Raw genomic sequence first — 72,089 nt, 5'->3', positions numbered from 1 at the left:
ATGAAGCCGTTTGGCTTTGGTATGTGCTCACTTTGTTAGTCATGTGGCGAGGAAGACTAACGAGGAGGTAATGCCCCGATTACTTACCGGTAATCTTCATTACTCCGAGTATAGTCTTCCTCGCCACATGCGTTTCCATCCCTCCCTCCCTGTCTGGCTATCGGCTTCATGTTTTGCTTGGTAGTTTCAGGCTGATGGGTTGGGCCGGCCCGCCTCTTATAGGGGTCAGGGGTGTAATGGGTCGGCCATATTGGGAGGGGATGGGAGGCATGGGATGCTGACTCTTTTTGCTTTGCTTTGGAGGGTTCTGTTGTGGAGCTGAAGCTCACTTTGTTAGTCATGTGGCGAGGAAGACTATACTCGGAGTAATGAAGATTACCGGTAAGTAATCGGGGCATTTCTACATATCATTTAGTCAATTTGTGTAAAACCAACAGCACTGTGTCAGAATGTACCTCATGAAATCGAGTATGAAAATGCCCTCTGCTCCTTCTTTGAGATGCCCAAAAATCCCAATTCATAAATCTCCGACATCTGCAGTGCGCCGCATCCCACAAGACTACTTCCTCTAAACCAGGAGACCATTATGGAATGCTGTTGTCTATAATGTATCATTGTTTTACCATTCCAAGATGGCCAACACATTGGTTTTAAATATGTCGGCCATTCTGGAACTTTCATACTATGCTCGACTATTTACAATAACTCTGCAAGATGAAAACCCACTGCTAAGTTCAGTTGTGTTATTGCGAGCATGCGCCCGCCGTGTTTAGACAGCCGCATGCTTTCTTTTTCTACTTGTATTCTTGTCATTTATCTTGCATGTGTTGTTGAGTTTGTTTCTGTTTTATTGCAATTGTGGTTGAGGGTGAACGCATGAATGAGTCAGTGGATGGATGAATGTGTGCACGCGTGCAAAGAAGATAACATATGTATTTGTAAAGCGCACGTCCACCCAAAGGGTATCTTGGCGCTGAATAACAGATGTTTATTGTTACTCAACTCTTTTTATCGACCTCAGATGGATGAAAGGCTGAGTGGCCCTGTCGGGTCTTGAGCCTGTGACCATGAGGTCGAACAAAGGCCCCTACAAAGAAGAATGACAGTGCATGTATGATGAAAAATGGAGCGCCTAAAACCATCAATGACTCAAAAGGCGCTTTTACTTCTAAGCTAGACATTGGCCTGTCTTTCAGCCTCTGTGTGGGCGGAGCCCCTCCTTGCACACGTCTGCCCACCTTTGGGATAGTGCACAAGAGCCGTGACTGGGACGGGTGCACACACTGCTGGGTGATGGAACAGGAGTGATGGGCCCCGGGTGACAGCAGACAACATGTCTTCCACTCCCAGCCCCTTGGCTGACAGACACAGGCCGCATGTGTTTCAAGTTGAGTTCCCAGATCAGATGTCAGTCAGGTGACCTTTGACCTCCCCCTTGCCTTGCTTTCCTTGGCTCCTTTGATTTTTTTCCGCTCAATCCTCAATTAATCGTCTGGCCCTGAGTTTACTGGCCTTTAAATGTCAGAATATGTGTTATTTATCCGGTGCGGGCTGTGAGGGCGCCCACCGCTGACCGGTTCTTTTATTGCAGTTTTCTGAGGTGGGGGGACTGAGGTGCTGGGAAGATTCTGTGTTGTTTGATGACAGAATTTATGAGCCCTGAAGCCCGCATGGCTGGCATTTTACAGGGTGCTGCCTGGAATGTGTGATGTCAGGTCACTGCAGGGAACACGCCATGTGCGAGGCTCGCAAGCAGCAACCCTGCTGCAAACAGAAATAGAGAGGGTGGGTGGAAACCCAACGCTCTGACCCGCGGCTCCGCCATTCCAGGCTATTTCCTGCAGCCCGCCTTCCGCCTGCAGGCCGGAAGCGGCAGCCACGTGCCGCCCGCTCTGGCGGCCATTTTTAGACAGCCCAAGTTTAGAATATTGGCAGCAAAAGGGTGTCATGGTTCCATGATGCATTTATCACCTATCTTACAGGGTCCTGCTGGGTGCTTTTAACACCATAGCTGTTGCAGCTAGAGTTCAACCAACCGACAAGCGCTAATATTCGCTGATGTTGCTGCTTGTTTTAAAACGCAACACAGAGCAGTCATATGTTTCCACCCTTTGGAAAAGATGAATACACGACGAACAGCCCGCACTTACACGGGCATTTATATTTAATTAATTTCACATTTTACTGTATTTGCATTTATACAGTGCTTCATGCCACGTTGCAGAGCCCCGAACCACATTATCAGGCGGGTAGCACGCTTGTTCGTGAGGGGCCACTTAGCTGAAAGACTGTTGTACTTGCTTTGAACCTCTGTCTGAAATGTTTTAATGTTGATGGCGCACACTGTAAATGTAATTGCTTCCAGGGGCTGGTGCAACTGCCAAGACCTTGACTAATAACTTCGAATGGAGATCCGGCAAGTGAAAAAATACAATAATAAGTGACGAGGCGTTGTTAGATGAACACGGCACAGTACTGTATGGAGCTGTACAAATAGCGGATAGATTTAGGTCTTATTACACAGACCTTTACAGTTTGCGGCCATCCGACACCGATGAGTCGGACGAAGGATACTTATCATATATAGCCTTGAAATGGCTGACAAACTCACACAGGGAACACTTGATGGCACCGCTGCGCCCTACGGATTCAGCGCAGCACTGAAAACAATGGCCAATAACAAGGCCCACGGGTCGGACGGGCTAGCTGTAGCTTTCTCTAAAGCATATATTGACCAACTGTTACCACATCTGGTGAATCTTTTGAGGAAATGGCTACAGATGGGGTAACGCCCCCCAGTATGAGGGAGGCCACTTTGATCACTTTGTTCAAGAAAGACAGGCCCTCAAATCAATGCTCCTCTTACCGGCCGCTTTCGCTGCTCAGTACCGATACCAAGATCTTCACCAAAATCCTCGCCAATCGCCTTGCGCCCCTGCTTCCTATAGTGGTAGCACCAGAGCAGTCGGGCTTTGTACCGGCCGCTCGCAAACAAGCAATCTGCGCACTCTGGCACAATGGCCAGTATCAACCTGGCGATGCAAGCGACGGCAATCTTTCTTGATGCAGAAAAGGCCTTCGACTCTATCGAATGGCGCTTCCTGAAGGATGTGCTGAGAAGGGTTGGGGCAGGTGAGGTATTCATCAAACTGGTAGAGGTTTTATATGAGAAATCTACAGCGCGTGTACGTGTGAATGGGTTACTTTCAGAACCAATACACATTCCGAGGGGTACACGGCAGGGATGCCCTCTGTTCCCTCTGCTGTATGCGCTTGCGGCAAAGCCCCTGCTATGCGTGTTGCACTATTATCACGGACACTGTGGATTGGGATTCCCCCAGTGTAACTTGGTAGTCGCTGCCTAAGCAGACGGCACACTTCTATATGACAGAGAGCCTTTGCGTAACTTAATGCCCATACTGCAGGAAGTAGAACTATTCGATCAACACTCGGCTTTACGCATTAATTGGAACAAATCTACAGCATTCCCACTTACCCCATCCACGGGGCCTGTGGCAGTTGATTACCCTATTGCATGGTCAATGGAACCGACTCATTATTTGGGAGTCCAGATCCATACTGATCCGGAGGTTGTGATTCGCGAGAACTACGGTAGAGCAATAACTAAGTTATCGGAATCCATTGAAAAATGGATACACCTGCCGCTGTCTTTGTTGGGGAGTATATCACTCCTGAAAATGATAGCACTCCCACGCTTTTTATTCCTGATTGCCTACATCCCCATTTTAATACCGAAATCCTTCTTTCGCACATTGTGCTCCCCTCTGCTCCGGCTGGTTTGGGCTGGGAAATAGCCACGGGTGCGGTGGGAATATGTGACGTTACAACACAATCAAAATGATCGCGGAACGTTACATCGCAGTTTTTACAACACAAGTCGTTACAATGACTTGCGCTGGGGGGCGCTGGACTTAGGAATAGTGTGATTTACTATTCCAACACTGGTATACGTACCGTAGGGAAGGTGTTGGAATAGTAAATCATACTATTCCTAAGGTTAGAGTGCCATCAATGTAAAGGCAATAACCCCATGTCCTCTCTTGTGACGAAGATTAATGAACTTTTGAAAAAATGGCATGACAATTGTCTCATAGATGATGACGAATTGTTATATTTAAAAGTAAATCGGTGGGAGGGTGCGGAACTCTGGGAGGGGGTGCAGAGGGAGGAAGGTCTCGCCTCGGGCGCCGACTCAGCCCAAGGGTTTAGACCCTAGGTTGAGGAATCAGTTGAAGGGTCAAGGCCCTAGACTGAGGAGGAAGTGGTGGTCGGAGGGTGCCTCGCAGGGTAGGGTGAGGAACCCCAGAAGGAGAGTTAGGGGGAGGAGAGCCTCGCCCCTGAAGACTGGTCAGCCTAAGGGTGTGAACCCCAGGAGGAAGGACCAGAGGCAGTTTAGGACTGCAAGGAGGAGGACCGGAGTGGTCAACGGGCACTACAGGCCTGGGGCTACTGCCCCCCACTCCGCGAGATCACCCGGGCCAGAGACATCTGGACGGCCCAGGGTCTGGTCCTGGCCACAACTAGCTAGGGAGCCCCAGTGGGGTGGTTTCGTTGGTCCAGGGAGGTTTGTTAGGGAACCATCGGGTTCCAGAGCGGAGGAGAACCTGCGGGTGCTCCTGCCGTTGCGGGCCTGCGTCCACCTTTTCTCGCCCCAAGCAGGGAAGACCATCAAGGCATTGATCGGTCTACCCTGGCTTTCGGCTGGAAGGGGGTTATGTTGGACTTGGCCCTTTTTCCCTCATTTTTTTCGTTTTTGTAGTGTTAAGGTGCAGGTGCTTACTTCTCCCAAGATGGCTGCCACAGACCCCTGCTACTGCAGGGTGGTCGTTTTTCATAGTAGCACCCTAGCTGCCAGGAGCTGGCTGGGACCCACAACAATGTTGCGATACCAGCCCGCCTTTTTGTCCCATAGTTAGAGTGGGGAAGCTCCTGGAAGAAGCTGGAACCTTCTAGAAGGGAGGTGGGGTTTTACTTTTGCCGCCTTGGCTAGAGGTCACCTGACCTAGGGCTACTTAAGAGTGGGAGGGAAACTTTTGTAGTGAGTTGGCCCTTGGGGTGAAGCAGAGCTGGAAGAATCCACCAGGAGTGTAGGCGGTAGGGCCTAGCCAGGGACTTATGCCTCTGAGAGTGACAGGATTTAGGTACTGCCTCTTAAGTGAGTGAGGTGCCCTGTGAATCCCACTGATCTTGCCCAGTAGTAGGAGGACCCAGAGACTCTCTGCCAGCCTGACTAGGAAGGATCTAGTCGCCCTCTCCATTCCTACCCCTGTAACAGAACCCCTTAAGTGCGCCAGATACATCTGCGCCAAAAGACTTCATCTGTCAACTGAGAACTGAAACCTAACTTTAAGAACTGAGACTGCATGACAAGAGCGAGCTGTAAGCCTTGAATGCCAGAGCTGAGACTGCGTGTCCAAGCTAACCTATTGAACTAATTGCTAAACCGATTGCCAAGCCACTGGGGATCGACCAGGTACTAGCGCTGTGACCCCTGCGCTCCCTGCCCTGGTCTGGGACCCCCGGCAGCGTGCTCCGCTGAGCACTTTACCCCATCCTTAATTTGAGCCCCCCCCTGCGACGACGAAGCCAGCGCGCTCACCGCCGCGGCCTGGAGGAGTGCCCTGCTGTGTCGCGAGGCCCAGGTGAAGCCCGGGGCCCCGTCGCTGCCGTCGCAGCCGTGTGCGGAGGTGCGCAAGGTCGGGGCCGAGTTCCCCCAACGTCGTGAGGACGGACGCCTGCTGACGCCGAGACGGAGGTAAGCCCGGAGGCCGAGATCCCCCTGGTGCGCCCCCTGCTGGTCTGGAAACCACACCGCACTTGGCCCGGGTTGTCCCCTCCGTGGGAGTCCCCTCCCTTGCCTGCGCGACGGAGAGACCCCGCCGAGGGATCCTGTCCGTGTCCCCCCTTTGGTAATACTGAGCGCGGTGCTCTGTGAACTGCACCGGAGCATAGGGACCCGCTCCTCAAGTCCGGTCACCCTCCCCGCTGGAAGCCGCCCAAAGAACTGACTGACATTGCACTGTGTTATATGCTCTGCTCGAAAGTAGATTACATGCCAAGGAATGCGAGTAGCGCACTGTGTTATATGCTCTGCTCGAAAGTAATTACCTGCCCAGGAACGCGAGTAGCGCACTGTGTTATATGCTCTGCTCGAAAGTAGATTACATGCCAAGGAATGCGAGTAGCGCACTGTGTTATATGCTCTGCTCGAAAGTAATTACCTGCCCAGGAATGCGAGTAGCGCACTGTGTTATATGCTCTGCTCGAAAGTAGATTACATGCCAAGGAATGCGAGTAGCGCACTGTGTTATATGCTCTGCTCGAAAGTAATTACCTGCCCAGGAATGTGAGTAGCGCACTGTGTTATATGCTCTGCTCGAAAGTAGATTACATGCCAAGGAATGCGAGTAGCGCACTGTGTTATATGCTCTGCTCGAAAGTAATTACCTGCCCAGGAACGCGAGTAGCGCACTGTGTTATATGCTCTGCTCGAAGGTAATGATATGCAACTGATTGCGCGTAGCGCTGTGTTTTATATGCCTTGCTTCACAGTACTAGGGGCCAGTGGTCACGAGGAGCGCTCAGTTCGACGGGCGCCATGTTGATGAACCCAATGTTCCCCCTTACAAGTAGTGCGCTGTGTTAGACGGCCTGTTCAGGGAAAGACTTTACATAAGCGCGCACAGCGCTAGAATCTCCCGCATTTAACCCGCGGGCGTGGGACATGAACGAGGTTAGGCACTGCATAGATATCACCAAGAGTGTCGCCTGTACTGAACGATGGTATTATGATTCATGTATTACCTTGTTATTTCCTGAACTGCAACTGACCAGCTATACTTGGATAAACTTGAAGTATTTGCATAATTTAAACGGTGTGGTGTCCCTTATTGTGTGTGACTCTAGTCCATGAGAAGCGTGTGGTGTATGGTTGCTTAACACATAGCCCTCTGGTTGCCCGACCGGCTCGCGCCACGTTACCGCCCTTAGGGCCTGGTGACCCCAGGTTCCTACAGGCCCTGTTCGTGGCACTTCAGGGCCTGCGCATGGTGCTCTTAGGCCCTGGGCATGTCCCTCTGAGGCCCTAGGTGTGGGGCTCTTAGGACCAGGGCGTGGCACTCTTAGGCCCTGGACGTGGTGCTCTTAGGCCCTGGGCATGGCAATCTCAGGCCCTAGGTGTGGGGCTCTTAGGACCAGGTTGTGGCACTCTTAGGCCCTGGACTTGGTGCTCTTAGGCCCTGTGCATGGTGCTCTTAGGCCCTGGGCATGGCACTCTTAGGCCCTGGGCGTGGTGCTCTTAGGCTCTGTTCGTGGCACTTCAGGCCCTGTGCATGGTGCTCTTAGGCCCTGTTCGTGGCACTTCAGGCCCTGTGCATGGTGCTCTTAGGCCCTGGGCATGGCCCTCTTAGGCCCTGGGCCTGGCACTCTTAGGACGTGGTGCTCTTAGGCCCTGGGTTTGGCAATCTTAGGCCCTGGGCGTGGGGTTCTTAGGACCAGGGCGTGGCACTCTTAGGCCGTGGACATGGTGCTCTTAGGCCCTGTGCATGGCACTCTTAGGACCTGGACGTGGTGATCTTAGGACCTGGACGTGGTGCTCTTAGGCCCTGGGCATGGCACTCTTAGGACCTGGACGTGGTGTTCTTAGGCCCTGGGCATGGCAATCTCAGGCCCTAGGTTTGGGGCTCTTAGGACCAGGGCGTGGCACTCTTAGGACCTGGACGTGGTGCTCCTAGGCCCTGGGCATGGCACTCTTAGGCCCTGGGCGTGGTGCTCTTAGGCCCTGGACGTGGTGCACTTAGGCCCTGGGCATGGCACTCTTAGGCCCTAGGTGTGGAGCTCTTAGGACCAGGGCGTGGCACTCTTACGCCATGGACGTGGTGCTCTTAGGCCCTGGGCATGGCAATCTCAGGCCCTAGGTGTGGGGCTCTTAGGACCAGGGCGTTGCACTCTTAGGCCCTGGGCGTGGTGCTCTTAGGCCCTGTGCATAGTGCTCTTAGGCCCTGGGCATGGCACTCGTAGGTCCTGGGTGTGGCACTCTTAGGCCCTGGACGTGGTGCTCTTAGGCCCTGTGCATGGCACTCTTAGGCCCTGGGCATGGCACTCTTAGGCCCTGGGTGTGGTGCTCTTAGGCCCTGTTTGTGGCACTTCAGGCCCTGTGCATGGTGCTCTTAGGCCCTGAGCGTGGCACTCTTAGGCCCTGGACGTGGTGCTCTTAGGCCCTGTGCATGGTGCTCTTAGGCCCTGGGCATGGCACTCTTAGGCCCTGGGCGTGGTGCTCTTAGGCCCTATTCATGGCACTTCAGGCTCTGTGCATGGTGCTCTTAGGCCCTGGGCATGGCCCTCTTAGGCCCTGGGCGTGGCACTCTTAGGACCTGGACATGGTGCTCTTAAGCCCTGGGTATGGCAATCTTAGGCCCTGGGTGTGGCGCTCTTAGGAACAGGGCGTGGTGCTCTTAGGCCCTAGGTGTGGGGCTCTTAGGCTCTGGGCATGGCCCTCTTAGGCCCTGGGCGTGGCACTCTTAGGCACTGGGCGTGGTGCTCTTAGGCCCTGTTTGTGGCACTTCAGGCTCTGCTCATGGTGCTCTTAGGCCCTGTGCGTGGAACTCTTAGGCCCTGTACGTGGAACTCTTAGTCCCTGGGCATGGTGCTCTTAGGCCCAGGGCATGGCACTCTTAGGCCCTAGGTGTGGGGCTCTTAGGACCAAGGCGTGGCACTCTTAGGACCTGGACGTGGTGCTCTTAGGCCCTGGGCATGGCAATCTTAGGCCCTAGGTGTGGGGCTCATAGGCCCTGGGAATGGCACTCTTAGGCCCTGGTTGTGGCGCCCTTAGGACCAGGGTGTGGTGCTCTAAGGCCCTGGGTGTGGCACCCTTAGGACCAGGGCGTGGTGCTCTTAGGCCCTGTGCATGGCACTCTTAGGCCCTAGTTGTGGGGCTCTTAGGCCCTGGGAATGGCACTCTTAGGCCCTGGGTGTGGTGCCCTTTGGACCAGGGTGTGGCACTCTTAGGCCCTGGGTGTGGCACTCTTAGTCCTTGGGCGTGGCACTCTTAGGCCCTCGGCGTGGCGCTCTTAGACCCTGGGCATGGCAATCTTAGGACCTGGACGTGGTGCTCTTAGGCCCTGTGCGTGGCACTCTTAGACCCTGGGCATGGCACTCTTAGGCCTTGGGCATGGCACTCTTAGGCCTTGGGCATGGCACTCTTAGGCTCTGGGCATGGCACTCTTAGACCCTGTTTGTGGCACTTCAGACCCTGCGCACGGTGCTCTTAGGCCCTGGGCATGGCAATCTTAAGCCCTGGGTGTGGCGCTCTAAGGAACAGGGCGTGGCACTCTTAGGCTCTGTGCATGGCACTCTTAGGCCCTGTGCATGGCAATCTTAGGCCCTGGGTGTGGCGCTCTAAGGAACAGGGCGTGACACTCTTAGGCCCTGTGCATGGCACTCTTAGGCCCTGTGCATGGCACTCTTAGGCCCTGTGCATGGCACTCTTAGGCCCTGGGCGTGGCGGCGACTTCACACTCTTTACTTCCCCATGCAAAGGAGCTGAGGGAGAGACTTGCTCCACTGGAGACACAGCACCGCATGGTCGCAGCGCGCTGGGTGTAGGCTTGCCACTTTTCCCATAGAAAAACACTCGCCATCTGTTCATCATTTAAACATTCTAAAAAGGCGCAATGATTCTTCAGCAGAACTTTATATGCAATTGACATATTCATTTTTAACATGACCTGTTGGTCTTTATTTACTTCAATTACAGGGCAGCTGCAGAGCACATTTTAAGGCGCCTTCTTGCATTTACTATTTAATTAATGCACTGATAAGGGGGAAGAATACCGGGTTTGGGTGCTTTTTCTATTTTTTGTACATGAAGGGGCATTAGAATGCCAGTCGTACCGGTATGAAACTGGCTAGGTGGCAAACCTAGTTAAGCCGCAACGACTCTTCAACTCATAAATGGCCCCCCTGGCCCCCTTGCCAACGTTGTCACATGCCACGGACTTAACATCATCTCCTACACCGACAACACCCAACTCATCTTCTCTCTGACTAACAATCCAAGAACCATCAAAGACAAGTTCCAAATATGCATGAAAGATGTTGCCGACTGGATGAACGAGGACTGTCTCAAACTCAACACTGATAAGACTCATCTTCGGAAAAGGCAAGGACACACACAATGGAACAACGAATGGTGACCCCCGGAGCTGGGCCCAACTCCGATACCCACCGAACATGCCTGCAACTCTGCATCATCCTTGACAGTCAGCTATCCATGAAGAAACAAGTCAGCACTGTCTCCACGTCCTGCTTCCTTACACTCCGTATCCTCAGGAAGGGTGTTCAGATGGCTCCTGACCAATAGCAGGAGAACTGTCATGAAGGCTCTCGTCACCAGCAGACTCGACTACAGCAACTCCCTCTACGTAGGCATAACAGCTCAACTCATGAAAAAGCTCCAGACAATCCAGAACACAGCGGACAGGCTCATCCTCGACCTCCTCAGATGGACGCACATAACCCCTCTCCTCAGGAAACTCCACTGGCTACCAGCCATGAAGAGATGCCAGTACAAGCTACTCCCCCACACACACAAGGCACAACACATCCTGGCTGATGAGGGCTGAAAGCCCGAAACCGGTCCTAGGATGCATGGTTCCAGTCCAGGGAGTACCTGGCCTGGCAGTTCGGGCTGGACTGTTCCCATTGGGCGCAGGGTCAAGACTGATTTGCATATGGCTGGGTCCAAATTGGAATGGCACGGTGAGCAAAAAAACAATGGATTTAGGCCCAGATCTCTGTACTGGGGTGAATGTATGACATTGTTCTGCATTCTGTTCATCAATTGTCCTTTTTGCATTACACAAGAAGGACCAGCGTACCTCAACGAACGTGTGACCTTCCACCATCCCACCAGGGAACGCAGATCCAGATTCCTCGCACTAGCTGCCACCTGCCGCATCTGCCAGGCAAACAGCAGTGGTCTCTCCTTCTTCCATCTGACGGCTAAGACCTGGAACGACCTCCCCTTGCACCTCAGAGACTCGCCGTCGCTCCGGAAACGCAGGGAGGACCTCAAGACTTGAATGTTCAACCAATAGGAGAACAGACAGTTTTATCAGACAGCGCCTCAAGACCTTCACGGGTGATGCAGCCACGCTCTACAAATCCTGATTGATTGATAAACAAACTTGCTACACACAATGTTTTGGCAGGTGCAATGCAATCCTGGCCCAGAGCCCCGTTCCATTGATTGACGGTGTCTGTACATGGACCCAGGGCTGCCTCCTGGCCGTCTTTTTACCGCCATGGCCAGTATTTCCACAGTTTAAACAGTAAATTTGAGAAGACAATCACTGACTGATAATTTAAGTAAAAAAAGACAGAAATTCAATTTTAAAAATGAGTACTGATGGTTTCCTATGAATTTCTATTGAATTATCATGTTTAAGTCTTTGCAGAATCTTAAAACGTGATCGGGTTGCTGGGGTTCCTCTATGTGAAATGTGGGACCCAAGTACTCTCCAACCAGTGGGGTCCCACCATGCCTCTCACTGGTTCACAAGTGCCTGCAGCGCCTCGAGGGTGGGGCCAGTGGGACCGAGACAGACACACTCGTGGACATCATTAAGGGGTCGCCTGAGGTCGCAGTTGCGACCCCTGGGCTCGCCTTTGAGACCCCTGGCAATGTTCTTGCGACCTCTGGGCTCTGTAGTGACCGAGATGCACAAGGAAAAGAGAAATCTACTTCCAGGCCGCACTTCTGCTTTTAAAAGATTGTAAGAACCGCAGACTCGGCCTGGACCGCTGAGACTGTAAACAGAGCACCCCCCCCCGCCCCCCCCTTCCACCCCGGGGTGCACGGAAGCCTCGCTGCAGTGCAGACATTTGGGGCCATCCTGGACACAATGTGTCAAAATAACGTAAATCAACAAGGAGCAGAACAGCTTCGTGGAACAGGCAAAGCTGAAACAGGGGATCTTTGTGGGGAAACATTTCAAAATGTTGGCATATTATCAGATTCTCTGCGTGTGTGTGTGTGTTTGAGAAAGCGAGAGAGTGTCTGAGTGAAAATGACAATCCTGTCACTGGCACGTTATATGTGATTCTTGGCGAACGTCTGGCACTGGCACCCTGTTGGCATTCCCGGGTTAAGGCGCTCCGTCCATTCCTTATAGTGTCCAGCCATTGACAATCAGGGGCACACTGTGATAAAGGGGGGCATCTCCTGGGTAGCGCCAGGCTCCATTGGTTTGGTGCACCATTGGATTTTGAGGCAATCTGTGTGAAATGTGACCCCCATCTTTTTCAACGTTTTCTCAGGGGGGCATCGCGCACCCCAGAGCCCTCCCAGCAGCAGTCTATGAGCATGAGTGAAGCCTCAGCTGCTACAGGGAGCGCTGCTCCTGGTCTCTGTGCCTCTCAGCCATGGCTGCTCATGTGACGCTGCGGCTGGCACTGCGGGCAGGCATTGGACGCGGGGGCTGTAACGGGGCAGCATAGGCGCCACTGGGTATGGCATGGCTTCACCTTCATCCCTGAATAGATTGCAGCCCTGCTGGATTTTGTGCAATAACTAAGGCAGGTGTGTACGTCCTCTGTCACTTCGTTGTTATTTTACTATCCCTGGTTTTAATTTTGCTCGTATTGTCATTTTTTTCTCGCTTCGGTGATGTCGCTGCCTATTTATATCTTCAGGATCACAAGTCACATGACATCACTACTTGTAATGCTACCAGAGGTGATGATATGTGATGTCACTAACGCTGATGTCGTCACAGGTCAAAGAGCATGTGATGTCACTTCCGCTGCCCCGTCATTTTGGCGAATCGACGTCCATGGACACCCTCCAGTCCCCCAGTGGACGCGCACTCACATCGCCCCCTGGCACGCGAGTGCTGCCTGCTCTGGCCAGGTGCAAACCCATGTGTTTACTTTCCTAAACTTTATGAGCTTGCTGTAAACTCCCAGGCGGGACCGGGCGCAGATATTTTAGCTGCGAGCTGCTTGTAAAGTCGCAGCCTCTTCATTCCAGTAAATCAGCCCAGTGAGGGCCCCGGGGGCAGAGCCGTGTGTGGGTGAGGCCTGCGGGTGCCCTGGGGCACAGACTGCACGCAACCGAGAAAAAGCCCCAGCGTGTCATCTGTTTACCCGCGCCGTCTTCGGCATTCCTGCTGCTAAATTTAATCTGGAGCCCAGGTACACATCACGTGACCTGCTCTTGGCAATGCATGATGACGTATTTGTGCCAGTGCTGTGCCAGGCAGGCCAGCTCATAGCCTCGCAGCGGAGGGACTTTCCTTCTCGCAGTGAAAGTACAGATGAGACCGTCATTGAAAGGGCACGTCCTGGCCTCAGGTGACCTGATGCAACACTAATTACAACTATGTCAAGACTGGCACACCATGTTGTAAGTAACCCACCCATTGTCTGGTAGAACCCTCAAAGTCACTAAATTAAACTGAGCTCAAACCGCTGGCAGTTGTGGCACAGAGCAGACAGGCTTACCGTGGTAAATTTGTAAAGAATGTATGCAGTACCAAAGGTAATAAAGTCAAAATGCAAAACAATAAAAATCCCAAACCTAATTAGAAAAATTGTGTAAAATTTAGTATGCAAAATTGCACCAAAAATGACAAAAATCCAATATGAAGAACTGGAGACATGAATTCTTTAATTTTTTAAGTAGAACAGTTTCCAAAAGAGCTGGGTCTGGTGGCTTAGAGGACGTATGCATCCACTGTAGGGGCCTGTTTGACCTCATGGTTACAGTTTCAAATCCGGCGGGTTCACTCAGTCTTTCATTCTTCTAAGGACGATAACATGAGTGCCATTGAGTTGGTAACAATAGATATCTGTTATTGAGCGCCAAGATACCCTTGAGTGAATTTGCACTTTACAAATGCACATGTTATGTTAAAATGCACATAGTTCGAATGACTATCAATGGTCATGGTAGGCCCAGAACTATGAGCGATTTGAAACTGAATGTGATGGAGCACTGGTCGGATGCACCAACCAGGACAAAGATTTTGCCTTCTGGCTTAGTCTTTCAAGTCCCAGTCCACCACAGGAGTGCACTTCACGAGACCCCAGGTCCTCCAGGAGGCGCTTGAGAGTAACAGGGTGTCCAGTAGAGGACAAATAGCAGGGTTCAGTCCAGATGCAGTGGCCACTGGTCAGCTATGTACTTCCAGGAAAAGGCCTCATTTAGCTTGTTGTCTCCTGTGGGCACACAGGAGGACAGTCAACTGACCCTTGGAGTTCACTACTTTGTCCTGGACACAAGAGGAAGCAGGCCCAGTCTTTCAAGGCTGCTCCTAGACCACAGACAGCAGGTCCAGCCCTCTTCTTACTTTCCCCAGCTGGTGCCAGTAGATGCCACATGTAAGCACAAGCTTGTGTGTGGGGGTGGCTCCTGGCCCCTCCATTAACAGTGGGGTAACAGTTTCCAGGCCCTGAACACCCTACTTTTGTAGGAGTTCCTTTTTGCCTTGCTGCAAACAGGCCCAAAATACGTGTCAGGGCAAATTCAAGATGGCGAAAGACTTTGGCTACACTCAGCTTGGGCTCTGATGGCTGAGGGGCTGTGTGGGGTGTGTACACTAGCACTGTGTGTTGGCAGTGCACATGTAATACTAAAATCTATTTTATTAGGCAGACACTGTATCCACAACAAACCCAGAGACAGACGTCTGGTAGGACAAAGGCAGGGTCCTTAAGCAACCAGGCAGACAATACACAAGAATTGTCTTGGCATTGTGTTTTTGTCCTTTTGAAGTGTGCCTCCATGTGTTACATGTGCACTAAAGATCTTTCAAGCAAGATTTGACACTGTGCGGTCAAAAGGAGACCCATGGCCCCTACAGTCCATATTCTGCTGAACTCAGAGGAGTCATCTCTGCCCATTCAGATAAGCCTATAGATTGCTCCTGGGAAGTATTTCACCCTTTTTTCACACCTATTCAAGGCTAATGAATGACTGGGAGAAGCTAGAGAGCCAATGCAAATTAGCCTCCAGGAACTTGAGGCAGGAAAAAGATAACTTTTCTAAAGGTACTTTTCCTTACTTTAGATTAAGAATCCGACTTCACCATTGAATCTGAATTTTAATAACTATTAAAAATAGTGTTTTACTTATTTTTCTAGCTGTTGCCATTCTCAACAATTAGTATTAGTATTTTAATTTGTACTTTGGTTTTCTACATAGTACAGCTAGGCCTGCCACAGTGAAAATAACATTTGGGTGCTAGTCACTGTAATTAAATTTTAACATTACATTTCTACTTGTCCTACTATTAACTACCATGTGCCCTGCCTTCTGGGCACCAAGGCCTACATAGGGGTGACTTATTAATATTTAAAAGGAAAGATTTACCTGTCAAAAGCATTTATTTCGATAGGCCAAAGTGCAGGCTTTGCATTGTCATGGTCAGGCTACAGTAGTGAGCCTGAAGCCTTGTTTGCCCCACCACTATATATAGTAGATGACAAAATAGGTGCTGCAGTCCACTAGTGGCATTTAACTTCCAGGACCTTGGGTACATTTTGTCCCATATACTAGGGACTTATAAGCAAGTTGAATATACCAGTTAGGAGCATGCCAAACCAATCATGTTCAAAGGGGAAGCTCAGACGCTTTACTATTGGTTAGCAAGGGTAAAGTGCACAGACTTCTAAAGCCAGGAAAAATATTGGGCCCAGCAAAAGGCGAAAAAATCTGGGGTGACCAGGCAGGAGCGGCAGTTTTCCTACACATGTAAACTGGCTGCTATTGTGGAGCTCACCTACCAGGAAGTTATTTTTTTTAATATATTTTGATGCAAATTGGCACCTCTTGTGATATCCACAATATCCACTGGAGTTTAAGTCAATTATATAAATAGGGCAGATACATACAGTAGCATAAATATAGCATTGCACCTGATCGTAGCTTTATGACTTTCTAGGGGTCTCCATGAGAGCTGGAGCCATGCCAGCGTTTCAGGATACAAATACCTCATCACCGGGAAGGTAGCCTGATTCTGGACCACCGTCCTTCCCTCCCGACTACCTCACCACCCACAAATCTGCACCACACTCACTGCCCTAAATCTCTCTGCAAGCCTCACACAGCATTACTGTTAACCCTCACCTTTTAAGCTGTATCTCTGTCCATCTCACTTCTCTTCCCCTTACTTCCTTAGTACCGAAAGGCACTGACCACTGCCTGCTCTTAAAAAATAAAAATACAACTTTTCATTCTTCTTTTTGTAAAGCAACCTGTTTTCCTTTGACCTCAGCAGGTCACCATCGACGTGATTTTTGCTATTCCTAATGGATAGCAAATTGCGACCTACCTCGTTAATAATCATGAGGTAGGTCATTTGCGACCCACTGGGAATCGCAGAAAGTGTTCAACACACTTTCATATATGCCATTTTGTGATTTACTAATTGCGAATCACAAGGATTCGCAATTAGGGAATCACAAAACGGTTTCTCAATACATCTGGCCCATTGTATGTATATTTATTTTATATGGAAAATGTGGCATGGATTCAGACCTTCTGGGCCTTTGTTAGACCCGATGATCGAAATCTTCACTCACGTTTTGGATCGGTCCATCTTTAAAGCAAAGTTTCTGCCCTCTGCAAGCGTACAAAATGCCTCAGCAGATGCATCGGAGATAAAAACATAAGTTTTCTTTCATTGAATGTGACGCAGAAGCAATCAGTACCTCCTTTCAATGTTGTCTTTACCTTGATGTCATATGCCTGGAAGCCAACAGACGGTCGCGGAGTGTGCGTAGTTTGTGCAACTACACGCTACGCGAATTGCCTGTAGCACAGTGCAAAAACGCGTAGTGTAGCGGGCATTTTTTGTTCGCTCACGTCAAGTTGGAGACCACGAGTGAGCAAATTTTTTCCTCGTACACGATCGCCAACATCAACTTGCCGACCGCGAGCTTGGAAAATAAACCTCCCGGCAAGATTCTCAATGCGGGGAGCTCAGGTTTCTCATTGCGAGTGGTCGCGTATTCTCGTGACCGCTCGCGATGAGAAACTACCAGTCCAGTTTGAGAAAGCTGCCGCTCGAGTACAAATCTACTCAAGCGGCAGAAAACGGCTACTTGCACTGTGCATGATGCCGTTCGCAATGATTGCACAGTGCTGACAAGCATCCGGCACTGTGCAATCATTGCGAACAGCATTTCCCTACCGCACTAGGCAGTTCGCGTAGCGTGCGTAGTGCAAAGTGCATTTCACGTAGCTACGTGTGCGCGACTACGCAAACTACGACCAGGGTTATAAGATGCACCCTCCAATGTGTGATACAGTGCTGCAATCACAGTCCAACTAGCTTCTCCAGGAGTATATGTGAATATCTAGTCCTATGACATGTCCGAGGGGTCACAGGGCAGGCAGGAGCTACTGGACTCCGACAGTGGGGGTCCGGGTTGTTTGCCTCTGATCCCTCCTACTATGATTCTGCAAACTGGATCAAGTACAACCTTTCACATTTGACTCTCAGGGAGGCAGTGTGGGGGGGAAGGGGGCAGAGACTCAGAACTCAAACAGTCAAACAAGAGAGACAGACTCTCACTTTAAGAAAAAGAGTAGTATTTTAATGTGACAGCAAAATTAAATACTACACACATTAATGGGGATTCAGCTACAGGGTTCCACGATCCGATCCCACCTAAAGGTTCTAAACAAGTCACACATCTTCTACAGTGGCTTATCAAAGCTCCCATGGTGCCCCAGGGTCTACTGTCTCTTCCAGAGCGATAGAAAGATCACAGCTAGTAATTAGGTACATATGTGAGCTTACTCTCAGGGCGTGCACACAACTGCCACAGTGGGTTACCCATACCAGGATAGTTTGTATAGATCTTGAGCACAAGAGGTCACACTGGTAATCGGTATTCTCCTAAAGGCAGTCTTATCTTTAAATGCTCAAGATACTCTTTCCATTTTTTTGATCTCTGGGCCCATGGAACCTATTGGCTTGGACATGACTCACTGCAGAGATTGGTTGTGCCCAGCATCGTCGCCTGTGGGCGCAGAATCAAGGGTGGTGGCCCAACTACTCACTCTGGCCCCTGAGAATGAACAGTGCAGCAGGCCTAATGGGCATGTGCTCGTCTTCAGCAGTTGTGGCCTCTACGCCATGAGGTAGGTCTCAGCTATAGCAGCGGTGAGGATTTTTGCTGGATGTGAAACACATTGAGGAAGTGGTAGAACTAGTACCTCCCGCCACCCTGCAAGGATGCCATATGGCACGCGTGCTGGGGTTTATGCATATTTCATGCCGTTTGGCACATAAACTATGCAGGGAGGATGGGTGGTCCCTCCCAGCTCCCAGTGTATGTCAACTCTGATGGGTGCTCCACACTTTCTGAACAGTTTCTCCTCCTGAAGGACATGGCGGCAGAGAGGTCTTAGGCGATATGCAAATGCACAACTCCTCCGGCAACTTTTACAGACTTAACATGGGGTCTTCTAACCTCTGGGAGACTGGCTGATATGTAGACACAAGCCCTCTCTTCGTGTGTCAAGAAGACGTTTTTTGTGTGTTTTTAATAAACTTTATTTATCATTTGGTCACATTGAAAATATCACAGTTATCAATTCACACAGTCTCATGTGGAACATAAAATACCAAGTTACAGTTCCGATAGTCTATCTGAGGGTCACAAGTGTTCAGGAATATAGTTGTAAAACATGGGAAGCACACGATGGAGCTCTAAGCCAATCAGTTTCAGGTCACACTGTCCAAGTAACGAATCCGCTAGGCACGGTATATAATACGTTCGGTCAGGATTCAGCAAAATACACATATACAATTCAAAGAGGTCTGCAACCTGATGTATCTAAAGAAACAATTATGTTAACAGTGTATTGAAGTGAAGGGTATCTTCACCCCACCCCGGATGGCACTATGCCGCGATCTAGTTGTGTGGACAGGTCACTTTGTCGTGAAGTGAGATAAGTTTTCAGTGGACCCCAAATGTCTCTAGGTCTTGAAGAAGATGGGATAGTCGTGGAGTACATGTCGCTTCACGCGTTGCAGGTGACCAGGCTTCTCTGGCAACTCTGTGTTGTAGGGACCGTTTTACGGCCCCAGTGAAGTGTCACTTCCCTCTTGGCTAACAAAAAGCTACGGGCTGCAAATTTCCGATTTTTTGGGGGGGAAGTTGACCATGTAGCCTAGTAGCGCAATTTCGGGGACCAGATCAAGTGGTATGTGTATAATGTCGCCAAGCTCTTTATGGACCGCCCTCCAGTATGGTTGCAAGCGTGGGCAAGTCCATGCCAAGTGTTCAAAGTCAGTGTGTGGCGAACCTCATTTGCGGCAATTATGGGGTCTGGACGGATCTAATTTGTGTTCTTTGGCCGGTGTGCTGTACACTCTGTGTAGAAACTTGAAATGGAGCAGTTTGTGTCTGCTGGTAAGGGAGATGTCCTTAGTGAGGGCGCAACATGCGGACCATTGGTCATCCGTAATTGGACCGCCCAGGTCTCCCTCCCAGTCCCTTAGGAGCTTGTCGTCATTTACAGAAACAAGCTTCGCACAGGCTTTGTACAGTTTGGAAATGAGGTGGGTGGCCTGTTCACTTTCAATGACCAGGGATAAGGGGGCAAATGAGTCCGGTTCTAGAGGATAACTGGGTAGTGTGGCATGCAGCGCTGACTGGAGGCGCCGGAGTATAAACCGGTCCATGAAGGTGGCGTCAGGGAAGCAAACGTCATCGCTTCCGATAAAAGCATGGCCATCGGGGAAGAGGTCTCCAGCTTTTGTAACCTCGGATTTAGTTAATGTGCGCTGTACAATTGTTTCGCCTGTAAGCTGTAGCCAGCGGGCATTAGCAAGTGGAAGGGCAGCCGAGTATAAGATAGTTGTGTGAGTGTAGCACCGCAGCTTTTCCGAAGCCCAGCTTGTTGTAGAGACTGTTTGGATGTCTTTCGGGTCTCTTGGGAGGCCTTTGGGAAGGACGGTGGACAGTCGTTCAGGGAGAACAAGGTCTGGTTCTGGTCAGAGATATGGAATCCTTGCGTCGGGGGGTACCATGCAGTGGCGTAATTACATTCAGCTACTAGGTAATATAGATGGAAATCAGGTACTCCGTAACCGCCTCTGTCATAGGGGCGGGTTAGAGTCTGCCAGCTTACTCGGGCCCGTGCATTTCCCCACACCAGGCGAATCAGGTGAGATCGTAGTGTCGCAAAAAAACTATTTGGGAGGTTGGATGGGGATATTGTTGAAGAGGTATAGGAATTTGGGGAGAACAACCATCTTGATTATGGCTACTCTGCCCGCTATTGATAGAGGTAGCTTCAGCCAATGGTCTATTTGTGTCTCCAGTGTTGAAATAGCTTGCCCGTAGTTAAGGCGCACTATCATTTCCGTGTCTAAGTTTATATGTATGACTAGATACTTAGTAGAGTCTGCACACCACTCTAGTGGGAACTCAAGCTCCCAGGGGGTCGTGCTATGTGTGAGGGGAAATATGACTGATTTGTGCCAATTAATGCCCAGGCTGGTGTGTTGGCCAAAGCAAAGTATCTCGCGTATGAGGGGGGTCTAAGTTAGTTTGCGGCTCACAGACGTACAGGATAGTGTCGTCGGCGTATAAGGAGACTAGGAGGGGGCCGTATTAAACTGTAAGCCTCTCTGCAGATGCTTTTCTTGAAAATGCCTTATTAATGGATCCATCGCAAGGATGAAAAGCAAGGGTGACAGCGGGCAGCCCTGTTTGGTGCCCCGAGATAGCGAGAATGGTTGTGAGAGCGTACCGTTTAATCTAAGACGGGCAGTCGGAAGTCGGTAAAGCAGGGCCATAGTGGCCAAAAAGCCCATCGGCATTCCCATGTGATGCATGACCGACATGAAAAAGGGCCACTCTAAAGAATCAAATGCCTTTTCCGCGTCGAGAAGAATTGCGGCCGCCGGTATATCTGGGTTGATCCTATGTAGTACTGAAAAAAGTGTTCTTAGGTTCTGGGAGGTGGAGCGGCGATAATAAATTCCAATAATTGAGACAGACGTCCCGCAATAATTTTGGCAAGAATTTTGTAATCTAAGTTTAACAAGCATTGGCATAGCCAATAGGTCTCGCCTTTGGGACCTTATAAGTGTTTAGCTATGCAACAGTTGCATAACTAAATACTTATAAGGTCCCAAAAGCGAGACCTATTGGCTATGCAAAGCGGCCCTGCGGCCGCGAAAGTGGTCACGATCACATATCAAAGCGGCCGTGTGGCCGCTAAAGTGAAAGTAATCTCGGTAAAAGTGGCGCGCGCCCGCGCACATGCACTGTATCTCTGGGCTGGCCTGGTAGCACTTTTTGGAGCCCTCTCAATAAGTCTCGCCAGACCAGCGCATGCGCTGGGTCAGGCGAGACCTAAAAAGGACAGGGGCCTATAGGAGCCGCAAAGCTGTGAATCTTTACCAGGTTTTGGGAGGAGAATGATGAATGCTTCCTGAAGGGTAGGTGGTAGAATCTGTCTCTCTAGGGCCTCTGCATATACATCTATGAATTGCGGAGCTAGTAAATCCTTAAAGGCCTTGTAAAAGTCCCCAGTGAACCCATCTAGTCCTGGGTCGGAGGATGACCTGAGGGAGTCAATGGCCCCAAGTACTTCAGTTTCAGAGATGGGCTCAGCTAGAAAGTCCTGCATGCATTTCTCGAGGTAGACTAGACCTACCTCGGAGAGGTAGGATTCTAATGGAGTTTGGTCAGTCCCTATTTTGGAAGTGTATTATGTTTTGAAATGTGACAGGAATTCATCCCTAATTTCTGGAGTGCCTAAAAGTGACCGTGGGGTTTCGAAGTTCGGTAATGTAGGATTTACTATTTGCGCCAGAACTCTTCCCGGTCTCTCTCGCTCACCGTTTTGCCTTGCAGTGTGATATTTGCCCATGAAAAGGATCTCTCGGTCAGCTGTGTCTCTATAGTCAGGGAGCAGGACAAGCCGGGCCCGGTCCGTGTCAGGACTGTGTGCTTGGGCTAAAGCAAGGTCCAGGTTTAGAGATACAGACCCCATGTATGTAGGCCTTGAAACCCTCCCAGAGAACAGCATTAGTATCTACAGAGCCAGTGTTTAAGGTAAAGTAGTCTTCAATCGCTTCACGGATTTCATGCTGAAACAGGTCATCGTCCAGCGCACGGCTCGGGAAGTCCCACTGCTGCCTCTCGTATCCCTCTGGGCACGGTATCTTCAGCGCCAGCATTATCAGGGAATGGTCTGAATATGTACAAGGGAGGGTCTGCATCGCATGGCACCAACTGGATACTGTGGGGGATATTAGCCAATAATCAATTCTGGTCGAAGTGTTGTGGTACCCCGTGTAATGTGTGTATGTCGTGAGGGTTGGATTACGCAAGCGCCATACATCAAATAGGGATAGTTGTTTGCATAGGGACTACAGTGCTCGTCGCGAGCTGGGTTTGAAGTCTGGGGCAGTGAAAGTGCCGTCTAAGGACAGGTCTGGAGCGATGTTAAAAGCCCCTCCCATTATAATAGCCGTCTGTTCTAACTTCAAAAGCTGCGTGAGGAGTGAGTGGAAAGAGTCCGGGGAGTCAGGATTTGGACCATAAACGCCGATCAGGCATACCTCATGTCTCATCAATGCTCCAATAACGATGGTATATCGGCCTTCTCTGTCGCGCACGTTAGAGCGTAGGCTAAAGGGAACCCTCTTATGTATAAAGACCGCAGTGCCCCTGGCGTAGTTGCTAAAGTTAGTAAAACACCTATGTGCTCCCCAGCTGGCGGCAAAGCGGGAAGGGTCAAGAAGAAGTTTGAAACTTCCTCAACCTTAACAACAGAACTTGCTGCCTCAACCCATCTCCCCTTCCATTTATCAAATGGCCGTACACAGGAAGGACTAATCAGTAATCCTTTGCTAAGAGGTCTTCATAGAATTTCTAAGTGTAGCTTATCTCCATCTCCCATCCCCCCACCAGTTGAGGGTCTGGGGCATCTCCCTTCAGGTCCAGGAATATACTGGCACATGCATCAACATAGGCTTTTGCGATTCCTTAATTGCGATTATTAAGGAATCGCAATTAAGGAATTGCAAAAGCCTATGCATGTAGGAATCGCAAAAATAATAGCGATTCCTACACATTCCTTAAAAGCGACTCGCAAATTGCGAGTCGTAATTAAGGAATGCCGTCCCATTCATTCCTATGGGCCTCCAGGCCCATAGGAATGAATTGGAGATTGCATGAGCAATTTGCGAGTACCAGTAGGTACTCGCAAATTGCCCATGCAATTTCAAGGGTGCAAGGGTGTCAAAATGACACCCTATTGCACCCCTGAAATTGATCTGTGCACATATGTTGCACACACACATGCCTTCAGGGCATGTGTGTGCACAACATGAAACTTTGAAAAATGCACAAAAGTGCATTTTTCCAAGTTTTTGCAAATTACCATGAAGTTCAACTTCATGGTAATTTGCACCCCCTATTAGCGAAATCGCTACTTTTTTTACTTTAAGGCATTGCATTTAAGGAATCTCAATTTGGGATTCCTTAAATGCAATCGCAATTTAAGCAATCGCAATTTACAGATTCCTTAAATTGCGATTTTTGCATTTGGGATGATGCATCCCAAATGCAAAAATACCGGTCGCAAAGGGGCAGATTCTGAGTATCTGCCCCTTTGCAACAGGTTTTTCCTTTGATGCATGTGCCTGATAGTTGATAAACTTCCATTCTTTTTCGAAAGCTGTGTCCCACCCTCCATCTTGCGCCATGAAGCCACACTCAATCCAAGCTGGGTCCCACGGGTCCAGGCAATCAGACTCTCACCATGGAGTCTTGCTACCTCCTCACCTTACATAGCCGCAATTGACACACATGGGATGTCAGTTCAAGGGTCTGGGTGTCACATCTAAGCAGGACTGTACACAAGTGGGGCTGGTATGCTGCATTTTCCTGAAAGAGAAAACAAGATGATATGTCTGTTCAGTTTCACTAATTCACAAACATCGATCTGCTGCAGCCACCGCTTCAGGGCAACAACCCAGGACACAGACCATAGTTCAATGTCAATAAAAAGCGCGTGCTTGGTGAGTCCCTCCAAACCATAGAACAGATTCTGGACTTTGAAATTCATGTGGACTGCCTAGGTCTCAGCGCACACTAGATTAGCTTTCTGGCTGGACCAACAAAAATCACGATGCCAGTTTCACATGCAGTTTGGTCACTCAGGGCAGAGGTACATCCCATTTACCATGCTGGAGAGATTCCTGTCCTAACACTAATAAAGACTAGGCAACACCCAGTGACGTAGCTACACACTTTGCCGCCCGTGGCGGTTCCTCTCTTTGCCACCCTGTCTTTCCGGCGGCCACATGTAAGAGCGGGGGTGTTCTGGTGATTCCCGCGTTTGCCGCCCTATGGCAAACACATGCAAGAGCTGGGGGGGAGGCCACAGCCCCCAAAACTCATGCCGCCCAGGGTGGACCCCCCCCTTGCTACGCAGATAGCAACACCTGCACAAATTAAGTTATCTGGGGACTCAAACACCCAAGTTTACGAAGAGACAGACTGAGCAACCAACACAAGTCCCTCAATGTATCTAAAGAAACGTCAGCACTGCAGCTATCGTCAAATGTAGCAAGTCTCCAATTTAATGATGGCGTGTCAGAATGAGTAGCCATACTTGTTTTTCTTTACAATCCAGTTTTTGAACTTGAAGCGTAGTCAAGTTTTTCCATCCTACTCCCTATTGTCTGACGGTAGGGATGAGTGACCATGCACTGTAAGGACTGCAGTGCCATTTTACCTATACCCCAGGGACAAGTGTCTACTAACCTTCAAGTTAAAATTGGTGAAGACTCTGGAAGTTGATGTCTTTCACTTCCCAAGTGTGAGCTGTATGGGTTTGTTGAGTGTGGTATGATTGGAGACCTGTGCTGTATGATCAACGCCGAACACCACCCTCGGCCAGTTCTCCTGTCTACACTGCCGACATCCTTCACCATCGTCAGCACCCCCACGACCACTGAAGCCCTGACGTGCATGCTCCTCAACGTACGCTCCTTAAACAGACACGCCGTAGAAATCTGGGACATGCTCGACACATTCTCGTCAGACATCGCCTTCTTCACAGAAACATGGACCAACGCCACCACCACCCCTGACACTGCCACCGCCATCCCCGACGGATACAAGATCCAAAGAAAGGACCGTCCCCACCGCCCAGGAAAAGGACTCACCATGGCACACAAGAGCTCCCTCCGACTCTCCGCCTCCAGCACGGTCGACCTCCTCTCAAACACAGAGCACCTCCACTTCCAGATCCAACCAGCTCCAGAACCACGCTGCGCAGGAACCTCGTCTACAGACCCCCATTGCCTCACGCCTCCTCCGCCACCACCAGTGCCGACCTCTTCGCACCCCACACTATCGCCTCCACGGACTAGTTCCTCATCGGGTACCTGAACTTCCACCTCGACAACCGGAGTGACCCCGACTCCACCACCCTCCTTGACAACCTCGCCAACCTCAGACTGAAGCAGCTCATCAACACCCCCACCTACAGAGCCAGACACACCCTCAACCCCATCAGCGCAGGAGGGACGAACATCCACTTCAGCCACATCACGCAGCCCCTCTGGACAGACCACTACTGCGTACACTTCACCTTCAACACCTCCTCCGCATTCAAACCTGCCCGCGCCCGCCACAAAGGCACTGGAGCAAGATCACAGAGGAACATCTCAACACCACCCTCCTCCACGACCCCCCGCTCCACTACGACCAACACCAACGCTGCAGCCAAAGAACTACACTGCTGGATCGCCGGCTTCGCTAACAAGCTCGCACCCCTCTGCCACCCCGTATAACCACGGCCCCTGAAGGTCACCTGGTTCACCACCGACCTCCAAGAAAACAGGCGCTCCTGCAGACGCCTCGAGAAACTCTGGTGGAGCAGGAAAACCACCGAAGACCAGAACAACTACAGGAGAGCTTCGAACGAATACCACCAGCACATAAGAGCCACCAAGCGGACCTTTATCAAGAACAACATCCACACCAACGCAAGTAACGCAAAAGAACTCTTCAGCGTCACACAACAGTTCTCCAAACCCCCCAGCGAAGCCACAGACGTCACACCATCTCAGGACCTCTGCAACAAGCTCAGCTCCTATTTCCACCTGAAAATCAAGGCCCACTAAGACAACTTCAGCGAACATACTCCGGACACCACCACCCTCTCCACCACCAAAAACCAGCAGACCATTACCACTTGGAAACCTGCTACCACTGAAGACACTACCACGACCATGAATAACACCCACGCAGGAGCCTCCACAGACCCCTGCTCACCGCACATCTACCACAGAGCCGCCGCCACCATAGCACCCGAACTAGGCCGGACCATCAACGCCTCCCTCGAATCTGGCATCTTCCCTGACGACTGGAAGCGGGCAGAGGTCAAGCCCCTCCTCAAGCAACCCTCGGCCGACCCGATGGACCTGAAAAACTACCGGCTCATCTCTCTACTCCCCTTCGCAGCCAAAGTCACGAAGGGATTCATCAACACCCAGCTGACCACCTTCATCGAAGACAACGCCATCCTCGACTCCTCCCAGTCTGGATTCCGCAGCAACCACAGCACCGAGACCGCCCTCCTCGCCACCACCGATGACATCCGCATGCTACCTGACCAGGGACACACCACGGCCCTCATCCTACTAAACCTCTCCGCAGCCTTCTACACCGTCTCACACCATACTCTCACAGCCAGATTCCATGATGCTGGTATACGAGGAACCATCCTCGACTGTATCTGCTCCTTTCTCTCCAGCAGAACACAAAGGATCAGGCTCCCTCCCTCCCTCTCCGAACCGACAGAGATCAACTGTGGAGTACCCCAATGATCCTCACTCAGCCCGACACTCTTCAACTTCTACATGGCCCCCTTCGTCACCATCATCAGATAACATGGGCTCAGCATATTATCTTACGCCAAAGACACCCAGCTCATCCTCTCTCTCATGAAGAACCCCGAAGACACCAGACTCAGCTTCCAAGAAGGATTGAAAGACGTAGCAGCCTGGATAAGCGACAGCTGCCTAAAACTGAACTCGGAGAAGACAGAGGTCCTCATCCTTGGACCCTCCACCATTGCGTGGGACAGCTCCTGGTGGCCCCCTGCGCTCAGAATCCCCCCAACCCCAAAAGACCACACCCAGAACCTCGGCATCATCCTAGACTCCTCCCTGACCCGCCAAATCAGCACCCACTTCATCCTCCATAAGACCTTCAAGTGGATCCCCCCCCCGAATCTAGAAAGACCGTCACTCACAAGCTCATAAACAGCAGACTGGGCTATGGTAACACCCTCTATGCCAGAATCAACAAGAACCTGATATATAAGCTCCAAACCACCCAGAACACCGCAGCCAGACTCGTCCTCGGAACCTCATGACACGAGCACCTGAACCAGCACCTACGAGACTTCCACTGGCTTCACATCGAGAAGAGAGTAACCTGCAAGCTACTCACCCATGCCTACAAATCCCTCCACAACATTGGACCCAAATACATCAACGAAAGAGTCTCCTTCCACGTACCCAAAAAGAACCTCCGCTCCGCCGACCTCGCCTTGGCCGAGACCCCACGCATCCGCAAATCAGTGCAGGTGGAAGAGCCCTCTCCTACGTCATAGCAAAGACCTGGAATGAGCTCCAAGTCAACATCAGGCGCTTCCCCACTCTGCACACCTTCAAGAAGAGCCTCAAGACCTGGCTCTTTGACTGATCCGTAGCTGCACCCCCCCCCCCCCTGCGCCCTGAGACCCTCACAGGTGAGCAACATGCTCTATAAACCCTTGATTGATTGATTGATTGATTGATTGATTGATGCCATCATAGACTCCCCATGGTGGTTTCAATGGTCTCTCATTTCTGTGCTGTAATCCACAACCTGCTTAGAAACCTACCCAGGGTCACCATTCAACCATATCCAATGGCTGCCTGGAGCCCACCAAGCCTTGTTCTTTCATCAATAGCTTGACCCACTTGGTATGTAGGTTATTTGGCCTCAAACACAGTGATTATTTTCTTCTCTCCTCTTCCTCAAGGGTAGAAATCTCAGGAGAATCTAGCAAATATATTTTCAGTTCTGGCTGACTGAGGAACTAAGGGCCTGAATTAAATTTAGACGTTCAGGCCTTCTTCCGCCAAGGCTACTATTTTACTCTGTCACTCTGGTGGTGGTTCCAACAACCAAATTTAGAGATGTCCATCGGGCCGATGGACATTTCTAGCATTCACAGGAACCACCATTAAGGTGGTTCCAGTGAATGCATTGTGACTTAACTTCGTCAAACATGAGGGAGCCTTATGGCAAAGTTGCAAAGTTTTTTTTATTTTTAAAACCAAGTAGGATTTTGTTTTTGAAAATAAAATATAAAATGCCCCCCCATACAATAGAAGTTATTTCCCAGGGCGAGGGAGGCATTTGTATCTTTTATTGCCCCTTATGGCTAGGATTTTCCTGATGGTGTTGGGCAGTAAAAAAGGTCTATATCTAAATTGGGCGGGCCAACATACAGCCAATTCTCTGACGGCCTTTCCTCTGTCAATCCATCAGAGAAGTTTGGGCATGGGGGAGGTGAAGTAGTCTCCGCCGTCACCAAACTATGGTCCTCCTGCTCTAAAATTGACTGACGGACCATTATGTTGGCAGGAAGGGTACTTCGTCCCAACAGAGTTTCCTTTCTGCAAACATATAAATCGGGCCCTGAATTGTGAATGTGGCTCAAGGCTGTATGCTGTTGCCCCAAGTTTGTCAAAGGGACACACATTTTTGGACCAATACCTCCTGGGTGTTTGTTACTTTTGAAACAAGCTGTATAGCACCGGATTGTAGAACAAGCTGCCGAGGCCTTCATGTTGCTGAAGCTGGGACAAAGCCTGGGACTAGATCAGAAAGCTAAAGCTGCTGTTCTTGCATGAAAGACAAATATGAATTTCCTTTGGTAACCAAATAAAATAATTGTTCAACCAATCATCTCAAATATACCACAAACCATTCATATCAATCATACAAAAAATCCATATGCCTATATTTGCAATGCCACAAGACAATCACTGACTAATAATGGAATGCCACCTATATTTTATTTAATTTCATTTAGAACCATTAAAAATTGTTTATTATACAAAATTCATAAATCTTCATATTATAAAAAACAAATATCATTATACAATCTCATGTATTTCATAGACAGCATATCAATTAATCAAGAGGGAGATGCAAAAAATTCATCAAGTATCAAAAACAAATATTATATCACATATATAAATCCTACAAATAGTACATACACCATATCAACGTATTAAAAACAATAAAAAAATAATATAGTCTAAAAGGAAGATAAAACAAAAAAGGAGAGAGACAGACAGCAAATACGACAATACACTTATTAGTGGTTTGTGGACTAATCCAGGTAAAAAGAAACTCAAATGCCAGACATGTATGCAGTCCAAGTGTTTTTATCACAATGACTGGCGTGTACACTTGATTTAGTTTATCCCAAGCATCAACACATTTCGGTGTGTTCTCAGAGTAATGGCCATCTTTATCGAGACAAATGTAATGTGCCTTTCCTTTTAGAATCTTCAGACAAATACCTATGTATAAATAAATAATCATTACAAGCTATACACATAGTACTAAAGTTATCAGTTCCTCAATTTCTCTCAATGTTAGGAACTCCCACAATAAAGATACAAAAAGACACCGTGTATTGTCACATCGCCAAAGCAGTGTGTTGCGGCACTAACAAATATAAATGGTGCAAACACCAAATCACCAAAATGTGATCGCTCTCATACATGTTTGCCTGTTATTGACGACTCACATAGCCGTTGCTAAGGCACCAAGGTGAAACACTTGGTGTAGAGATGACCTGCCTTGACTAAGAGCGAGCCAGGGCGCAACTGATCAAGACCTCTGTAGATGACCGAATAAAGACACAACCCTGAAACAACAAATATCTACAACCCAGCAGACTAGTCCTAATCATAAGAGCCGCCATCATCAGCCCAGAAGGAGAGGGTTGAGGACGGATAGTAGATCCCAACATACTGTGTGTGCTTGTGAGCCTACACTGCCTCCTCCACCTGCTGTCTTGTACCTGGACTCAGGACCCAGTGGTGGACATGACAAGGTCACTACAGCCTCCTTGTACTCGAGCCCCAGAGATCTTTACACTCTTACCTTTCCATCCAAGATCTCTGGAGTATTCTTCACTCAGTGGGCTCCACCAAGCTGGAACTGGAGTATTCTTCTACAACGTGAAGCTTCCGAGTTCTTGTAGATACACCTGTTGGCGCACCACACTCTAAAGAGGGGTGTCCTTGCCCCTAGTGGGTGCACCCAATCCAGTGGGTGTTCCTAGCCCTGTGGACACTGACAGTCTTGATTGTGTCAAGCACATTCTGTAGCATCCTGAAGTGCCACAGCATTCTCAGCTACATGTGGACCAGTTTCAATCTCAAGTAGTCTCCTGAGCTTTCATTGTTAAACCCTAATTCACAACAAACACCATAGCCAAACGCCTTGGTACAGGCAACTGAAGGATTCACTGCCTATCAGAATAGGTCCAGCTGCCTCCCCTGCAGGCCTGAGAATGGGTTACCAGTGAAGTACATTAGGCTAGTGCAGGGGCGGCTGGTGACATTTTAAAGTGGTGGTGCGTAAAATGATTGGTATACTTCACCGTTGCGAGCGAGCGTAGCGAGCGAGCTCGAACCCCTATAAGGAGGGTTTGGGGGGGTTCTCCCCCCGAGAACATTTTGAAAAAAGAGAAGAGAAATGGTGCATTTTCAAGCAAATTTGAGAAAGCAGGAAGGTTAATAAAGCAATTGTGAAAGTGCAGTTATAACATTAATAAAGAGATGTCATATAACATAGGTAGCTGCTTATTCAGTGTATAACCACAGAGCTTCATAACAGACTTCAAGATACAATGCATTTCTGAGTACCTCACTCACAGATGTTTTTTATTTAACAAACTAAACTGGTTGCAAAGTAGCAGCATTCAACATTGTTTACTTTTTGTAAATGAAATCAGCACGTCTCTCTCTAAGAGCAGCAAACTTTTCAATAACTTTAGTGTTAAAGTCCGGGATTTTCTGAACTAGCTTGCTCTCTACAGAGAGCATTGCCAAAGCATTGAGTCTTTCCTCAAGCATGGTGTTTCTCAGGAATGTCTTAATCCTCTTTAAGGCTGAAAAACATCGTTCTGCCTCGACTGTTGTCATAGGAGTGGTTATGACAATTTTAAGTAAAGCCACTGTCTCTCCAAGTGACTTTTCCATATTAAGTTTATGTATTAAAGCCAGCAAAGACAAGGCACTTGTGGCCTTCCGGTACACAGGCATTCCGTACAGTACAGTCAACTCAGTTCTCAGCTCTTCTTTATTGAGCATAGGATAAGCTCCCACATCCTCATTCAGAGCACGCTCCGGGAAGGATTCATCATATTTGGCAAACTGTTGACTTTGCAATAATGTGGCGCTCACCAAATGTTTAGTGAAAGAAAAATGCTCTCGTGCCTGCACAATTACAATGTCACAGATCTCCTTTGCAATTCGGACCATAGTGGTGATGTTTTTCCTGCGGTTTGTGAAAATAGATTTCTCTGGCAGTTTGCTGTCTAAATTGTCAACCCCATCTCTCACTTTGCTTATGCTTTGTACAAACATAGTAGTATATACTTGCACTTTGACAGTATCTATCTCTCGTGCTTGTAACTGATTGTATAACAGGTCGACAGCTACCATTATATCATGAAATAAATACAGTAAGAACTGAAACTCTCTGTCTTGTAGTGTTCTACCAAAGCCATGGGCTTCAATCTGACTTTTGTAATCAAACTCATCATTGGCTTCTATGGCTTCAAAACATTTCAGAAGGTCCTCTCTATGTTCATAGATTAGGTTGACTGTACGGATGTTAAAGTTCCAACAAGTTGAGGATCCCCTTGGAACGCTTTGTCTACAATGTCATGAAGTGCTTCTGTTCTTTTGGGGGAACGCGAGAAGAATGCTGTCATGCCTCCTATATCCTGAAAGAAAATTCCTGTCTCGGTGATCTTTGATACTGCCTGTTGCATAATAAGATTAAGTTGGTGAGCGTAACAGTGCACATAATGAGCATTAGGGTACACATCTCGAATTCTCTTCTGAACTCCACTAAGGCTTCCACTCATTACGGACGCACCATCATAGCTTTGCGCAATAAGTTTTTTTTTTTGAGGCAGCTCTGGAAAAATTAAGCTCAGTTGACGCAGTATAGCTGCAGTAATGGTTTCTGCACTAGAGTCTCTTAAATGTGTGAAACCATAGAACCTCTCCACAACTTGTCTGTCATTGTCAATGTATCGAAACACTAATACGGACTGTGTTTTAGTGGCCACATCAGTGGTGTCATCAGCCTGAATAGCCATAAAGTCTGTGTTTTGCAACTCTTGCACAATATGGCTTCTCATAATTTCGAGCATACACTCAAGAAGTTCATTTTGTATTGTTTTAGAGGTGCCCTTAAAGACTGTAGCACGTGCTAAATGTGCTTCCATATCCTTGTCTATGGTTGCTATTAAATCCACAAGGCCTTTGAATATTCCAGGATTTGGGGAACCTTCCGATTCATTATGGCCTCGCAATGCCAGTTCAAAAGCACCACAGAAACAAATGCAATCAATTATTTTGGATAGAATCTGTCTGTTCCTATCAACTGCTTCATTGTGCTTCTGTATTGCTTTGCGGTATGCATCACTTATCTGCTGCTCAATCAGAGCATCTTCCCCCGACATTCCCAGTCTAGTCAGGTTTTCCATATGCTTTCTTGTGCGTGAATGCTGCTTTATTTTTTCAGACAAATGCTTCAAGTCTGTTACTCCTTGATTTGTCCAAGAAAACTCACCACCAAACAGCAAGCAGGGGAAGCAGAACAGAGAATTTCTTAAAGGGCACCCTGTAAGCCAATCAGCTTTTGTGTACCAGGCGTTTGAGAATGTACGTGTGGACATTTTTCCTCTGTCCTGGGAAGTTTGCTATAGTTTTAGGTCAGGCCGATGAGGTCCCAATTGCTTTAAATCTATTTTCTCTTGAAGTGGCCGTGCCTGGAATGACCTTGTAATCAGCTCTTGTACTGTATTCGTGATGACGATGCTGGCCTTACCAATATATATTAAAGAAACCTGCCAATAATCAAAGTACAACATATAAGGTGCGGTGCAATAATATAAAATTGCAGTATAAATACATATATCTTGTGCAGTATCGCAATAAATCTCCAACAGCTCCCCTTTGCACAACATGACTGCTAAAAATACAGCATTACTGTCTGCTGCCTCTGTGTGCCATAGTGGTTGCTGAAGGCACTGAAACAGACACTGCTTGAGGGCTTTGAACAAGGCAAGGGATAGATAGTGCTGTTAACAACCGTTATTGCCCAAATCACAGGGCTAAGGGTGTTAGTAAATTCCATCCACTGAGGGTACAATGTTCAGAATGTGTGCCTACCCCAACCACCATGTACAGTGACCACACACATACCTCTAACTCCAATCGAAAAAAAAAAATAGCATCAGTTTCCTTACCTTTAACTCTGGTGTTTGCTGGGTCGTAGCCGGGGTGAAAGAGCAGCAAAGGAGGTCTTGTTCTTCGCCGGAAATATGACCAAAAATTTGGTAAGGGTTGTCAAGCTTTAGAAGGTGCTGAAAATAAAAATAACGTGCTGTAACTAGACAAGCATTGCTTTTAAAATACAAGTAATCCCAATGAATTTTACCAGCGTCAGTTCTTCAAGTTAACATAAAATAACTACAGTGTTCTTAAAATATTTATTTTGTTTGATGTTCGGGGAAACCAGACTTTATTTAGTCTGCTACGTTAAAATTATCCATTGGAACCTGCTTACATTTAAATGTAATAATGCTATGATTTTTTAGCTTTCAGTATCTTTATGGAATATAAAAGATCAAAATTTTAAATTCAAACGCTTCTACTAAAGACAAGTTTCGAAGCGTTATCTCAGCACAACTCTTGCATCCCCCTCTCTCTCTGCCTGCCATTGCGCTCCATGCTTCTGAAAGGTGATAAAAAAACACGTGAATTTGCGTTTCAAATGTCCGATCCTGCTGCAGCACACTTACAAAGCCTACACATGACAGTAACCCGATTCAAGGCCCCATTCTCCCGATTTTTTTTTTTACAATCTCCCACTTTGCTCTTCTGAAATGTTGGCATGTACGTTTCAATCAAATGTCCGATCCTGCAGCAGGTTTTATGACAAACAGCAGAGTAAAAATCTTACAGTCAGCAGAAAAGGACAAAAAAGTTTCATAAACTCAGCAAAGCACAATACAGAATAAAATTCCACCACATCCAACACCACAGCCGAGCCACCCCCATCCATTGAGCACTGAAGTCTGCGCTGCTGATACTTACTTGGGCGCTTCACACTGGGCCTTGGCTAAAGTTATTTCTAGATTGGACCACAGAAATGATGCGACTCTGTCGCTTTTAACAGACTTGACACACTCTCAAACACTTAATGCATCATTTTCTGCAGTTCTAAAGGCTCACGTTAATTTTATTTTTTGCATATTTATATAGCGCGAACTCGACCCGAAGGTATTGGAGCGCTTTATATAATTAGCACCTATTTACATTGCACATTCAGGCAGCCTGCAGCATGGGGAGATTAAGTGATTTGCCCAGAATCACAGGATGTGGACGCGACCCCGAGGTTTCCAGCACCAAAGTCGGCAGTCTAGTTGACGGACCACATCCTCTCCCAACTGAAGAAAGTGCCACCTTTTACAGGGGATGACTGTGGGGATTGGATTCAGGCAATATTTGCTTGGATGAAGTCTGTGAATGACTGCAAGAAATAAATGCGCGTGGTGAAAGCAGACACCGAGTCCAAGGAATAACAGCGATATGACTGTAGGGAATGAATTCATTGATGACTGCAAAGAGGGAACACAGGAAGTGATTGCGTCGAATGGATGCTTAGAGGTAATTCAGGCGACAGCTGCAGGGAACGAAGGGTGGGAATGAGTGCAAGGAATAAATACAGATGGTGACTAAAAGGGGCGAATTCGGCGGATGGCTGCAGGGAAGGACTGCAAAGAATAAATATAGTGAGTGACAGCAAAGGCAGAGTTCGAGGAATGACTAGAGGGAATGAATGCATGTGATAGCTGTAGGGAAGGTAGAGGGGTGACTGCAGGGAATGAATGAAGTGACTGCAAGGAATCATTGCCAGAAGCGGCCTTTCACGGAATACATTTGTGTGGTGGATGCCTCGCGCAGTGACTGGCTAAAGGGGCCGGCTGCGCGGGGAGGGACAGGTGTTGTGCCTGGAAAGTCGGCCCCGGCTCCTGAAAGGAACTCGGAGAGCAGGGCGCCCCCCTAACGCTCAGACCCAGCCCAGGCGCGTCACTGCCGGCAGAGCTGCGCCCCTGCTCCGGGGGCTCAGAAGGGACCACTCTGTGGAAGACGGAACTAGAAAATAGAAATGGAGCCTGAGGCTTTTTTGTTTTTTAACAGAGGATTACGCGCGGTTCAAACCCACAGGAGCGCTTAGAAGTGGCCTTAATGGCAGGGGATGAGCGCAGTTTAATATGTGAGTGTGTGTGTGTGGTGTGGGGGAAGGGGGTAGCCAGGCACCACCTCCGTATTTAGACATGCCTGCCCCCAGGGATTGGCAGGTTTTATTTGGAGGGCGGCACGTGCTTTACAAAGGGATCAGATTTGAACTGCTGAAATTTAAATGAAAACGTCTGCATTGTCCCTGTCTGAGGAAACGTACCTGTCCCAAGCAGTTTGAGAACAGGATGTTAATATCTCTCTGGCTCTGAGCTACGTAAATGTGAAAAGAAATTAGAATTATGGAATGCTCCCTGAACATTCCTTATGTTACCATCTTTAACAAAAGCGCCCATGGAAGACAGCACAGCGTGACGACTCCGAGGCACGCGCCATGGAAATGAAAAGAGAACAGAACAGAAGTGGGTCACTGGCATTCGTGTGATTCGTCACATGTATAATGGCGCACTGCTCGAGACCTGCTAAGTGCGTAGCAGGAAATGAAGCTTAGCTTAAAAGGTAAGTAAAACATCCTCGCATTAGAACGAGTACTCACCAATGGACAAGTCAGGGCAGTCAGTGTAGTACTAGTACTACACAAGAAAATTGTCACCACCACGACGAGTCAGTCGGAGTCAACAATCAACACACACCGTCACCGACACTGTCACACGGCGGGTCCAGTCCTCCTGTACGCACCGCCGCCACGAGGTGTGTACGCAGAGACAGACAGTGTGGCAGTGGCACCACCGCGTGCGTGATGACGCGACAGAATTGCATAGAGTGCGCAGCGCACCTCATGGCCAATCACTGTCACTGTGTTCAGACTAAGCCACAGTGATTGGCCATAGTTGCGCGGCACCCAATGCAGTTACTCCTAGGCTGTCTCAGGCTCTCTCAGCCAATCCAGAGACGCTGCATTAGCAGCGCCTGCCCTGGATTGGCGAAAGAGCACGGATAGGGCTCGCCCGGATACCGAGAGACGGGGCTGCTGCAGAGGCAACCCTCAGCCTCTCGGCCCCCTCCTCTCACTTAGTAGTGACATGGCTACAGTGCGGCGAATGCGCATGCTCGTGCTTGTCGTGAGACAAACTCGAGCATGCGCAGATAAAATACGAGCCGCTGCCGTGTCAACTCACTGTGCACTGTCTGTCACTCACTGTCAGTGCTCGCCCCCCGGCCCCACCCCCTTCATTGTCCGACGCTCGCGGCTCGCATTGCCTCGCAGTCGCAATATATTATTCATGAATCATGATGATTGCATTGCTGGTCCGTCTCAGTCTGCGACGCGTGCGTGCGTTCGCGGTAAGTGGGGCTCCGCCCCTGCGCCCCAATGGACGCACTGCCGCTGGGCTAGTGTCAGGTCAAAGAGGAGGTAGTGAATGGGCCTGTGGTGGCTGTGGCAGAGATTTTTAGGTACGGACATAGGAGACCCAGGTCAACAAGGAGGTAGTGGGGAGTGGTTCTACAGCTCTTTAGACGAATTCAGCAATGAACATCTTGCTTAGAAACTTTGACTACTGATAGAGGGTGATTTTTAGGAAATCCGACAATGACTACACAGTGCACACTAAGGCTAACCACGTACTGCGGTGCTTAAAAGGGAGGATGCCCACCTAACATCCCTAAATGAACCCTAGTGGTTCGTAAATAGTTACACAGCCTTAAGCACACACCAGTTTAAATACACTATTGTGTAATTAAGGTCTCCACTCTCCATGTGCGTGCATGCGCAGTACTCGTGAGTCCTGCAGCGGAGGGGTTTCATTTGTTACAGCCCAGGAGAAGAAACACTGCGGATCACCGCCACGGTGGCAGGAGGGGTGGCAGCACCATCAGCGCAGAAGAGCAGCAACTGAACCGGACAAGAGGTAAGCCTGAGAAAGCAGGTGGCTGTCTGGGGGTCAGATGAAGGGGGGAGGAACCCTCCATGACAAACGTGCAGTGCGCTGCCCAGCCAGGTCTGGGACACTGCTGCTGCATAGGGTGGAGTGAAGCTCTGCGGAATTCCACTGAGTTTTTAGGCAAGTCCACGGAATTCTGCATAGTGCCACTATGCCAACTCCGCCCACCCTTACATTCTATGCTGTTTTACGTACAGCATAGAATCTTGAAGTACATAAATGCTTCATCAACATGGCAGCCAACAACTTCTGCATAAAGCTTGGATTCACATGAATGCACAGCTGAACATGGCACCAAAATTGTGGCAGTCAATTGTCCTCCACCACCTGAGGTTTACAATCATATACAGACTACATATTTAACTATTGTAAGAAATTGGATTATTATGTGGGGTGGGTGACTACCCACCTCAAGGACTATTCACCCCACTTGACACAGAGCAGACAAGCTTAATTCATGGCAATTTGTAAAATATTTATGTAGTACCGAAACAATAATAAAGTCAAAATGCAAAACAATAAAGATCCCAAGCTGAATTAAGAAAATAGAGTAAAATGTAATAAAAAAAATAACACCAAAAAGAAAAAAATCCTATAAGGGGCACAGGAGATATGAATTTTTATTTCTTTAAGTAGAAATTGCACCAAGAAGCATAAAGTGCTAATTATAGTCAATGGTCGAGGTAGACCAGAACCTAGGCACAGTTTGATGCTGACCTTATGTTATGTTATTATCACTTAGTATAGTGCAACAACTCACACCCATAGGTGTATGTTGGCGCTTCGCTCAACAGGGACCACAATGAAACTAGCAATTTAAGTCCCAATGCACCACCACAGGAATACACTTGTAAAGCCCCCTGGTCAGCTGTAGCAGTCACAGGAAAAGGCCACTTGTAACTTGTTGTGTCCCTACAGCTTTAACAGGAGGTCAGCCTTATGGCCCTTAGAGCCCACGTCTTTGTCCTGGGTACAAGAGGGCTTAGTTTCAGTCCTTCAGGCTCTTCTCAGGTAGCAGACAGCAGGTCCAGTACCCTTCTGATCTTCCTCAGATCCAGGAGTGTTCAGAAGTGGGTGCCTGGAGGTGCCACATTTATGGCTGGCAAAAGCTAGTGGTTGGGAACGGCTCCTGGGCACGCCCTACCCAATGGGGGTAAAAATTCCTGGGGCCAGCCCTCTCCACTTTGAGCATTTTCAAGATGGCAAAAGTCTTTGGTCACATAAAACTTGGGCTCTGAGGGAGGGGGTGTGTTGGGAGTGCGCTGCCACTGTTGTAACCCTAGTGTACTGAGACATCTTACACTAAAATACAGTTAAGGGGTAGTCACTGTATTCACAATAAATCCTGAGACAGAAGTCTGGCCGAACAAAAGTAGGGGTTTCAGCAACCAGATTCCGTATACACAAGAATTGTTTTGCCATCCTGTTTCCTTTCCATTCAAGGCTCCCCCTAGGTGTTGTTAAGCAGGATTTGGTTGTAATGTAAAAATGATGCTCACAGCCCCAACCCTACATATTCTGTCAGGTTCAGAGGAGTCATCTTTGCCCATATTGTTTACTCTTGGGAGGAATTTCACACCTATTCAAATGCTAATTACTGTCTGGCAGAAGTGGGGGAGCACATGCAAAGTTACTTACATTTATTAAATACGCCACTTCATCATTGAATTGGATTTTCAACAACTATTAAAAATAGTTGTTTATTTATTTTCCTACTTAGTTTCATTCCCGAGATACAGTATTAGGATTTTTACTTTGTACTCTGGTTTTAGACATAGGACGGGTAGGCCTGCCACTGTAAAAAATTACTTATGGGAGCCAGTTACTGTAAGGACAGGTTAACGTTACATTTCTACATGTCCTACTTTTAAATACAATGCACCGCGCCCTGTGGGTGACAAGACCTACATAGGGGTGACTTATTAAAAGGGTGGTTTTGACCTGTAAAAAGCATTTGTTTTGACAGATCGAATCGCAGTTCTTAAACTGACAGTCAGTCTACAATGGTAGGCTTGAGACCATGTTTTACATTGTTACTGTAGTGGACGGCAAAAAAGGTGCAGCAGTCCACTTGCAACCTTGAGCTTACAGGGCCAGGGTTCACCTTGTACCATATACAAGAGACTTAAATGTGAGTTAAATATACTGGTTAGGAATATGCCAAGTCAACCATGTTTAAAAGGGGAGCACAGGCACTTTACTACTAGTTGGCAGGGAAAGAGTGCACAGAGTTCTAAAATCAGCAAAATATAGGATGAAGCAAAAGGCGAAATATATAGGGTGATCATGCAGAAAAGGCAGATTTCCTGAAACAATATTAAATTCAGAAACGTTGAAAGGTCACACACTACTCTTCCCCCAAGAAGAAATGCAGAGATTGAGGAAGTGGGAAGGTGCTCAGTCATCGCACGGCCAACAGATATCGCTTGCACTACTTGAAGACCCTATTTAGATTTTGGCAGGCTGGGTACTCACCACAAATGTGGCAGAGTACCCTCTCTGCCAAACTCTTGGTTTTCTTGCTCTATTTAGAGCCACGCAAACCATTATGTTCCCTCAGCCCAAGCCTTTTCTGGCTTTGCCGATGGAAACTAAAGACTGATGGAACCACAGATATCGGACTAGACTGCCCTATTTAGGGCATATGTCCTGGCTTGTTTTTTTCTGTTTCAGACCACCAGGACAAGTCTGGCGGTCTCAGACAGGAAAACAAATAAGTGACCACCACATGCTGAAAGGGTGTCAGGCAGATTTATTTTTGTTTTTTCATAAACAAGCTCCCACTTTATGAGTTTGTTTCCGAAAAACAAAAAACATTTTGCTGTGCAGTCGCATTGACCATGCGGCACTCACAGCAAAACCTCAGTGCCTTCTGAGGAGCTCCTCTGAAGGTACAGAGAGCTCTGCCTGCCTGTTGGAGAACTCTGAACATGTAAGGCTGCAGTCCTCCATGGCAGGGGCGCACATCCTGGTGGAATGGAGTAAATCCAGGAAGAAAGAGTGAAACTGGACTGAAATCTAGGGATCTAAAGGAGGTGAACTTCAGAGCTCTCCTCCGTGGTGTCCTTCATAAAGTAGAAGAGAGCAGCGGTGGTGGGAGTTGGTTGACAGCACCTTCACTCTGAGACCTGAGCCATGGAACGCATGCGGAGAGCAGTGCATGAACGCTCCGTACGGCAAACTCAGGTCTTGAAGTTCTTAGTAGACCTGGTTCTGCAGCAGAAACAAATTCCCCTTACAGATCACTTCTACTTTACTTCACGCTGAGACCAGGCAGGAGATGGGCCCTAAACCCACCTCACACATATCAGTCTACATTGGAGTATCACCTTCCTCAGGTATTTTTCAAATGTGTGATATGGACATGCATGCTGGGTTGTCTGCTCCACTGAGGAGATGCGGTGGAGGCTCCACACTACTTTGCCACATATGACATTCAGATCTTGAGAGTAGAGTTTCCTGAGTGCGCAGGTTGATATCACAGAGATCCAGGTTGCAGGAAGTGGAGATGTTTTGGAATAAATGGCCGATTAAGGAAAACAAAAACCACTGAAAATGCCAAACCTCTTGGAAATTCTCCAGAATATGAAAAATGTATGACACACAGTGTGGCAAAGACACCGTCCTGACGAATCATGGCGCTCAGCTGCCAGCTATTGTGCTCAAGCCAACTTCGCTGAGATCTGCCAAGGCCTTCTTGGCCACAGGTATGCTTTGCTTTCTCACACTCTCACTCTACCTGCTCTTGAAACTTTCAGAAAGCTCAAGAAGTTCCAACTCGTTCTTCCAGTCGCTGCCCTGTGGAGCCGCCAAGAAGAAATGGAAAAGGCCAAAAGAGGAAGGAAGTTTGCTTAATGCAGAGTCCTTCTTCTCTGTCTAATTTTGACTTATTCACTTCACTCTTTCCCTTCCTTATGGGCCTGTTGATAGGTCTAGTATGGTCAGCAGTGTTTTATTTGTAAAATAATAAGTGCCGGGGCCCAAAGTGCCGCTTAAAAGCCCAGGGCCGGTGCTGCTGGATGTCGGGGTTGTCGAATGCCAAGGCTGTCTTATTTGGATTCCACCTCATGCCTCTCTCATTCACCACCAAACACTTCCCGTCTCATTATCGCACTCTTCTAGGTTCTTGTTCATCCATGCTTCCTTCCGTTGTTGCTGCTTTTCCATCTTTCTCTTCTTTTTCCCCTTTTGTGTTTTTCTCTCTCTTGCTCTGGGTCAAAGTCTGATGAGGAAAAATAAGTGCTGCTGGACCCCACCTCCAACCACCGGCTCAAATTAAGCACTGGGTCAGACCTGCAATAATCAATCTCTGTGCTGTTTTCTACTATACTTCACTCTGATGGGTTGGGAACTAGTATTTCCAAAGACATAAAGTCGGGGCTTTTTAAAGCCTAATATAATATACAGGACCTTTAATCACTAGAATTAATCAGGATGGCTCACAGTCTGTGGCCCTGCAGGACTGAACTCTCCAGGAGAAGAGTTATTGTAACTTCTTTCACAGGCGTGTCCTGGGCTTTGTATGTAGAAAATATAGCCAAGTTCCATGGAAGAAGCGCCGCTTAGAGAAAGTCAAAATAGAATTGTGAGGTTAAAGTTTGTAGGAAATAACAGATGAAGAAACATGGCAGATTTCACGGAATCAGTTCTGTCTCAATGGGCTTAGTGACAAAACCTTAAGACGTCTGCCCTCCCCATCAGATTAGGACTATCCAAGTCATCTTTCACTCTGAGCCTAGCTTTGCTGCTTTGAAATTAATATGCAGTTTACAGTGAGCTGGTGGGGAGTGGTGTCTGTGCCTCCATCACCAAACTAACCAGACGTCTGACAGTATAATGCACTATGAGAGAGTGGTATGAAAGAGTTTGCAAAGGCAGGTCTTGATGAGTTCCTGTTGGACCTGGCCCTTTCTACAGGGTTACCCCTAAACTTTTTGCCTTCCTCAGACTATTTTTCTGACCTTCTTTTTGTTGGACTTGAGCTCTGGGCACTTTACCACTGTTAATCAGGGCTAAAGTGCATGTGCTCTCTCCTTTAAACCACGTATGATTGGTTTACACCTGTTTGGCATATTCAATTTACTTAAAAGTCCCTTGTAAAGCGGTATCCCAGATACCAGTGGCCTGTAAATTAAATGATACCAGTGGACCTGCATCGCTGATTGTACCACAAATCTGTCTAAGGCCTGCCACTGCAGGGCCTGTGTACATAGGTCACCCCTAAGGTAGGCCTGCACCGATGTTATGAAGTATGTCGTTTTATTCTTGCATTGTTCTGGATAGCGAGTACTATCTCAGTATTTGCATAGTATGCACAGTGTTTAGGATTCATTTCATTTTGGTGCTGTTTTATGTACTTTACGCTCATGGCATGCCTACTTGACTCAGTGGGAGGCAACGCAGCAGATTGCACTGCGTTGCTTTACACCATAACAACAAGGCCATGAAAAACCACAAAGGGTGGCTTTGCGTGTCCTTGATTGAGAGGCCTGCGCCACCGGTGCATCATAAAAAGTGACGCGCCAGTGGCGCAGGCCTCTTGTAAATGAGGCCCCCCGTTTCTAACAGTTCTATACTAGTAATGGCTAAATAAATCCATCATAACTCCTACAGTTAAAATGGAAAGACTGTTGACAATGTTTCAACCTTTGAATCAGTGAAAACAGGCATTCTTCAGGGCATGTTTTATGTTGTCAGTTCACAAACTGCATCAAAAAAATGAGCAATACAAAACACTTGTACGCGTAATAGGGAGGCTTGAGGCTGTATAACTGGCCACATGCAGAAAGCCATGCGACCCATTCTTCCTGCAATGGAAAATCTCATCGAAGTTCTTTAAGCTTTTGGCTCCTTCTGCCTGCCGGGAAACAGCCTTTACTGCGCAACCGTTACAACGCATGCCATTAAATCGCATGCCGTTGCAACGAAAAGGTGTGCAGCAGTGGGTAGAAGGTGTTGGATTTAACTCCAAAACCTTCCCTACTGTTGCACACACTGGAGTTGGAATAGAAAATGTATCTATTCCAACTTCCAGCGCTCCCCCGACAGAAAGTCGGGGTAAAGGTTGGCGTTGCAACGGCATGCGATGTAATGGCATGCGTTGTAACGTCACATATTCGGCTGCTTCACCTCATGATCTTCTGTATAACCTGCAGACTACGGCACAGTGACATCCCAGTATAGCTGGTATGTAAGACACCCACCACTAGTGTCACCCCATCACTGATTGAGGCAAGGATATGCAGAGAAGAGAAGAGATGCCAGACCTATGTAATAAGTTTGGAATTATTTCAGAGTCAAAATCTGCTTTCCTACTATTTAAGAAACATCTCGTCGCTGTCTAACAGCCCTGTGATGTCACTTCACGCTTACTGTACGGTGCCGCTCCCTGCGTCTACTCCTTCATCTGCCCACTTACCCTCTGCCTCTCCCAGTTCTGCCCTTCCTTCACCATGCTCTTCTGCATCTTATCTCAGTGCTCTTCCTGTTCCGCCCTCCTTTCGCCCAACCTCTGCTGCGTTGCACGCCTCTCTACTGGACAGCGCTCTGTGCTTCGAAGCTCGGTTCTCACTATAAACTTTCTGGCACCAGATACATCACTGTTGGTTAAAATCTTCTTTCATACAACTCCAGCCAAGTTGCCTAAATGGAGGAAAACGCATCATAGGAACCCATTGTCTGATTCTCTATTGCCTTGCAATGAAGTGATCACAAGAATTGGGGGATAGATTGACAAACACTTTACTAAAATAGGGTGTTGCTATTGTAGAACACAAAAACAACCAAAGTGTCGGATAAAGTATTCCATGACTTTTTACCCAAAGATATCTTCCAGAAGAAGTGCCAGGTTCACTTCTTGGTGGTATCAATGTGTTTATGTTGCAAGAGAGTACCATGGACATTGGTAGTTTCTTATCACGTGGAGCTCAGCCGACACGTGTTTCGCCCTACCCTGCTCATGCAGCACAGGCTACAGACCCCAGCTCACCATGACATTTACAAACAGCACCCTAGCCGTGGCAGCTTTTGAGTTTATGTTACTGTTTTGGCAAAATCAAGTGTTGACAATGAAGACTTGAAAAGGCCCTGGGGGCATGCGTCGGATTAATTTTTTTATATTACATGAATGAGAGAATAGCTGTTAGAGTTGGTCATGACAGGGAGGTGCATGTGACCACCACAAGGCCTCTGGTAAAGCTTTCAGGGCAAAATGGCTGCCAGATAGAACCAGGGGACATATTTACAATGAGGCGATAAAAAATTATCGCCGCTTTTGCAGCCGTTTTCGGCCGAAAAGCGGCGATAATTTTATCGCTATATTAGCAAGGCCATGCTAACGCGTGAAACCTTGCTTTAGCGTGGGGATGTCTAACGCCCAGCTTTGCATCTCTAATGAGATGCAAAGTGGGCGTTCCTGACCTGACATGATAGGAGAAATGTCGCTAAGCGACATTTCTCCTATCATCAAGCCCCACGCTATGAAGCATAGCGTCAGGAAAAGTAGCGATAACACCTGTTATCGCTACTTTCCTAACACCTGCTTCAGGACTGACTTAGCCATGATATCCTATGGAAGGTGGATATCATGGCTAAGTTTGTGAGTCCCTATCAACTAGCTAACGTGAGATTATCGCTGGGTTTCCAGCGATAATCTCACGTTAGCCAGTTAGCGCTAGGCTATTTATCGCTGATGAGATAGGCGTTGCTAATAGCACGCTATCTCAGCGATAAAAATCGGCGCTAGCCGGCGATAATCATCCGAGCGCTAAGTGCGCTCAGCGATCATTATCGCCAGTTGTTGTTGATATGCCCCCAGGTCCCTCATTGTATTGTATTGTAGCATTTTATAGCGCTTACGCGGGGAGCAGAAGTGCTTGCTTGCATGAGAAGCTCGCTACACCGTGTAGGGACTGCTGGTGGAAGGATGTTGTCTTTGTTTTGATCCTGTGTGGGAAGCTTTTCAATGATGTTCATGATGACTACCAAGGTGCAGTTGTCGCGTTAGGAGACGCCGGGCGTAGCAGTGCGGTGGATGATGGAAGCGTACGAGACAGACGCGCAGTTGCATGATTGTCATCATGCTGGTAGCTTTGAAAAGCTCTGCAGGTCCCTTTATGGTATTTCAGACGATATAGTCTGCTTAGCTGGTTACCGTATAGGATTGTCCATTGCATTTCTGATACTATGGTGTAGAGATTAACTTTATGCAGAAATTAAAATCGTTTTTTGGGATAATAATGGGTAATGTCCCACTGTTTCATTTTGTAAATTCCCACAAACTAGTTAGGCACCTTGAGATAGCAGCAACTAGGGTGCAAACACGAGGGGGCGCGTACATAAAAGCAGCCATCTTTAGTGCGTGATGAGTAGAGTGGCATTGGTCGGAAGCGCGGGCGTGCGTCATCACATGTCGGACTGCGTACTTAGCTATGTTTGGACAGGACCAGGCAAGTTTCCTTGCATGTTTAGTTTACCGGCAAAACATTTAAACTCAGATCTACTTGTGGGTGAAAAAACCCAAAATGCACTGCATTCTTTGAAGGGCCTTCTGCAGGTTTGTATTTAAAGCATGGTTTATTTACTTCTTGTCGGTCGCAGAGGCTCCCTGAAGTCCAGACTGACCACGCAGAGCTCGGTGGCCCTTGCTACTTATAACTCAGTGACGACAAGTACCAGAAGTGGCCTCCTTTAGTTAGACTGTATTTGGACTGCTAAAATTTCCCAAAAGTCAAAATCTAAAAATTGAAACAAAAACCAAAAGAGGTACAAATTAAATGACTTCACCGGATTGCAGTGTGTTTAAAATTAGCCTTCAGCCTAGAAGCCTCAAAAGTATTTTGAAACTGGCTTATCTCCATGTTTGTTCCATTTAATGTATTTCCCAGATCCCCTCTCCAGTGCCCTGACCCCCCTACTCCCACCCTCCAGTGCCCTGACCCCTCCTAGTTCCCCCTCCAGTGCCGTGATCCCTCCCAGTTCCACGCTCCAGTGCCTGTGCCCTGATACCCCCTAGTCCTACCCTTCAGTGCCTGGGCCCTGACTGCCACAGTCACACCCTCCAGTGCCCTGATACCCCCTAGTCCCACCCTTCGGTGCCTGCGCCCCGACCCCCCCGGTCCCACCCTCCCATTGCCCGTGCCCTGATACCCCTAGTCCCACCCTCCAGCTTCCTGATCTCTCTAGTCCCACCCTCCAGTGCCCTGCTCCCTCCTAGTCCCACTCTCCAGTGCCTGTGTCCTGATACCCCCTAGTCCCACCCTCCAGTGTCCTGATCCCCCTAATTCCACACTCCAGTGCCCTGGCCCCCCTAGTCCCAGCCTCCAGTGCCGTGACCCCCCAAGTCCTACCTCTCCAGTGCTGTGATCCCCCCATTCCCACCCTCCAGTACCTGTGCCCTGACCCCTACTCCCACCCTCCAGTGCCCTGAACCCCCTAACCGCACCCTCCAGTGCCCTGATCCCCCCAGTCCCACCCTTCAGAGTCATGACCCCCCTAGTCCTACCCCTCTGGTGCTGTGATCCCCCCAGTCCCATCCTCCAGCGCCCGTGCACTGATACCCCCTAGTCCCACCCTCCAGCCTCCTGATCCCTCCTAGTCCTACACTCCAGTGCCCTGATACCGCCTAGTCCCAGTCTCCAGTGCCTGTGCCCTGTTCCTCCTAGTCCCACCCTTCAGTGCCCTGATCCCTCCTAGTCCCACCCTTCAGTGCCCTGATCCCTCCTAGTCCCCCCCTCCGGTGCCCTGATCCCTCCTAGTCCCACACTCCAGTGCCCGAGCCCTGATACCCCCTAATTCCACCCTCCAGCGTCCTGATCCCCCTAGTCCCACTCTCCAATGCCCGTGCCCTGATACCTCCTGGTCCCACACTCCAGCGCCCTGATCCCTCATAGTCCCACCCTCCAGTGCCCTGATCCTCCTAGTCCAACCACCCAGTGTCCTAATCCCTCCTAGTCCCACCCTCCAGTGCCCTGATCCCCCTAGTCCCACCCTCCAGTGCCTGTGCCCTGATCCTCCTAGTCCCATCCTCCAGTGCCTGTGCCCTGATCCCCCTAATCCCACCCTACAGCGGCCTGATTCCCCCTAGTTCCACCCTCCAGTGCCCTGATCCCCCTGGTCCCACCCTCCAGTGCCTTGATCCATCCTATTCCCACCCTTCAGGTCCCTGATCCCCCCGGTCTCACCCTCCAGTGCCCTGACCCCCCTAGTCCCACCCTCCAGTGCCCTGATCCCTCCTGGTCCCCTCCTCCAGTGACCTGATCCCCCTAGTCCCACCCTCCAGTGCCTATGCCCTGATCCCCCTAGTCCCATCCTCCAGTGCCTGTGCCCTGAACCCCCTAGTCAGCAGGCCCAGGTGGTTCAGTATTCGGGAGCCGCGACAGCGTCAGCAGGCTTCGATGGTTCCAGGTCTTCTCTGCCATTCGTTCCTCCGGCACCCTTATTATACTCCCCCTGCCCTTTGAAGTCCGGAGTCCTCGCAGAGAGGGGCCTTGGTTGACTGAGGGGGTGCGGTGGGATTTCCTGCCGCTCGTTTCTTTGGTCTTTTCAGGTGGGTCTGGGAGGGACCCCAGATGCTTGGCAGGCGAGGCGCCTGCTCCCCAGGGGCCTGGTGGCCTGGTGGCCGATCGAGTCCTCCCGGGGGAAGGCGATCCGAGGTGTGACTGGGCTGGCGCCTCTTGGTCTGGCTCGGGGGTTCCCGCTCCCTCGGTCGGACATGTGTGGTAGGGTGTCGAGTCTGTCGGGGGCTCTGGCCGGCCCTCGGGTCTGTGTGGCTGGGGCGGCCGGTGTCGGAGATGCCGTGTCTTGGGGGTGGTTGCAGGTTGGCTGGATGATAGGGAGGGCATACGCCGTGAGGCCGGTCTCACACGCGTCCCCCCCAGCTGAAAGGCGTGGAGAACTACCCATCCACTGGGGGGTTCTCCTCGCCGAAGCGGAAGAACCGGGACAGGCCGTCGGCGTTGGCATGATCCGTCCCGGGGCGATGCTCGACAGTGAAGTCCATCCCTTGGAGGGAGATTGACCATCGTAATAGCTTGGGGTTCTCTCCCCTCATCTGCATCAGCCACCGCAAGGGCCGGTGGTCCGTCTGCACTCGGAAGTGGGTTCCGAACAAGTAGGGCCGTAGTTTCTTGAGGGCCCAGACTACGGCGAAGGTCTCTCGTTCTATGGTACTCCAACGCTGTTCTCGAGGCAGCAGCCTTCGGCTGATGAAGGCTATGGGCTGATCGATGCCCTTGTCGTTGAACTGCGAGAGGACGGCTCCGATGCCGTGTTCGGATGCGTCGGTCTGGACCACAAACTCTTGAGAGTAGTCGGGGGCCTTGAGTACTGGGGCGGTGCACATGGCGGTTTTCAAGGCGTCGAACGCCTGCTGGCACGGGGGGGTCCACTGCACCTTCTTCGGGAGTTTCTTGGAGGTCAACTCCGTGAGAGGCCCTGCGAGGCTACCATAGTTTTTAATGAACCTCCGGTAGTATCCTGTGAGGCCCAGGAAGGCCCGGACTTCTGTCTGAGTGGTGGTGTCGATCTTTGGTTGGAGGGGGGCGACCTGCCCGCTGCCCACCTGATGCCCCAGGTAGACCACGGAGCCTTGCCCGAGCTGGCATTTGCTGGCCTTCACTGTTAGGCCGGCTTGGCGCAGGGCCAGCAGTACTTGCCGGAGGTGCTGGAGATGCTCGTGCCATTGAGAGCTGAATACGGCTATGTCGTCAAGGTACGCTGCGCTGAACTCCTCGAGACCGGCCAGGACCTTGTTCACCAACCGCTGGAAGGTGGCCGGGGCATTTTTCATCCCGAACGGCATGACCCTGAAGCGGTAGTGTCCATCGGGTGTGGAGAAGGCGGAGCGTTCCTTTGCTCCCTCCGTGAGCGCAATCTGCCAGTAACCGCAGGTCAGGTCGAAAGTGCTGAGGAAACGAGCGGCCCCAAGGCGGTCGATGAGTTCGTCGGCGCGGGGGATAGGATGAGCGTCCGCTCGGGTGACCGCATTGAGCCCCCGGTAGTCCACACAGAATCGTAGTTCGGGGGCGACCCCAGGGGCGGCCGCTTTCGGGACCAGGACTACCGGGCTGGCCCAGGGGCTATCGGAGGGCTCGATCACTCCAAGGGTTAACATCTTCTGTACTTCGGTCTTGATGCAGGTGCGGACCCGGTCAGGCACCCGGTAGGCTCGGTGTCTCACAGGTGGGCTGTCGCCGGTGTCCACGTTGTGGACACACCAGTCGGTGACTCTTGGGATGAGGGAGAATAGGTCTGCGAACTGTCTGAGCAGCTGGCGACAGTCGTCGGACTGTTGGGGAGTGGGGGTGGTCGACAGTTTCACTCCCTCCACGGAACCATCCAGTTCCTTAGCGCACAGGGGGTCGGGCAGGGGTTCAGTGTCTTCTTCCGCCCCATCATCGGTGGCCAGTAGCAAACTCAACTCCGTTCTCACAAAGTGGGGCTTGAGACGGTTCACGTGGAGAACCCGGAGGGGGTTCCGTGGGGACTGTACATCGATCAGGTACGTGACCTGACTCTTCCGCTCGATCACCTTGAAGGGGCCAGTCCATTTGTCCTGTAGGGCGCAGGGTTTCACCGGGGCCATGACCCAAACCTGCTGGCCCGGCTGGAACTCGACCAGAGTTGCGTTCTGGTCATACCAGCGCTTCATTTCTTCTTGGCTGGCCTCGAGGTTAGCCTCTGCGAGTACTCTGAACTTCCGGGTCTGGTTGCGGAGCGCCAGGATGTAGCGGAACACATCAGGAGGGGTCCCCCGGGGGCTTGTCTCCCAGCCCTCTTTGACCAGGCTCAGGGGCCCCCGGACGGGGTGTCCGTATAGTAGTTCGAATGGGCTGAACCCCAGGGATTTTTGGGGAACTTCCCGGTACGCGAACAGGAGGCAAGGGAGGAGGACGTCCCATCTTCGGCGCAGGAGCTCCTCGAGGCCCAGGATCATCCCCTTCAGGGTTCGGTTGAAGCGTTCCACCAGGCCGTTGCCCTGGGGGTGGTAGGGGGTCGTGAACTTATATGTTACTCCGCACTGCTGCCACAGGGACTTCATGTAGCGGGATATGAAGTTAGTGCCGCGATTACTCACAACCTCGCGAGGGAATCCGACACGGGAGAAGATCCCCATGAGAGCCCGGCTCACCACGGGAGCCGTCACGGTGCGGAGGGGAATGGCCTCGGGGTAGCGGGTGGCATGGTCCACCAGGACGAGGATGAATCTGTGGCCCTGGGCGGTCTTCGGATCCAGGGGTCCCACGATGTCGATGCCGACCCGCTCAAACGGGGTACTCACAACGGGAAAGGGTTGTAATGGAGCCTTGCGCTTTCCGCCACTTTTCCCACCGCCTTGGCACGTGAGGCAGGATTTACAGTGGACTTCTACATTTGCTCGCATCTTGGGCCAATAGAAGTGGGTAACTAATCGCTGATATGTTTTGTCTTGGCCTAAGTGTCCTGCCAAGGGTACATCGTGGGCCAGGCCCAAGAGGAGGCTTCGGAAGCGCAGGGGTACTACCAGTACTCGGGCTGCGCCCAGCTCGGCTGACTTTTGTTCACTGTATAGGAGGCCATTGTTCCAATAGACCCAGTGGGTTCCGGTCCGGTCGCCGGCGGTCTGTGCTTCTGCTTGTTGTCGGAGTCCCCCGAGGGAAGGGCAGGTGGCCTGTTCCTGGCAGAACTCTTCACGGGATGGACCTCCCTCACAGCGCCACTGGGCCATCTCGGGCAGTTCTCCGAGCTCAGTCAGTGCCTCAGGGGCGGAAGGTCCCGGCCCTTCTCCCGGGTTAGTGTCTTCTTCTTCTTCCGAAGGAGGGTTGTCCGTTTCTGGTAGGGTGTCCCGGTTCTCGGGGACAGTGTTCGGTGGGAGGGCCGCACCGCCCTCGGACAGGGGCAGTCACGCGGTCATGGAGCGCGTGGTGGCGCAGACCCATTCGGGTAGGCCCATCATCTCGAGATGGGCTCTTCGTTCCACTTGCCCCCACGGGGAACTCTCAAGGTCGTTGCCCAGGAGGCAGTCTACGGGCTGTGATGTTCGGACGGCTACCTTCAATTCTCCGGAGACTCCTCCCCACTCGAACGGCACCAGAGCCATCTGGCAGAGGCTCTCGGAATTGTCGGAGGATATGACCTCTGGTCTTCAGAGATTAGGTTGCGGTGGACCGCGGTGACACTTGCCCCGGTATCGCGGAGGCCCTCGACTCGGTGGCCGTTGATGGTCACCTGCTGTCGGTATTTCTTCGTGTTGGCGGGCAAGGGTGTCCCGGGGACCATTTCTCGATCACCAAGGGAGACCAGGGCCATGGCAGCTGGTTCCCACTCTTCGGAGTCCTCTATCTCTTCCCCTAGGGCCACGGAGGCCATCTGCCGGGCCGGGGGGTTGGTCGTGGCGGTTCGTTGATACTGGGGACACTGGGGGTCATTGGCGTAGTGTCCGGGCTGTTGGCAGCGGAAGCAGGTGATCCTGGTTCGTGGCCCTAGCCGCCCCGGGGCTCCGGTGCTGGCTGGGGACGGGGCTGGACCTGCCGCTGGTGGGCTGCTGGGAGGGCTGTGCGGGGGCCCCCCTAGGAAGTCTCTCGGTCGGCCGTGGTTTCCTCCGCCCTTCTGGCGGGGGGGTCCTTGACTGTGGCGACCGTAGTCTCCCACGGGGCCTCTGGCGGCCCGGGTGTTCACCCAACGGTCAGCCTCGGCGGCCAGCTTTCGAGGGTCGGTGAGTTTACTGTCCAGGAGATGTTGGCGCAGTTCTACAAAGCAATTGGCCGCTAAATGTTCCCAGGCGATCAGATCAAACAGCTCTTCGAAGGTGGAGACCTTGCTGCCCTTGATCCACCCGTCCAAGGCCCGGCTGTAAAAGTTCACGTATTCTACCCATGTGGTGCCCGGTATCTTTTTGCAATCTCGGAACCGTTGCCGGTACATCTCGGGGGTGAGTCCATACCGGCCCACGAGGGCTTCCTTCATGTGGCTGTAGGAGTTCATGACCGTGGAGGGCAGATCCAGCAGGGTATCTCTTCCTTCGCTTAAGAACCGGCCCCATAGCCCAGCCCCCCAATCCTTCTGCGGGACTCGGTGAGAGGTCTTGGCGACTTCGTAGGCCTTAAACCACTGCTGGATATCGTCGTTTTTGTAATACTCCTTTACCACATCCTTGGGGATGTGGACTTTGGCTTCTACGGTGGGAGCGGATGGTAGATTCCCGGAAGGTCGTGACTCTTCGCTTTTAGCCCTCAACTCGATCTCTTTCAGGCTGCGTTCATGTTCCAGCTGGAGTTTCTTTTCTTCGTGCTCTCTTTGGCGTCTCTTTTCCTCGAGTTCCCCTTGTAGCCGTAACTGCTCGACGGCTAACTTTTTCTCGGCCAGTTTTAGTTCTCCCTCGATTTTCAGCTTGGCCAGTCCAAGTTCGTGGTTGCGGCCTCTCTCTCGGTCTGCTAGTTACTCGGGGGACAGGTTCCCCTCTGGCCCGCTGTTTCTCACCGGGATGCTTTGTGGTTCATGGGCGGAGTCTCCTTCCGTTTGGGTCGGGGGCGCCCCCGTCTCGACCCAGGTCTTCAATACTTTTTGGAAGTCTTCTTTTGTGCTTAATCCGGTGGTAGCGATTCCAAGGTCTTTGCAAAATTGTTTTAATTCTCTATGCGTATAATAGTCCAATTGATCTTCTCGGAACGTCGAGCTCATTTCGGTACCTGCGGCACCCAGGGAGGTTTCTCCTTCCATCTCTGTTTGGTAGTGCGTCAGTCGTTCACTGCACGCTCTCTTTCGGTGTCGGCTCGGATCCCACCGCTGCCACCAAATGTTGGCAAGGCGTTCGCCGGAGGGGGGTTCGATACGTCGGGCCCACCCCCTTGACCCACCTCTCCCAAGTAGGCCGAACCAGGCGCGCACACACTGAGCTTACACTACGAACAGAGTGACACCACACGTATTCTTTGTAGGACGATAGGTTCTTTTATCAAAGGTTTCAAGGGATCTTTATGATCCAAGGTGTAAGTAGTACATCAGCGGCACAAGATACTACAAGTCGGTGGTAGGGTAATGGGGGTAGCGGGGCAGTCTTTGAAGGTAGTGTCTCTGCAAAGTACCCTGCGGATAGCTCACAATCCTCGAGCTGGAGGGTGTTGTTTCTCTGGGCGATCTCTTGCCAATTCGTCCTCGAGGGGAGCGCCGCGAGTCACTCAGCAGGCACAGGTAGTCGGAATTCGGGAGCCGCGATCCCGTCAGCAGGGCTCAGATGGTTCGATGGCTGGGGACCGCGAGTCACTCAGCAGGCCCAGGTGGTTCGGAGTTCGGGAGCCGCGATCTCGTCAGCAGGGCTCAGATGGTTCAATGGCTGGGGGCCGCGAGTCACTCAGCAGGCCAAGGTGGTTCGGTATTCGGGAGCCGCGACAGCGTCAGCAGGCTTCGATGGTTCCAGGTCTTCTCTGCCATTCGTTCCTCCGGCACCCCTTATTATACTCCCACTGCCCTTTGAAGTCCGGAGTCCTCGCAGAGAGGGGCCTTGGGTGACTGAGGGGGTGCGGCGGGATTTCCTGCCGCTCGTTTCTTTGGTCTTTTCAGGTGGGTCTGGGAGGGACCCCAGACGCTCGGCAGGCGAGGCGCCTGCTCCCCAGGGGCCTGGTGGCCGATCGAGTCCTCCCGGGGGAAGGCGATCCGAGGTGTGACTGGGCTGGCGCCTCTTGGTCTGGCTCGGGGGTTCCCGCTCCCTCGGTCGGACATGCGTGGTAGGGTGTCGAGTCTGTCGGGGGCTCTGGCCGGCTCTCGGGTCTGTGTGGCTGGGGCGGCCGGAGTCGGAGATGCCGTGTCTTGGGGGTGGTTGCAGGTTGGCTGGATGATAGGGAGGGCATACGCCGTGTGGCCGGTCTCACATCCAACCACCCAGTGTCCTAATCCCTCCTACTCCCACCCTCCAGTGCCCTGATCCCCCTAGTCCCACCCTCCAGTGCCTGTGCCCTGATCCCCCTAGTCCCATCCTCCAGTGCCTGTGCCCTGATCCCCCTAATCCCACCCTACAGCGGCCTGATTCCCCCTAGTTCCACCCTCCAGTGCCCTGATCCCCCTGGTCCCACCCTCCAGTGCCTTGATCCATCCTATTCCCACCCTTCAGGTCCCTGATCCCCCCGGTCTCACCCTCCAGTGCCCTGACCCCCCTAGTCCCACCCTCCAGTGCCCTGATCCCTCCTGGTCCCCTCCTCCAGTGACCTGATCCCCCTAGTCCCACCCTCCAGTGCCTATGCCCTGATCCCCCTAGTCCCATCCTCCAGTGCCTGTGCCCTGAACCCCCTAGTCCCACCCTACAGCGGACCGATTCCCCCTAGTTCCACCCTCCAGTGCCCTGATTCCTCCTAGTCCCACCCTCCAGTGCCCTGATCCCCCTGGTCCCACCATCCAGTGCCTTGATCCATTCTAGTCCCACCCTCCAGTGCCCTGACTCCCTCCTGTTTTCCCCCTCCAGTGCCCCAATCCCTCCTTGTCCCAACCTTTAGCACCCGTGACCTGATCCCCCTAGTCCCACCCTCCAGTGCCTGTGCCCTGATCCCCCTAGTCCCACCCTCCAGTGCCTGTGGCCTGATCCCCCTAGTCCCACCCTCCAGTGCCTGTGCCCTGATCCCCCTAGTCCCACCCTCCAGGGCCTGTGGCCTGATCCCCCTAGTCCCACACTCCAGTGCCTGTGCCCTGATCCCCCTAGTCCCACCCTCCAGTGCCCTGATCCCTCCTAGTCCCACCCGCAGTTCCCTGATCCCCCCTAGTCCAACCCTTCAGTCCCCTTGTTAGACGGACCGGGAGGGTCGGACGAGGACAAGGGGAGAGGTCTCCGGGGAGAGCCGTCTCCAGCGATCGTACAGACGAGTAACTTCCCCCCCACAGATGTACACCACACAAAGATAGGTTTTAACGTTATTTATAAGCAATCTTTAGGTACGATAGAATGGTACAAGGAGGTCAGGACTCAGGGGTCCCCTCGATTCTAGTCTCTTGGTTGGGAAAGGGGGTAGCTGGACAGTCTTGTTACCAATCTGGTAGATGCGATGAAATGATGGATAGCTCACAATCCTCGAGCTCGGTGTTCTAGTTGGACGGGCCGCGGCAGCGCCAGCAGGTCCCGGTGAAGGTGGTCGTTACACGGTCCGCGGCAGTGCCAGCAGGTCCCGATGAAGGTGGTGGTTACAACGGGCCGCGGCAGCGCCAGCAGGTCCCAACGAAGGTGGTAGATACAACGGTCCGCGGCAGCGCCAGCAGGTCCCGACGAGGATGGAGGATGCAGAAGGCCGCGGCAGCGCCAGCAGGCAGAGTGATAGTTCACAAGGCAGGGCTACGGCAGCGCCGGTAGTCCGTCAAGGATGAGTTCTTCTCGGTGTCTCTCGACTCCAGGATACAACTGCCTTCCTGCTCTGGAGCTGCCCCAGTTATAGGTCTGGCGCCCTTTGATGTTCGGCCCCTCGCACTTGGAGGCCGGGAGGTCCGGGGTGAGGGAGTCCAGACACCCAGCAGGGGGGTGGAGCCAGCGCCCGGGGGAGCTGGGGGGCGATCGGCACCTGGCGGGGGAGAGCCATCGACCTGCCAAGTGGTCCGTTCACCTCCTGGGTGGATGGTGGTGCCGGGATGTCGGGGCCTGGCCAGGCCCAGGGTTAGGGTCGAGCTGAGGCCACGCGGCCTCGTGGTGCAGTGTCAAAGATGGCGGCCTGGCCGGGCGAGGAAGCCGGTAGTGGTTCGGCCCCATGATACAGGGATGTCCGGGGGCAGGAGTCCCGTATGACACGGGGTGCGGGTTGTTTCTGTGGGTAACACCTGGAGGGCCGGGGCTCGGGCCCTGTCATGCGGGGAGGGAGCAAGCCCTTCATGTGGCCTGTCCAACATGCGTCCCCCCCAGCTGAAGGCGGGGAGAGTCACCCATCCTCTTGGGGACTCTCCTCGTCGAGGCGGAAAAAGCGTGACAGGCCATCTGCGTTGGCGTGGTCTTGGCCCGGGCGATGTTCCACAGTGAAGTCCATCCCCTGCAGGGAGATGGACCAACGCAATAGTTTGGGGTTTTCCCCCCCATCTGCATTAGCCACTGCAGGGGTCGATGATCTGTTTGCACCCGGAAGTGGGTACCGAAGAGATAGGGCTGGAGCTTTTTGAGGGCCCACACCACTGCGAAGGCCTCCCTCTCGATGGTGCTCCATCGCTGTTCTCGGGCCAGGAGGCGTCTGCTGTCAAGTCCCTCGGAGTTCAGCTGGGAGAGGACCGCCCCGATGCCATGGTCGGAGGCATCTGTCTGTACGATGAATTCCCGACTGTAGTCGGGGGCCTGGAGCACCGGGGCAGTGCACATGGCGGCTTTCAGCTTCTCGAAGGCCGCTTGACAGTCTGGGGTCCAGTTGATCTTCTTCGGGTGGTTTTTGGATGTGAGTCCCGTGAGGGGCCCCACAATGCTGCCATAGTCCCTCACGAACCGCCGGTAGTAGCCGGTGAGCCCCAAGAAGGCTCGGACCACGGTCTGCGTGACTGGGGGCTGCCAGGACTGGATGGCAGCGATTTTGAGTTGCAGAGGGGCCACCAGACCGCTTCCCACCTGGTGTCCGAGATAGGTCACGGACCCCTGACCAATTTGGCACTTGCTGGCCTTGATTGTGAGGCCGGCCCGTTGGAGGGCCTGCAGGACCTCTCGGAGGTGGTGGAGGTGGTCGGACCAGTGGCGGCTGTACACAGCGATATCGTCCAGGTAGGCGGCGCTGAACTCCTCGAGCCCCGCCAAGACCTGGTTCACTAGTCGCTGAAAAGTAGCTGGGGCATTCTTCATGCCGAAGGGCATAACTTTGAAGTGGTAGTGGCCATCGGGGGTAGAAAACGCGGATCGTTCTTGGGCCCGGGGTGTGAGACCGATCTGCCAGTAGCCCGCTGTCAGGTCGAAGATGCTGAGGTAGCGGGCAGCCCCCATGCGGTCGATCAGTTCATCCACTCGGGGGATGGGATGAGCGTCGGTTTTGGTAACAGCATTCAAGCCCCGATAGTCGACGCAGAATCGGAGCTCAGGAGTGGTGCCGGGAGCAGCAGCTTTGGGGACCAGCACGACCGGGCTGGCCCAGGGGCTGTCCGAGGGCTCGATGACCCCGAGCGTGAGCATCTTTGATACCTCCTCTTGGATGCAGGCCCGTACCCGATCTGGTACGCGGTACGCCCGGTGTCTGATAGGGGGACTGTCCCCAGTGTCCACGTCGTGCAAGCACCAGGGGGTGACCCCTGGGGTGAGGGAAAACAAGGTAGCAAACTGCAGCAGGAGGTCCCGGCAGCCTTGGCGCTGTTCCGGGGTGAGGGCATCGGAGAGCCGGACCTCGTCCACGGAACCATCTTTTTCACGAGTCTTCAGGAGATCAGGGAGAGGCTCAGAGTCTTCTTCCGCTCCACTGTCTGTAGCCATCAGGAGGCTGAGCTCCGAGCGCACAAAGTGGGGTTTGAGTCTGTTGGTGTGGAGGACCCAGAGGGGGTTCCGTGGAGATTCCATATCGATGAGATAGGTGACGGGGCTCTTGCGTTCGACCACTTTGAAGGGCCCCGTCCACTTGTCCTGCAAGGCGCATGGTTCGGTGGGGGACATCACCCACACTTGTTGGCCAGGTTCGAATTCGATGGAGGAGGCATTTTGATCGTACCATTTTTTCATGTCCTCCTGACTGGCCTCAAGGTTCGCTTTCGCCATCTCTCGGAATCGCCTGGTCTGATTGCGTAGGGTCAGGAGGTACTTGAAGACGTCTGGAGGGGTCTTTAGGGGGGCCATCTCCCAACCTTCTTTGACTAGGCTGAGGGGCCCTCGCACAGGGTGCCCGTACAAGAGTTCGAAAGGGCTAAAGCCGAGGGACTTCTGGGGAACTTCTCGATAGGCGAAGAGGAGGCACGGAAGTAGTACATCCCACTGGCGACGGAGGGGTTCTTCCAACCCCCCAATCATTCCCTTGAGCGTGCGGTTGAACCGCTCGACTAGTCCGTTTCCTTGAGGGTGATAGGGGGTCGTGAATCGGTAGGTGACCCCGCACTGTTGCCAGAGGGACTTCATGTACTTCGAAATAAAGTTTGTGCCTCTGTCGCTGACGACTTCTCGGGGGAAGCCCACCCGGGAGAAGATCCCCATTAAGGCCCGGCCGACCACCGGGGCTGTTACAGTTCGCAGGGGTACAGCCTCGGGGTAGCGGGTGGCGTGGTCCACCAGTACCAGGATGAACCGATGTCCTTGTGCTGTACGGGGGTCCAGGGGCCCCACAATGTCTATCCCCACCCTCTCGAACGGGGTGGTGACATCTGGGAAGGGCTGCAGAGGTGCTTTGAGTTTGCGGCCGCTCTTCCCGCTGGCCTGGCACGTGGGGCAGGACCGGCAGTGGTTGAGGACGTCGTTTCTCATCTTTGGCCAGAAAAAGTGGGTCACCAGGCGACTGTAGGTTTTGTCCTGGCCCAGGTGTCCAGTCAGAGGGACATCGTGGGCCAAATTTAACAGGAAGTCTCTAAAACGGAGGGGCACCACCAGCACTCGACTGGCCCCTAACTCCGCGATTCTCTGTTCACTGTACAATAGTTCGTTGTCCCAATAGATCCAATGGGCTCCGGTGGTGTCCCCTGCGCTCTGGGCGAGGGCTTGCTGGCGGAGTCCCTCGAGGGAGGGACAGGTCTTCTGTTCTTGACGGAACTGTTCCTGGGTGGGCCCTCCTTCTTGACGCCACTGAGCCAGGTTGGGAAGGTCCTGGGGCTGAGTGAGCCCTTCGGGGGTTTGCTCTGGGGGGTCGGTATGGTCGGTGTCCTCTACTGGAGCGATTGGGGGAGGAGGTGCTGGCCATTCTGGTTCTTCTGGTCGGGGGATGGTACGGGCGGCCATGGACCGGGTGGTTACGCACGCCCAGTCCGGGAGGCCCAACATCCCCAGGTGCTCTCTTCTTTCTACGGCGGCCCACGGGGAACTCTCAAGATCATTCCCCAGGAGACAGTCCACGGGGGCATCATCTCGGACCGTCACCTTCAACATGCCGGAGACTCCTCCCCATTCGAAGGGGACGCAGGCCATCCGACATAGACTCTCCGAATTGTCGGCTGAACGGACGGGGCAGAGAATGTTCGGCAGGATCTGCTCTGGTTTTACCAGGTGACAGCGGACGGCCGTCACACTGGCCCCCGTGTCACGTAGTGCCTCGGCCCGGCGTCCATTAATGTTCACCCACTGACTATATTTCCTGGTGTTGGCGGGTAGGGGAGCCCGCGGGACCATGTCTCTTCCCCCTAGGCACGCTAGAACCATGGCGGCCGGTTCCCACTCTTGTTGACCCTGCTCGTATTCTTCCTGTTCTTCGGAGATTTGTTCTCCCCCCAGGGCGGCGGCAGCTACCTGGCGGGGTCTCGGGGTTTGGTTCTGTGGACAGTTCGGGTCATTGGCGTAGTGGCCGACTCGCTGGCATCGGTGGCACGTGACATTGGCTCGGAGCCCCGCGCGCATCGGGGGGTTGCCCCGGCTGGCCGGGGGCGGGGTGCTGGCCGCGGGAGCGGCCGGGACGGTGTCTCTTCCTCGTCCCTGGCCTCCTCCTCCTCCTCGGGGACGGTGCTGACCTTGGTTGTTCCGGTTCTGTTCGTGCGGCCCTCTCCGGCCCACTCGGGTGCTTTCCCAACGGTCAGCTTCGGCGGCGAGTTGCCGTGGGTCAGTCAATTTACTGTCGAGGAGGTGCTGCCTGAGCTCGACGAAGCAGTTGTTAGAGAGGTGCTCCCACACCATGAGATTAAAAAGTTGCTCGTAGGTCGTTACGTGGCTTCCCTTGATCCAACCCTCGAAGGCTCGGCTGAAATAGTTGACATATTCCACCCAAGTTGTACCCGGGATCCGGGTGCAGTCTCGGAACCTCTGGCGGTACATTTCGGGTGTGAGCCCATATCGGGTGAGGAGGGCAGCCTTCATGTGGTCATAGGATGACATCAGGTGGTCTGGGAGCTGTAACAGGGCATCGCGGCCTTCATTGACGAACCTCCCCCATAGACCGGCTCCCCAGTCACTTCGATCGATCCGGTGGGAGGTCATGGCGATCTCGTAGGCCTTGAAAAACTGTTGTATGTCGTCTTCTCGGACATACTCTCGAACGACATCCTTGGGGATGTGGACTTTCTTTTCTGTCGCTCCCGGGGTGCGTGGTCGCTCGGGCACCTCCAGTTCTTTGTTCTGCTTCCGTAGGTCTATCTCTGCCAGTTTGCGCTCGAGTTCGTATGCTAATCTCTTTTCTTCGAGCTCTCTCTGCCTCTGTTTTTCTTCCCGTTCTTCTCGGAGCCGCAGATGCTCTAGGTTCAGTTTTTGTTCGGCTAATTTTAGTTCACCGTCCATTTTGAGCCGTGCCATTTCTAACTCTGTGTAGGAAGGTGGATATCTGACTATGGTTACCCCCAAATTTTTGCCTAGTGTCTAGCTGGTTTTTCGACTTAGTTGGCCTGAGATCCTGCTATTCAGGATCTCAGCCTGGCTGTTCTCTCTTTAAAATGGACTCCATGTACCCTAGGTACATACCCAATTGGTTGGATCACCCTGTCAGCCCCTGTACCAGTGTACACTAGGTACCCAGGGCATTGGTGTACCCAAGGCCTGCCAGGGGCTGAAGCATGTATTATGCCACCCCAGGCTTGGCCTAACAATCTGACACAACTGGCTGATCACTCAGCTGGGGTAAGTTGGTGTAATCACCTCTTACTTAGGTGTAGTATACCTATACCTAACCTTAAATGGGACACATGTTAACCTATAAGTCACTCCTATGGCAGGCCTTAACAATCCTGAAGGCAGAGTGCTTGGTTCCATGTGAGGTGGTGCTCTGGCATGAGCTGAGCCTGTCTGCAGTGGTCGGAACAACTTCCTTCTACTGTTTCCAGATATCGTCATACCATATACTCTTAAGTGCATTATGAACCTCGCGGTTAAATGCTATCTTTGGTTTGGCTTTATCAAAACATGTCGAGTAAGGTGTCATACGAATTGGAATACTAACCCCTCGCCAATTCTGGCGACGGGGTTAGCATTCCACCCTTCTAGAGGGACACGACATGTACAGTACCTGAAACCCGGGTAAAATCAGACATAGCCTCAGCTCCACAAAATGGATGCTGCCACCTCAGACACAAGTCTGCCCTCCTGCTGCTGGGAGTCCTTCCAGCTTGGGAGGTGTGGACAAAGGGTTTCCTGCCAGGGGAGGTGCATGCACCACCCCAGACAGGATTTTGTGTATTGGTCAGGTAGGGCTTGAAAGAAACCAGACATGCCTGTGGCTCACAAGGGGCCTCGGTGCATATGCCAGTTCAAACCGGTCCTGGGGCACACCAGTCCCGGGCCTGGGGCGAGCTGGACAAAGGATTGGGGGTGTAACCACCCCCCTTCCTGGTCCCACCCTTAGGGAGGGACCTAGCAGGTAGTCCGGCCCCTAGAATCCGCTTAAAGGTAGGAGCTGTGTCCTAAGACTTCAGACATCCTGGAATCAACTTAACACTAAGAAGAAGACGGGAACTTCGACGCTCTGCTGCACAGAGGACTGAAGCCAATCTCCCCTGTGGTCAGGGAGTGACCACCTTGCTAACGCAAGCACCATCCTGCGAATCAACGTCTGCTTTGCCGCCGCCTCCCGCCGGAGCCCGAGCCCAGAGACTGACAAGACCTGGACCTCCAGACCTCTCACCGCCCGATCCACAGTCCCTGAAAAGAGGAGACCCGTGGAGGCACCGAGACACGTGGAGCCAGCCATCTTGAAACGACCACGACAAGCTGACAAGTGCAACAACCGAGGCTCCCTCCAAGTTGTGCTTTGGGATCTGAGAAGCCCAACACCCGAGCAGCATCTGCACCAAAGGTGAGCCCTCCAGCATCTCCACGATCTGCGTGGGGCCCTTCTGCATTTTGCCACTCGACGTGCCTAACCGGTTGCTGGCCCGCTGGCTAGTAGCCATCTTGGCGACGAACTTCAAGAAATACACCGCTGGTCTGGTTGCTCCAGACTGGCCCTTGCTCCCCTCCAAAGGAGCAGTCCTTCTGACCTTGCTGGTCAGAACCATCAGCTTATTTCACCTCCTACAACAATTGCTTTTGCCAAGGCTTGTTTGCTTCGATCAAGTCGCCGACACCGCCGACAGCGAGAGCCTGCATGGGACAGCTCGTAAACCAACTCCTGGACGTCGTCGACCTCCAGGGACCACGTGGCTGCAGAGACAAGCTACACCTTTCTTCCTGTTTGCACCCGACATTGCCTGGTACCCACCTGGTGCCACGCTGGTCACTGGCTAGTGACTGTGAACACTGTCCCCTCTGCTTACAGGTCTTCAACATCTCCGATCCACTCTTGGATCCACTGCATCTCTCCCGGACCGACCGCCTGCAGCATCTTTGTCTTCAGGCTCCACGGAACAGATAGAAGAAACCCGACGCACTTCGAGGCCTATGCACCCGCTTCCTGTGGGTGAGGTAAATCTGGCACACCTGTGCCCAAGTGTAGTATTACATCTCTAGTGCCTGTGTTCCAAATCTTGAGTTCCTAGTCCATCCGGAAGATCCTCTTTGCAGTAACTTTGTACTTTTTACGCACCCATTGAAACCTATGGGAGCACGCGTGTGACTATTTGCTCTGCACACGCCACCCGTGGACCTCCTGGTCACTAACTGACGTTAGCTCCTTGTAGGCCCAGCGATTCTAGAGGCCCTAGGCCTTTTCCCTATTCTGTTCGTGGTACTTATACCACTATTTTAGTATATGGTTCGAGCGGCCACCAGGGCCTATCCATATAAAGTGCAACTTCTGTGTATTCTACTGTAATCTTGTTTGACGATTTGTGCTCCTGTGCTCATAAAGAGACTAGGGGTTACTTTGAGAAATAAATACATATATATTTTGAATATATATCTGTGTGGTGTCCTTTCATTGGTATAAAAGAGGGTTGCATTTGGTAAAACAGCTGGCTTAACACGCTTCACGAGTTTAGCCTCAAAGACTGCTTAGCCTACGCTACCACTAGGGCAGCTAGTCCGAAAAGGTTGACTTACAACCACACCATAAGGGTTGCTTGGCATGGTACAAGGTGATCACTTTAACTAGTGAGCATCATATACCAGGCCAACTTCTCACACTCATGTAGTCTGTTTTTTTCTCTCTCTTGGATCTCTTCCTGCGAGAGGCCCGTTCTTCGTTCTTCGGGAGCCGTGGTGTTCCTCTCTGATGCTGTAATGTTTTGGTCCGGGGATCTGGCGGCCCCGGTTTCTGCCCACGACTCAATGGCGTGCTTGAAATCGTCTTTGGTACTCAGGCCGGTGGTAGCAATGCCTAGTTCAATGCAGAATTGTTTCAATTCACGATGGTTGTACTCTTCCAATTTCTCCATCTGGAATTTCTCGGTGGATCCGCTCTCTTTGGTTGACATCGTGGTTTTGTCGTGGGGTGCGCTACTCTCTGTACGATTACGCGTTGATTCGGATCGCGCCGCTGGCCACCAATGTTAGACGGACCGGGAGAGTGGGCCGAGGACAAGGGGAGAGGTCTCCGGGGAGAGCCGTCTCCAGCGATCGTACAGACGAGTAACTTCCCCCCCACAGATGTACACCACACAAAGATAGGTTTTAACGTTATTTATAAGCAATCTTTAGGTACGATAGAATGGTACAAGGAGGTCAGGACTCAGGGGTCCCCTCGATTCTAGTCTCTTGGTTGGGAAAGGGGATAGCGGGACAGTCTTGTTACCAATCTGGTAGATGCGATGAAATGATGGATAGCTCACAATCCTCGAGCTCGGTGTTCTAGTTGGACGGGCCGCGGCAGCGCCAGCAGGTCCCGGTGAAGGTGGTCGTTACACGGTCCGCGGCAGCGCCAGCAGGTCCCGATGAAGGTGGTGGTTACAACGGGCCGCGGCAGCGCCAGCAGGTCCCAACGAAGGTGGTAGATACAACGGTCCGCGGCAGCGCCAGCAGGTCCCGACGAGGATGGAGGATGCAGAAGGCCGCGGCAGCGCCAGCAGGCAGAGTGATAGTTCACAAGGCAGGGCTACGGCAGCGCCGGTAGTCCGTCAAGGATGAGTTCTTCTCGGTGTCTCTCGACTCCAGGATACAACTGCCTTCCTGCTCTGGAGCTGCCCCAGTTATAGGTCTGGCGCCCTTTGATGTTCGGCCCCTCGCACTTGGAGGCCGGGAGGTCCGGGGTGAGGGAGTCCAGACACCCAGCAGGGGGGTGGAGCCAGCGCCCGGGGGAGCTGGGGGGCGATCGGCACCTGGCGGGGGAGAGCCATCGACACTTCTTTCTCCCATCGACCTGCCAAGTGGTCCGTTCACCTCCTGGGTGGATGGTGGTGCCGGGATGTCGGGGCCTGGCCAGGCCCAGGGTTAGGGTCGAGCTGAGGCCACGCGGCCTCGTGGTGCAGTGTCAAAGATGGCGGCCTGGCCGGGCGAGGAAGCCGGTAGTGGTTCGGCCCCATGATACAGGGATGTCCGGGGGCAGGAGTCCCGTATGACACGGGGTGCGGGTTGTTTCTGTGGGTAACACCTGGAGGGCCGGGGCTCGGGCCCTGTCATGCGGGGAGGGAGCAAGCCCTTCATGTGGCCTGTCCAACACCCCTGATCCCCCCTAGTCTCACCCTCCACTGCCCTGAACCCTCCTAGTCCCACCCTCCATTGCCCTGATCCCTCCTAGTCCCCCCTCCAGTGCCCTGATCCCCTAGTACCACCCCCAGTGCCTGTGCCCTGATCCCCCTAGTCCCACCCTCCAGCATCCTGATCCCCCTAGTCCCTCCCTTCAGAACCTTTGTCCTGATACCCCCTAGTCGTACCCTCCAGTGCCTGTGCCCTGACACCCCCTACTTCCACCCTCCAGCGCTCATGTCATGAACCCCCAGTCCCACCCTCCAGTGCTCATGCCCTGATATCCCGTAGTCCCACCCTCCAGCGCCTTTATTCCTCCTAGTCCCTCCCTCCAGTGCCTGTGCCCTGAATCCCCTAGTCCCACCCTCCAGTGCCCTGATCCCTCCTGGTCCCATCCTCCAGGACCCTGATCCCTCCTAATCCAACCCCCCAGTGCCCTGATCCCTCCTAGTCCCACACTCCAGCACTTGTGACCTGATCCCCCGAGTCCCATCCTCCGGTGCCCTGATCCCCCTGGTCCCACCGTCCAGTGCCCTGATCCCTCCTAGTCCCACACTCCAGCACTTGTGACCTGATCCACCGAGTCCCACCCTCCGGTGCCCTGATCCCCCTGGTCCCACCGTCCAGTGCCTTGATCCATCCTAGTCCCCCCTACAGTGCCCTGATCCTCCTAGTCCCACCCTACAGTGCCCTGATACCCCCTAGTCCCACCCTTCGGTGCCTGCGCCCCGACCCCCCCGGTCCCACCCTCCCATTGCCCGTGCCCTGATACCCCTAGTCCCACCCTCCAGCTTCCTGATCTCTCTAGTCCCACCCTCCAGTGCCCTGCTCCCTCCTAGTCCCACTCTCCAGTGCCTGTGTCCTGATACCCCCTAGTCCCACCCTCCAGTGCCCTGATCCCCCTAATTCCACACTCCAGTGCCCTGGCCCCCCTAGTCCCAGCCTCCAGTGCCATGACCCCCCAAGTCCTACCTCTCCAGTGCTGTGATCCCCCCATTCCCACCCTCCAGTACCTGTGCCCTGACCCCTACTCCCACCCTCCAGTGCCCTGATCCCTCCTAGTCCCACCCTCCAGTGCCCTGAACCCCCTAACCGCACCCTCCAGTGCCCTGATCCCCCCAGTCCCACCCTTCAGAGTCATGACCCCCCTAGTCCTACCCCTCTGGTGCTGTGATCCCCCCAGTCCCATCCTCCAGTGCCCGTGCACTGATACCCCCTAGTCCCACCCTCCAGCCTCCTGATCCCTCCTAGTCCTACACTCCAGTGCCCTGATACCGCCTAGTCCCACCCTCCAGTGCCTGTGCCCTGATCCCTCCTAGTCCCACCGTCCAGTGCCTGTGTCCTGAGACCCCATAGTCCTTCCCTCCAGTGCCTGTGTCCTGATACCCCCTAGTCCGACCCCCTAGTGTTTGTGCCCTGACACCCCCTAGTCCCACCCTCCAGCATCCTGATCCCTCCTAGTCCCACTCTCCAGTGCCTGTGCCCTGTTCCTCCTAGTCCCACCCTTCAGTGCCCTGATCATTCCTAGTCCCACCCTTCAGTGCCCTGATCCCTCCTAGTCCCCCCCTCCGGTGCCCTGATCCCTCCTAGTCCCACACTCCAGTGCCCGAGCCCTGATACCCCCTAATTCCACCCTCCAGCGTCCTGATCCCCCTAGTCCCACTCTCCAATGCCCGTGCCCTGATACCTCCTGGTCCCACACTCCAGCGCCCTGATCCCTCATAGTCCCACCCTCCAGTGCCCTGATCCTCCTAGTCCAACCACCCAGTGTCCTAATCCCTCCTAGTCCCACCCTCCAGTGCCCTGATCCCCCTAGTCCCACCCTCCAGTGCCTGTGCCCTGATCCTCCTAGTCCCATCCTCCAGTGCCTGTGCCCTGATCCCCCTAATCCCACCCTACAGTGGCCTGATTCCCCCTAGTTCCACCCTCCAGTGCCCTGATCCCCCTGGTCCCACCCTCCAGTGCCTTGATCCATCCTATTCCCACCCTTCAGGTCCCTGATCCCCCCGGTCTCACCCTCCAGTGCCCTGACCCCCCTAGTCCCACCCTCCAGTGCCCTGATCCCTCCTAGTCCCACACTCCAGCACTTGTGACCTGATCCACCGAGTCCCACCCTCCGGTGCCCCGATCCCCCTGGTCCCACCGTCCAGTGCCTTGATCCATCCTAGTCCCCCCTACAGTGCCCTGATCCTCCTAGTCCCACCCTACAGTGCCCTGATACCCCCTAGTCCCACCCTTCGGTGCCTGCGCCCCGACCCCCCCGGTCCCACCCTCCCATTGCCCGTGCCCTGATACCCCTAGTCCCACCCTCCAGCTTCCTGATCTCTCTAGTCCCACCCTCCAGTGCCCTGCTCCCTCCTAGTCCCACTCTCCAGTGCCTGTGTCCTGATACCCCCTAGTCCCACCCTCCAGTGCCCTGATCCCCCTAATTCCACACTCCAGTGCCCTGGCCCCCCTAGTCCCAGCCTCCAGTGCCGTGACCCCCCAAGTCCTACCTCTCCAGTGCTGTGATCCCCCCATTCCCACCCTCCAGTACCTGTGCCCTGACCCCTACTCCCACCCTCCAGTGCCCTGATCCCTCCTAGTCCCACCCTCCAGTGCCTTGAACCCCCTAACCGCACCCTCCAGTGCCCTGATCCCCCCAGTCCCACCCTTTAGAGTCATGACCCCCCTAGTCCTACCCCTCTGGTGCTGTGATCCCCCCAGTCCCATCCTCCAGTGCCCGTGCACTGATACCCCCTAGTCCCACCCTCCAGCCTCCTGATCCCTCCTAGTCCCACCCTCCAGTGCCCTGATCCCTCCTGGTCCCCTCCTCCAGTGACCTGATCCCCCTAGTCCCACCCTCCAGTGCATATGCCCTGATCCCCCTAGTCCCATCCTCCAGTGCCTGTGCCCTGAACCCCCTAGTCCCACCCTACAGCGGACCGATTCCCCCTAGTTCCACCCTCCAGTGCCCTGATTCCTCCTAGTCCCACCCTCCAGTGCCCTGATTCCCCTGGTCCCACCATCCAGTGCCTTGATCCATTCTAGTCCCACCCTCCAGTGCCCTGACTCCCTCCTGTATTCCCCCTCCAGTGCCCCAATCCCTCCTTGTCCCAACCTTTAGCACCCGTGACCTGATCCCCCTAGTCCCACCCTCCAGTGCCTGTGCCCTGATCCCCCTAGTCCCACCCTCCAGTGCCTGTGGCCTGATCCCCCTAGTCCCACCCTCCAGTGCCTGTGGCCTGATCCCCCTAGTCCCACACTCCAGTGCCTGTGCCCTGATCCCCCTAGTCCCACCCTCCAGTGCCCCGATCCCCCTAGTCCCACCCTCCAGTGCCCTGATCCCTCCTAGTCCCACCCCCAGTGCCCTGATCCCCCCTAGTCCAACCCTTCAGTCCCCTGATCCCCCCTAGTCTCACCCCCCACTGCCCTGAGCCCTCCTAGTCCCACCCTCCATTGCCCTGATCCCTCCTAGTCCCTCCTCCAGTGCCCTGATCCCCTAGTACCACCCCCAGTGCCTGTGCCCTGATCCCCCTAGTCCCACCCTCCAGCATCCTGATCCCCCTAGTCCCTCCCTTCAGAGCCTTTGTCCTGATACCCCCTAGTCGTACCCTCCAGTGCCTGTGCCCTGACACCCCCTACTTCCACCCTCCAGCGCTCATGCCATGAACCCCCAGTCCCACCCTCCAGTGCTCATGCCCTGATATCCCGTAGTCCCACCCTCCAGCGCCTTTATCCCTCCTAGTCCCTCCCTCCAGTGCCTGTGCCCTGAATCCCCTAGTCCCACCCTCCAGTGCCCTGATCCCTCCTGGTCCCATCCTCCAGGGCCCTGATCCCTCCTAATCCAACCCCCCAGTGCCCTGATCCATCCTAGTCCCACACTCCAGCACTTGTGACCTGATCCCCCGAGTCCCATCCTCCGGTGCCCTGATCCCCCTGGTCCCACCGTCCAGTGCCCTGATCCCTCCTAGTCCCACACTCCAGCACTTGTGACCTGATCCACCGAGTCCCACCCTCCGGTGCCCTGATCCCCCTGGTCCCACCGTCCAGTGCCTTGATCCATCCTAGTCCCACCCTTCAGTGCCTTGATCCATTCTAGTCCCACCCTTCAGTGCCCTGCCCCCCCGGTCACACCCTCCAGTGCCCTGATCCCCTTTTTCCCACCCTCCAGTGCCCTGACTCCCTCCTGTTCCCCCCTCCAGTGCCCCAATCTCTCCTTGTCCCAACCTCCAGTCCCCGTGACCTGATCCCCCTAGTCCCACCCTCCAGTGCCTGTGCCCTGATCCCCCTAGTCCCACCCTCCAGTGCCTGTGCCCTGATCCCCCTAGTCCCACCCTCCAGTGCCCTGATCCCTCCTAGTCCCCCCTCCAGTGCCCTAATCCACCTGGTACCACCCCAGTGGCTGTGCCCTGATCCCCCTAGTCCCAGCCTCCAGTGCCTTTATCCCTCCTAGTCCCTCCCTCCAGTGTCTGTGCCCTGAATCCCCTAGTCCCACCCTCCAGTGCCCTGATCCCTCCTGGTCACACCCTCCAGTGCCCTGATCCCTCCTAATCCAACCACTCAGTGCCCTGATCCCTCCTAGTCCGACACTCCAGCACTTGTGACCTGATCCCCCTAGTCCCTCCCTCCAGTGCCTGTGTCCTGATACCCCCTAGTCCTACCCTCCAGTGCCTGTGCCCTGACCCCCACAGCCCCACCCTCCAGTGCTCGTGCCCTGATATCCCATAGTCCCACCCTCCAGCGCCTTTATCCCTCCTAGTCCCTCCCTCCAGTGCCTGTGCCCTGAATCCCCTAGTCCCACCCTCCAGTGCCCTGATCCCTCCTGGTCACACCCTCCAGTGCCCTGATCCCTCCTAATCCAACCCCTCAGAGCCCTGATCCCTCCTAGTCCCACACTCCAGCACTTGTGACCTGATCCCCCGAGTCCCACCCTCCAGCGCCCTGATCCCCCTAGTCCCACCCTCCAGTGCCTGTGCCCTGATCCCCCTAGTCCCTCCCTCCAGTGCCTGTGCCCTGAATCCCCTAGTCCCACCCTCTAGTGCCCTGATCCCTCCTAGACCAACCCTCCAGTGCCCTGATCCCTCCTGGTCACACCCTCCAGTGCCCTGATCCCTCCTAATCCAACCCCTCAGTGCCCTGATCCCTCCTAGTCCCACACTCCAGCACTCGTGACCTGATCCCCCTAGTCCCAACCTCCAGTGTCCTGATCCCCCTAGTCCAATCCCCCAGTGCCTGTGCCCTGAACCCCCTAGTCCCACCCTACAGCGGCCCAATTCCCCCTAGTTCCACCCTCCAGAGCCCTGATCTCCCTAGTCCCACCCTCCAGCGCCCTGATCCCCCTAGTCCCACCCTCCAGCGCCCTGATCCCCCTAGTCCCACCCTCCAGTGCCTGTGTCCTGATACTCCCTAGTCCTACCCTCCAGTGCCTGTGCCCTGACACCCCTACTTCCACCCTCCAGTGCCCTGATCCCCCCAGTCCCACCCTCCAGTGCCTGTGCCCTGAATCCCCTAGTCCTACCCTCCAGTGCCCTGATCCCTCCTGGTCCCATCTCCAGGGCCCTGATCCCTCCTAATCCAACCCCTCAGTGCCCTGATCCCTCCTAGTCCCACACTCCAGCACTTGTGACCTGATCCCCCGAGTCCCACCCTCCGGTGCCTGTGCCTTGATCACCCTAGTCCCATCCTCCAGTGCCCTGATCCCTCCTAGTCCCTCCCTCCAATGCCTGTGCCCTGATTTCCCTAGTCCTACCCTCCAGTGCCCTGATCCCTCCTAATCTCACCCTCCAGTGCCCTGATCCCTCCTAGCCCCACCCTCCAGCACTTGTGACCTGATCCCCCAGTCCCTCCCTCCAGTGCCTGTGCCCTGATCCCCCTAGTCCCACCCTCCAGTGCCCTGATCCCTCCTAGCCTAGTTCCACCCGCCAGTGCCCTGATATCCCCTAGTCCCACCCTCCAGTGCCTGTGCCGTGATACCCCCTAGTCCCACCCTCCAGTGCCTGTGCTATGAGACCCCCTAGTTCTACCCTCCAGTGCCCGTACCCTGATACCCCCTAGTCCAAGCCTTCAGTGCCTGTGCCCTGATGCCCCCTAGTCCTACCCTCCAGTGCCCATGCCCTGATACCCCATAGTCCAACCCTTCAGTGCCTGTTCCGTGATCCCCCTAGCCCCACTCTCCAGTGCCAATACCCCCTATTCCCACCTTCCAGTGCCTGTGCCCTGATCCCCCTAGTCCCACCCTCCAGTGCCTGTGCCCTGACACCCCTAGTTCCACCCTCCAGCGTCCTGTCCCCTCCTAGTCCCATCCCCCAGTGCCCTGATACCCCCTTGTCCCACTCTCCAGTGCCTTTGCCCTGATACCCCCAGACGCACCCTCCAGTGCCCTGATACCCCTTGGGCCCACCCTCCAGTGTCTGTGCCCTGATACCCCCTAGACCCACCCTCCAGTGCCTATGCCCTGACACCCCCTAGTCCCACCCTCCAGTGCCCTGAAACCCCCTAGTCCCACCATCCAGTGCCCTGATACCCCCTAGTCCTACCCTCCAGTGCCCGTGCCCTAATACCCCCTAGTCCAACCCTTCAGTGCCTGTGCCGTGATCCCCCTATTCCCACTCTCCAGTGCCGATACCCCCTATTCCCACCCTCCAGTGCCTGTGCCCTGATCCCCCTACTCCCACCCTCCAGTGCCCTTATCCCTCCTGGTCCCACCCTCCAGTGCCCTGATCCCTACTTGTCCCACCCTCTAGTGCCCTGATCCCTCTTAGTCCATCCCTCCAGTGCCCTGATCTCCCTAGGCCCGCCCTCCAGTGCCCTGAACCACCTTGTCCTACCCCTCTAGTGCTGTGATCCCTCCCAGTACCACCCTCCAATGCCTGTGCCCTGACACCCCTAGTACCACCCTCCAGCGTCCAGATCCCTCTTAGTCCCATCCCCAGTGCTCTGATACCCCCTTGTACCATCCTCCAGTGCCTTTGCCCTGATACCCCCAGTCGCACCCTC

Source organism: Triturus cristatus, chromosome 6 (assembly GCF_964204655.1).
Source record: "Triturus cristatus chromosome 6, aTriCri1.1, whole genome shotgun sequence".
Classification (NCBI taxonomy): Eukaryota; Metazoa; Chordata; class Amphibia; order Caudata; family Salamandridae; genus Triturus; species Triturus cristatus.
This window is presented reverse-complemented; position numbering follows the sequence as displayed.